Below are 70,374 nucleotides of genomic sequence, written 5' to 3' on the forward strand. Positions count from 1 at the left end.
TAGACCAGGCTAGCCTCAAGCTCAAAGACCCGCATCCCTCTGTTTTCTAAGTGTTGGGATTAAAGCCATGTGCCATCACACTAGAGTTTTATTTAGCTTTCATATTTATTTATTTTAATTGTTTATGTGTATGAGTGTTTGCCCACGAGTATGTGTGTACACCATGTGCGTCCCCAGATGACCGCAGAGGTCAGAGAGGACATCAGACTCTCTGGAACTGGACTCACAGATGTTTGGGGGCCAAACTGGGGTGCTTAGGTCCTCTGGAAGAACAATAAAAGATCTTAACTATGTAGCAATCTCTCCAGCCCATTTTATGAGGGGTGGGACAGGGCCAGGTTATGAATATATGTGGGTTTGCGCACATGAGCACAGTGTCCCATGGAGTCCAGAAAAGGGCACCAGATCCCCTGGAACCTACCTGGCTGCTGAGATGTTTCTCTTCCCCCTTTTGTTTATGAAACGTCTCACTATTTTCCCAGGCTTCTCTTGAGTTCATGGTCTCAAGAGATCCTTATGTCTCAGCTTCCCAAACAGCTGAGACTCTTAGCACATCCCTGGCTTCCCATTCTATGTAACTGTTTGGAGAATTGTTAATCTGTTCACCACAATGGTTGCACCATTTTATATTCCTGCCAGCAGTATGTGGGGAGTCAGCTTTTCATAACCTCACCAACACTGGTAGTTTTCTTCTTTCTTTTTTTTGGGCATGGTCTTATTCTGTAGAACTCACTATGAAGCTGAGGGTAGCCTTGGAGTCTCATAGGTGTGAGCTTTGCCTGGCTCTGCTTCTCTCGGTTCTGCTATTCTTGCAAGTGTGAAATGGTTTGGACTTGCATTCTCTTCATAAGTAATGACACTGAATGTTCTCCCATGAGTTTGTCCAAGAGGGTTTTCTTTTACTCTTAAAATTCTCCTTGTGCTCTTTATTTTGCTCTTTCCTTCCTTCCTTCCTTCCTTCCTTCCTTCCTTCCTTCCTTCCTTCCTTCCTTCCTTCCTTTCTTCCTTTCACCTGGAAATTTTCCTGCCTCAACCTCCTCAGGGCTCCTGCTTCAGACTAGCCCTGCTTGGGCAGTATCTTCCTTCTGTCTGTTCTCTCTCTCTCTCTCTCTCTCTCTCTCTCTCTCTCTTCCTCTCTCTCTTCCTTTTTTTCTTTTTTTTTCTTTTTTTCGGAGCTGGGGACCGAACCCAGGGCCTTGCAAGCTGAGCTAAATCCCCAACCCCTCCTTTTGTTCTTTTATGTATACGAGTACACCATAGCTGTCTTCAGACACACCAGAAGATCCCATTTCACACACATCAGATCCCATTTCAGGTGGTTGTGAGCCACCATGTGGTTGCTGGGAATTGAACTCAGGACCTCTAGTAAGAGCAGTCAGTGCTCTTAGCCACTAAGTCATCTCTTCAGACCTTAAGAGACCCTCTTTTTTTTTTTTTTTTGTTGTTGTTCTTTTTTTCGGAGCTGGGGATCGAACCCAGGGCCTTGCGCTTCCTAGGCAAGCGCTCTACCACTGAGCTAAATCCCCAACCCCAAGAGACCCTCTTAAACCTCTTTTTTGAGCCTCTTTTACCTGGACTCACCCTCAAAGGCCACATTCCCACAAAAGTTGTGAAGAAAGTAGTGGAGTTTATTGAGAAGTGCTTCATACATTGGCGGTGACTTCCACACCAAGTGTCTGTGCACGGATCACCACTGTTCCCGAGAGAAGCTGCTCAAGGGTCTAGCAGCTGTGCCATACTTAAGCAGACTGATTCAGAGACACTCTGTGGGGTTCCTCTATCATGCTACAGGAGCGGGAGAGAATGGAGGCCTCAGTCCAGTCTCACGGCGGAAGACCCTGACACTAGGGAAAGACGGTAGCTTCTGGACTTTGGCAGTCCCTCCAGCCTGCAGGCCATTCGGCTTGCAGTGGAGATGAATTTGAAAATACCATGGAGTACTTGAATCTTTTCTGTTGTGCTGTAACATTTTCTTCTTTTTTCTTTTTCTTTGAGACAGGGTTTTTCTGTACAGCCTTGTAGACTGGGCTGGCCTTGAACTTATAGAGAGATGTCTGCTTCTGCCTCCCAAGTGCTCGGATTAAAGGTGTGTGCCTCCACCTGCAGCCTAGTTGTGCTGTAATATTTTCAATAAACCCAGGGATAACACACAAGTGTGTGCACACACACTGAAGTGGAAACCTCTGGTTCTTTGGAAAAAGTCAGTTTTGTCAAATGATATGTTGCTAGGGCACACAGGTGAAAGCATGTTTTGCTATAGCAAACACATGAAAGAAATTATTTAAAAAGAATATAATATGACCCCATAGACCCCACAATTCACTTAGGTCTGCTTCACCAGTCTTCACTGACAACACACCATGTATTGGTTTGCCTTACATTTTGTTGTTGAGATTCATTTGTGGAGATGTCACAGGGAGAAACTCGCCAAAGAACTCATGAGGTTCCTGCTGCCTTTTTGATGCTTCTGTGGAGTAGGTCTGGTTGGTGAGCCTCAGGATTCCTCCTGGATTTGAACTGCCCTTGCTGGATTGTGTGTGGTGGCTGCTGAGTGGACTGGACTGCAGTTGCTGATTCGTGTGTGGTGTTTGCTAGTGGACTGGACTGAGAACAACAAAGATTGGCATCGCCCCAAAGAATTATTTCTAAACAGGTCCACTTCCCCCCATATCCCAATAACCTTTTTCTCCCCACTATGTCTGGTGGGTGGTGGGCTAGAAGAGAGGTTGAACCCTTATTAAATTAGGTTGAGAACATTATATGCCTACATACACACAGACTGCAACTTGTCTTGAGGTCTGGGGTACGGGAGGGGATCCAGGGGTCCTTTTATATTTCTTCAAAGCTTTTAATGGATTGTCTTGTGTTTTTCCTGCCTGCTGTGACCCCGCCAAATCCCCCCCCCCCACTTCTAGACTTTGCTGGCGCCCCTGAGCCTTTTGTTCTGATATGTAATCTGGGTTGTATTTCAGCCTTTCCCACGACAAACCTGGATGTCCATTCTCTTAGATGTGCCGTATCAGTTGCTGCTTGCTCATTTCTTTCCAGTGTCCAGTGTTTTATTGTCTTTGTCCCCTCTCCTACTCCTGGTCTCTGTGGTTTCTATAGACCTCTGCAGCCACCACTTCAGGAGGATTTTAAGAGAGAGGGGAGTTTGTTTAAAAAGCTGTCAACATTTATCCTTGGGGTAGCAGGACTCTGGTGCATGCTTTTGGAGGTCAGAGGGTGACTTGCAAGAATTGGCTCTCTTCCTTCGCCCGTGGGTCACAGGAACTAAACAAAGGTGATCAGGTTTGGTGGCAAGCACCTCCACCCACTGAGCCTTGTCGACATCCCTGTTCTCAAGTCTCAGCATATTGCTTAGCTTACAGTAAGTGTCTCCCCAAAATATTGGGTAAGTCAAATAACACAAATATCGAAACAGCTTTAGAAACAGACCATATAATTTATTCACTGAGTATTTGTGTGCCCTTGGACAATCCCCTTCCACTCTGGAACCTTTGTCTCCATTTGTGTAAACTAGTAATGATTGTAACACCTCATCGGTGCCTTCCCCAAGGCCTGGAGCAGAAGCTCTGTCTGCGTTCCGGGTGCTGGAGGTTCAGTGTCAAAGTGACAATTCTTAGAAAGTCAGTGTTTTACTTAAGCTTAAAATTAGTCTTCACACTTGAATGACAAATTGGTCTATAATTAATGCCTCCGGGGCAAAATTTGTGTGTCACCTAGCTTGATGCTTAGAAGTAGCAAAACTTTTCTCATCCAGGATAGGGATATTATTAATAGTAATATTATTACTTGCCAAGGTCCTACTGTGTGCTCATATGCCTCCCATGCCAGGATGCTGGATCCCAGATTGACACTGGGGTTGTGTGGATTTTGTGGGTTCCATTAGCCCCGACCTTTCACACTCCTCCTCCCCTCTTCCCGAAAGCTGTACCTCTGGCACAGAGTAGGCTTGTCTAAGGGTGCCCAGTGTGGGAACACACGCACTTAAACCCTGCTGTGTCATGTAGCTGCTGTCAGGTCCAGATTGGAACAGCCACTGTGCCTGCCTCTGGGAAGAGACAGAGCTGATCTTTATTATATTTACATTTAATCACATATTGAGGGACTAGGTTCTTTTTCTGCACCATGTGGGTCCCTGGGATCAAACTCAGGTCCTTAAGTTTGGTAACATGTGCTTTTACCTATTCATCTCCCTATCCGGCATAGCCTCTTCTTAAGATTTGTGCGTGTGTGTGTGTGTGTGTGTGTGTGTGTGTGTGTGTGTGTGTGAGAGAGAGAGAGAGAGAGAGAGAGAGAGAGAAAGAGAATATGAATGTGCATGTGAATTCAGGTGTCTGCCAAGTCCAGAAGAGGGTGTCAGAAGGTCTGTGAGCCACAGGAAAGCTCTTAACTTCCTAACCATCCCTCCAGCCCCAAGCATCGTTTTTATCTGGAAGTCCCCTATAATACCTGCAGAAGATCCCACTTTCTCTAAAGCGGGCTCTGAAGCTGCGGGCAGAGAAAGCAGCTGTGACTCCTTGGTCAATCTCCATCCATCCTCTCCACTCTTTTTCCCTCTTTTGCTTGCCTGGGCCTTTCTTTGCTAGGGCAGCCGGCGACCACCAGAGTCTAGGCCGGATACCCGCAGGTGAGGGTGTGGTGGGGGCGGGACTAAGGCGCTTCACCGGTCCGCCCAACCCTCAACGCCCCTCCTCTCCCCGACGACCCCCCGCCCCCAGCCCTCAGCGCCCCGCCCCTCCCCGCGCCGGCCGCAGTCTCCGCCCCCTCCCGCCCGGCGCGCGGCTCCCGCCTCCTTCCCTCGGCGCCCGCTCCCGCCTCCCCCCTTTCCGCTGCCGAGGCGGCGGGAGCCGAGCCCCAGCGGACCGAGCCGCGGCCGCAGCGGGCGGCGGGCGCAGAGGAGGCGGCGGGGTGGTCTGGCGACCGCGATGCGGCTGCTGCGCTGAGCCTGCCCGCTCCAGGCGCCGGGGGAACCGGCCGCGCGGAGCGGCAGCATGCGGGGCGGCGAGGAGCTGGACGGCTTCGAGGGCGAGGCCTCGAGCACCTCCATGATCTCGGGCGCCAGCAGCCCGTACCAACCCACCACCGAGCCCGTGAGCCAGCGCCGCGGGCTGGCCGGCCTGCGCTGCGACCCGGACTACCTGCGCGGCGCGCTTGGCCGCCTCAAGGTCGCCCAAGTGGTAGGTGCCGGGCGGGGCTCCAGGTAGGAGCGGGCGGGTCGGCGGCCTAGCCCGCGCCTTCTTTACCCGCACCCGGCCGCTGGTGGAAGGCCGGGCGGACCAGAGTCAGGTCCGGGCTGCACGGTCCCCACTCCGCGCACCCGGTACTCTGAGGTCCTTAGGCTGCAGTCCCTGCTCCTCTGGGGACCGCGCCCTCGGCCGGAGTCTGCCTTCTGCTGCTCCGAAGCCTCAGGGGTGCCTGGTCCCTGCACACCTGCTCCGGGGCCTACCTGTGCCCTCCCTGCTTCGTCTACGAGGTTGGTGCGCGGAGCCGGTTGCGAGGGCCGTGCCATCCCCTGGCTACTACTATGCTTAGCAACTTGTGGCAGGTTTTCCTGTTCGCGTAGCCCCCAGACGGTTCTCTGCTAAGACAGGCCGGGGGCTATGGCATGGTTTCCTCCTTGGCGCCTAGCAGGGTGCCCAGCAGATGGTGGACGCTCAATAAATATTTGTTGAATGGAGGCATGTAGCCCAGATGCAGTGGGGGAGTCAGATCTACCCACAAAGCCTCCACTCTTTACTGCGACGTTAGCTTCCTTCATAGCATCCCGTAGCACTGATGGCTTGTTGGGACTGCCCAAATTGGTACCCAGAGTTAAGTCACTCTGGGAGGGCGGCCAGTTTGGGAGGTGGCACATATGGGGAACTTTCTATTGGACTTAGACGTTCTAGAGGACCCCATTTCTTGGGGTCCTCAATTTTTTTAGCCCCCAGAGTGTTTGGTTCAGGGGCTTGTGGGTTCTGTTTCGGTTTTATGGTTTTGTAGCAGGTCCATCTGGGCAGTGGACCTTTGTTGTGGACTGGGCACGGTTCAGTTTAGAAAAACCTTCGTATCCCTCCTACTCTCTGTCACAGGTAACCTTCCACCGAGGCCTCAAAACTTGACAGACTTCTCAGCCAGACAGAGAAGCCATTTGCACGGAACTGCAATATACTTGCACTTTCTTTCAGGGAGCGTTGGGCCTGTTTTGCTTATTAACTGGGTGCATGCGTTAACCTTTCTTGGGAGAAATACCATGAGTGGACACCCTTTAAATAAAGGTCCCCGTGTTTGTAGGTTGTAGAACCATGGCGAGTTTTCTCTCATGTGTGGAAGGCTTGGTCTTCTGATGCATAGTTTTGAAGGACTTTAATGAGAAATAAGTGGAGTAAGTTATTTGTCTTTAAATTTTAAAATCAGCTTAATCCAGTCATCTGGCATGTTCTCAAGGGTGTAATGCTTCTGTTGGGCAAAGAGAATGTAGATGTGTTGAGGGGTATGTAATCCTTTTTTAAAAGTGGCTAGCTAATGCTTGAGTACAGTGTAGCTAATTGGAAGTAAGAAAAGGGCAGGGCTGAGCTTGGAGCCAGGTGGACTACAAGGCCTACTCAGGGACCTTCCTAGTTCACTTAGCAGGCCTTTGGAAGTGAATAGAACTCTTTGGAGATGGAGTGGTTTGTGCAGAACACTATTAGCTCCCTTCTGGGACTTTGCTGTTTCCAGGAGCAGCAGCTGGAGCCAACCGTGTTTGCTCCTTTGGAAAGGTGTGGTCGCGTGGTAGTCCTTACTTTCCAAGTGGAAGGACTTTAGGAGCCTTAAACTCTTTCCTAATTGCTGAGTGTGTCTGCTCTGCATTGTGTACGGCAAGTGACAGGTCACAGGAATGTCAAGGAAAGGTCACTTGAGTGATGTGGCAGTTCAGTGGTCTCTTGCCCTTTGGGTTCTCAGCCTTGCTAAGTGTTAGGGCTTTCAGGGCACTCCACCTTCCCTCAAGAAAACAAACAAGTCCCGAGAAATTAGACTTGAAATTTAAACTGGAAAATAAACAAAAGTCCTTATGAGGGTCCTTCTGAGATGCCATACAGTTCAGACTCCGCCCAGAGAGAAGGGAAAGCACTAATTCTTTCACTTCAGTAAAATCTGGCCTTCAAAAGGCGTAGTATTTATAGACATTGTGATGTGTGGTGTAAGGAAACTGTAGATCCTTGCTTTTCCCACACTCAGTCCAGCAGCGCTACCCTCCTAGGTCTCTAAATTCAGCACACTCAGACCCTTGAAACCTATTTAGATTTTAACAGGTCTTCCCAGGTGGCCCTCATGAACACCGGAGGCGGGAGAGATGGCTTGCTAATTAAAATCCATTGCCATCCTTCCAGAGGACCTGGGTTTAGATCCTAGCACCCAGGTCTGGTGGCTCACAGCCACTTACAACTCTAGTTCTATAGGGGATCTGATGCCATCTCCTGTCTTCTGTGACACATAGGTGGCATATACTCACACAGACCACATATTTACACATAAACATAAAATTTTAAGTCTTAAAAAAAAAATCCAGGTTTGGAGAGATGGCTCAGTGGTTAAGAGCACTGATTGCTTTTCCTGAGGTCCAGAGTTCAGTTCCCAGCAACCACGTGGTGGCTCACAACCATCCGTAATATCTGATGCCTTCTTCTGGTGTGTCTGAAGACAGCTATAATGTACTTATATATAGTGAATAAGTAAATCTTTAAAAAAACAAAACAAAACAAAACAAAAAACCAGAAAACCTGTAGTCGGGTATTAGCACTTGTCTCTGTCTTAGCCAGCAGTGCTCTTCCCTTAAAAGAGTGAGGGGGTAAACTTTACCCCAGATCTCTGATCTTTAAATCTCTAAACTCTGCTCCACCTCTTTCCTCAGTGATAGAATGAGGGAAAATGGCTAATGGAGCGTTTTAGGAATTGTAGGAATTAAGGAGTTAAGGTAACCTAAGGTGCTCTCTTAAGGTGACTCAGAGGACCTGAGCATTTGCATCTCAGGGTTGGGTACTGGAACATCTTTTACTTGGTGGGCAGCCTTGTCAGTTTCAGTTTATAACCTGGAGCCAGTCAACACAGCCGGGGATTGTTTTATTGTACTCTTGAGATGTGTGGGATGTGATGGTAAAACAGACAAAAACCAAACCTGCGTTTCCACTACAGCCCAATGGGAATATAAAGAAAATATACATGGCATAAAACAGCCACATTTCCACAGCTTCAACTCAGATAAACACTGGCTGCCGCCACTGAACAGAGCCTCTTGGTCCCAGATCCCATAGTTACTCTAGAAGGTCTGGGCCATTTGAGGTTTAATTGTGATGGACTTTGGTGTCCCCGTGTTTGGAGGGCTGGGGAGATAACTGTCAGTAAGCAATTGCCTCAAAAGCCTGAGGACCTATGCTTGTAAACCCAGCACTGGGGAGGCAGAGACAGGCTTGGAGCTTGCTGGTTTGTCTTAATTGGCAAGCCCCAGCTTTCAGTGAATATTCATGGGGCGGGCCTAGGATGACTCTCTTAGCTGCTTCTCTCCTCTACCTCTTAGTGTTCTACAGGGATGAAATGTAGTTTATCAGGTTTGGATCTCTGAGTGGCAAGCATCTTTACCCACTGATTCATCTCACCAGCCCCAGGATTCACTCTCTGATAACTGTTGTCAGCAAACTTGGAGACAAAGGGAACTTAGTTCTGGAACAGGGTAACTGAAAACTGTAACTAACGTCCTACTTATGGAAACAAATGCTTTCAGATAGGGGCCAGGCAGGGATCCTGCTCTTCATAGTCAACAGCATACCGAAAGCTCTATCTGGGGCAAACGTGGGTGGGTGGGTGGGTGGGTGGATGGGGAGGTGAGTAGGTGTGGACGGATGGGTGGGGTGGATGGATATAAACTGGAACTTATGCGCAGGTGGCATGAGCAACTCTGTAGATAACCATCTGGCAAAATGCTAGAATTAATAAGTGAATTAGCAGGGTTGTCATATGTAAGATCAACATGTAAAAATCAACCATATTTCTGTATCCTAGCAATGCATTATTGGAGATTCGAATTTTAAAAGAGCCTGGTTTAATGGCTCTTACCTGTATGTAATCCCAGGGCTGCATTGAGGGCTGCGCTGGGAAGGTTACTGTGAGTTCGATGCTAGCCTGTGCTGAAGAGTAAATCTCTCTGGCCAAGAGAGAAAAGAATAACGAAAACAGTTGCTAACTTTGGAAAGGATGAAATATTTAGACAGAAATGTACCACTATATGTAGATCTCTACTCTGAAAACTTCAAATCACTGGAGAAAGAAATCATACGTGAGCTAAATGAGTGGACAGACATATTGTATAATGGACTGGAATGCTGTAGTCTTCACACATACCAAAAACTTTCTTTTTTTTTTTTTTTTTTTTTTTTTTTGGTGTTTCAGAGACAAGGTGTGTCTGTGTAGCCCTGGCTGTCCTGGAACTTGCTCTGTAGACCAGGCTGGCCTCAGAGATCCACCTGCCTCTGCCTCTGGAGTGCTGGGAGTAAAAGAGTGGGACCACCACACTGACCTTCTCAGCAAGGTTTTTGTATAGAGAAAAGTCCAAGTGGCTCAGAGCTGTCGATGGAGAGAGGTGTTTGTGTTGGGTGGGGTGGCAGGAAGTTCCCTTGGGAATGGACTTTGTGTCTCTTATCAGGTGTGAGTCGTGCCTGGCCACTGCAAATCTGCAAAGCCCTGGGCTCCCTATCACTCCTGTTTACAAAGCCTCACACACTTGCTGTCATCTGAGTGCTGCTCCCAAGTCTCCAGTTCATATCCTGGACTCCAGTACTAATGAGATGGCATAGGAGAGCCTCAGCAGGGTGAGGTACTCAGCACTGGGGAGGCCGAGGCTAGACGATAGTTTGAGGATAGCCTGGCCTAAAAAAAAAAAAAGGTTAATGCGTGGGTAGTCTTGTGCGCTTAGTCCTCAGGAAGACCTTGGTACCATTGTCAGAAACAGTGAAGGTACATTTCATTGTGTGTGGGTGAAGAACACCATGAACCGTTGACTGCTTCTTTCCAGTGAGTTTTCTGCTCAGCGACTGGATTAGTTTCTGTGAGAATGACTTGTTACAAAAGAGGCTGCCCCCTGCCCCCTCCAGCATGTCCTCTCTTACACACACCTGCTGACCCCTCGTCTTCCCACCAGGATGTAACATGCAGGGTTGAAGTCAGGATACATTAATTATATTTCAAGTCTAGTGTAATGTAAACCAAAGCACCGTTAGGTACATTTCTTTCCTTTGACTGGAGCTTTTCTAATCCTGATTTTGTGTTGATCAGGAGCCTTGGTCACCTTTTTGTTATTGACTTGGAGGTGCTGCAGGGGTGGGGGTGGGGTGGAGTGGCTCAGGGCCTCACACGTGTTGGAGGAGCATTGGACCAATTCCTTCACTAGCATGTCCACTGGCACCCGTCTGCCTCACTCAGTCCTATACTTTGGCTTATCACTCTGCCGTTACTCCCATTGTGAAGTTTTTAAGGTTTTACTGTGTCCCCAGTGCCTGGCATATCACAAGGCACTGACTAAGCAGATCAGTATACATATTTGTGTGATGAATGAGGAGAAAATGGGATAATTACTCAGCATAGTTTAGAAGGTCAAGGTGTTTTAAATACAAGGAATTTATAAGGGGAAATTAATGTATGTCCGTAAACTGCCAGATTCAGTTTTAAGTGGAAAATGTTAGAGAGAAAGCATGGAACTAAGATGGCATAGTAATGACTTTTTCTCTTTGGACTTTTTTTGTGAGGAGTGTCTACTGCTCCTGAGAAACTGAAGCTTTTGCTTAGAAGTCAGATTTTTGTAAAAGCGGGGGAAACCATTGGAAGCTTTGCCAAGTTGTTTGCTTGGAGACGTGTAAAATGAAAACCAGGGATCCTGTAATTATTAGTGCAGTTGTTTGCTTTCTGATAACTCTGTTTAGATTTAGAGCTGCTCCTGTCTGCCAAGCTGGGGTCCTCTGGTACCCCTCAGAGCAGAGTAGATGCTTGGAGCCAAGAGTTAGGCTGAGGGTCATGGCGGCTCTCAGAAAACCTTCTGATACAAAGCAAAGAGCTCCAGGGGCCTGGGGAAAGCCATAGGCAGTGATGTAGTCCAGGATCTGACTTGGAGGCTGCGGGTGTGGCTCAGGGCCCTAAGTTCCTTCCTCAGCAGCACAGACACATGCAAATACCCACACATGCAGCTGAGTTTGGGAATTGAGTTAACAAGCCCCTAAGGTTGTCAGTTTCACCAATCTATGGTAGTTCTGGGGGATTTCTTTGCTGCCACTGCAGTTTGATGATGGGGTGCAATGGAAGCCTTCATTTTTGTGGTTTCTTCCCATTGATTCCAGCACAGCTATGAAAAACAGTGTAAGGCTTAAAGATTTCAGTGCCAGTGGGAAAGAAAAAGAAAGGAAGAAAGAAAGGGCAGGCAGGCAAGCAGGCAGGCAGGCAGGCAAGTGAAATGGAGGCTAAGGGTTTTTCTTGTGGAAATCCCTTCAGCTGTGTGCATCCAGGGGTTTGTGAATGTGTAGAACTTGAGATTCAGACCTGTGCATGGTGGCAAAGGCAGTTCAGCCACTAAGTGCTTGTCATACAAGCTTGATGGCCTGAGTTCAATCCTAAGGTCCCAATGTGAAGGAGAGACTCAAATTTGAAAGCTACCCTATGATCTCCAGGATGCAGGCCATGGCACATACACGCATCCCTTACATAGCACACACGCATACATGCAGAGTAATATTGAACAAGAAAAAAGAATTATAACACATCTGCCCTTGTGGGCATTCGGGGTCAACCCTGGGGCTTCCTGCATGCCAGGTCAGTGCTTTATGGTTGAGGTTCATCTCCAGTCCAGTGCCTGCATGTTCTTAAAGTTCCACTGAGATATTTGCTTTTACGGAGGACAGACTCTTTAGCCTCCCTGTCCTTTGGATTCTCCTCTAGGCCTAAATCCTGCCATTATAAACTGTCTGTGCTCTTTCCGAATTGAGATTATTTTGTTTTTTTTTAAAAATGGTTACTAGAAAATATAAGCAGAAAACCAGTAAGATGTTACAAATTGTTCAAGGAAAATTAAAAAATCATTACATTCCACTTCTTCTATAAGATAGAAACAGATATCACTCTTTTTTTGTGCCCTAGACAGAAATCGCTTTCAGTCAAACAAATTAGTTCCATACAATTCAACCAGTCATAAAGTAGCTCAGAGACATGAACAGTGTGCAAGTTCCACAGAACCAGGTAATTTTGGAACTCAAATTTGACAAGATCTAGTTTTCCATTAGAAGTACTTAGAACCGTTTTACTCCATTTCAAAACTGTTTAGTATATCCTGAGATGATGACGACTCTGACGGGGACTATGAGGGCTAGCTTTTGTTTTGCTTAAGATGGTTTCTTTGTAACACTTCTGGCTGTCCTAGAACTCTCTGTAGACCAGGCTGGCTTTCAACTCACAAAGATCCTCCTACTTCTATCGCCCAAGTTCTGGGTTTAAAGGAGTGTGTCACCACTGTGAGGGCTAGATTTTTACCCATGCTTACTAGGCCCTCCAGATTCCATCTGTCCCTTATCTCTTTCCTCCAGCCTGAAGCATTGTCCCTATATAGGACAGACATCCTTCTTGCTCTTGAGCTCCCCACTCTAGATTTCCTGTTTATCCCTGATCACTTTAATTCTCAAGTTAGATGTTCTCTGCTGTATGTAAGACTGTCCTCAGAGCCTTAGTCTGGCCTTGCTGGGCCCAAGTGACTCATGAGACTCAAGTGACTCAGGGGTCACCAAAGGCTGGGCAGAAGGTGTCCAGCCTGGTGCTTAGCTGTGGGCAGTGCTTGGTAAATATTAGCCATTATTGTGACCACTTTGGGTCCTGTCTTCTCTGACCCCGTTCTGACCCAGCTTCTTTTCCTTTTAAGTTCCCTCCATATACTCCACCTTGGTTGAAAGATTCTCGTTCCTCTTCAGTAGCGTTTGTCACACACTGCTGTTGCATATCCCCTGTTCCCAGCCTGTTGGGCCTGCAAGTGAATGGGCTGGCTTAGGGAGGAACCCTCTCCTCATTTCTGCCAGCTATCCCGGTCCAGCCCTCCCTTCCTAGTTTTTTTTTGCTTGACTGAACACCTGTGTCCTGTGACACTAGCTTAAATTGTAGATTTCTCTTTCTTGTTGGTCTGGTCCCATTGTTTTCTGTTCATTGTTCATTAGCAAACGTTATCAGCACACCCAAGTTTTGGTCTTCTGGATTGTTAAAGTTTGGGAAAAGTCCCAAGTCCAAGAAGAAAAGACCTACCTGTTTCATGCTGACCAAACAGCAGTGATAACCTATGTTCAGGGTGACATTACAGTTAGAATTGCAGAGTCATAGGAGGAACTTGTATGTGCCCCTTCCTGTGTGTGTGTTTACAAGTGGCTTTTGGAAAAGCCACAGTTTTCCTCCGGACAGATGTGGGACAGTTGGGTGAAATTTGATAGGGCCTTGCATATGCAAGGTGCGTGCTCTACCACCCAGCTGTACCTCCCCTTATCTTTATTACCGGTTCTAGACTGTGGGAAGACTGATAAATTTCAGAGTCTCGGGTGGTATCTTTAGCCCCGTAGCTTAGGAAGCACCATGTATGAGGAGAAGTCAAGTACTATCTGTGACCTTCTGTTTAAAGGGCTGGCATTGAGCCAGCTCAGCTAGACTGCCCAAGTGAACATCTTGGAGCAGTCAGCTAGGAGGCCCCAGGGTTTGCACTGCAGTAACTCCTTGGTATTGGTAGATATAGACTTTTGCCTCTTGTTTTTTTGACTTCTGAGCTAGTTAAGCCAAAGCATGCTAACGAGGCAGAAAATACCCACATTCCTCAGAGTATGGTTGTGGAATTGAAGCTAGGGAAATGAATACATTGTTGCCCATGGCTGTGTGTGGGAAGGAGGTCAGGAGGAAGGCCAGCCGGTCTGGTCCTATACTTGTCCCATGTAGCACCTTCACTGTATTTCTGGGAAAGCCTCAGCTGCTGGTGTGGACTTTGAGGCCCAAGGTCCCACGCCCAAGCTAGGAGCCCACAAAGAGTGAATGATTGCCAGGAAGTCCCAGGGGAGTCTACAGGACCTAGGGTTTGTCAAAACATCTGCGTTCATTCCTAGTTCTTGAAGGTTTGTTTGTTCTTTTGTATTTAAATGACCAAATCAACATAGCTGAAGGGTTTAAAAAAAAATAAGAAAACCTAGCTGTTTAAAATAAATGTCTTAGTAGAGCAGCCTTACCTGACGAATACAGAATTTAGCCAGACTGGTTCAGCCACCTCTCTCTCAGCATCCTGCTACAAGTAGCTACGGCTTAAGTTGGGCAGGCTGTGCACTGCATGGCTCGTTTGCAGGAGGATGAGGGAAGTTTGATGAGTGCAGTTTGCATGCTCTTGATTGCCCAGCCACAGGCCTGGCACTGGGGCATCAGCCTGCAGGGAAGGCTGACTGCTGTCTGGAATGAATGTGGTTCTGTTTGCTTCTTTCTTCTGAGTCAGAGGCTCAGTATATAGATTAGACTGGCTCCCAGTTCTCAATGCTTCTGCCTCAGTGTCCTGAGTATTGGAATTATAGGTGTATAGATATATATGCCTTGCTATGCCTGCCTTCCCATCTTAGAAGGTTCTGTAGGCAGCAGTGACTGCTTTCTGCTTTCTTTTTTCCCTTTAGGGCTGGAGATTGACTGTCAAGCACTCTATCTATAGCTTGTTTCTTTTGTTTGTTTCTTTTGTTTTTCTTTCAGCAGCTTCTGTCTTATCCAATAGGGAAATTTATTTTAGACATAGCTTGGGCATGGTGTTAAGCCAGATAGGAAAGTAAGTTCTCAACTAAACAACACGTAAGCTGTGGGTATCTTCCAGACATACTATGTAAAACAGATTTATTTCAAATTGATAAACATGTGGCATCTTGCAGCATTTTCTTTGCTGTATGCAGATAATAGTGTATTCAACACCACATAGTTCAGACAAACAAGTAACTGACTTGCTGACTTATTTCAACAAGTGTTCCTCTTTGTTGAATGAAAAACTTTTGGTACTCCCCCATCCATCCCTACCCCCTGATGGGATCAATCAGGCTGGCCTCCAACTTACAGAGATCCTCCTGCATCTGCCTTTCTCTGACCCTTCCTTCCGAGTGCTGGGGTTAAAGGTGCTCTCTGTTACTCTTAAAACCTAAGTTATGGGGCGGGGTGTAGCTCGGGCACTGGCTTCAGTCCCTGCTACCCTCACAGGAAAGTCCTGAAATTATCCTTTGAAAAACCAATGATGTGTGATAGGTACTAAAGGTGGTAGAGAGGTGAGAGAATTTCTACCTATGTGCATGGAAGGGGCTTCTTCCTTCCTCCTTTTCTGTCCCGTACCCATCTTCTCTTTTCTCTTTCCTAGGCTGGCCTTCCTGAACTCGAGCAGTCCTGTTTCAGCCTCCCAAGTAGCTAGGGCCCCAGGGTTCACCACTGTGTCCATACCTGTGGGTCACCAGGCAGCTTTAAGGGTTGGGCTAACCGTACTGCCCAGGCACACACGCACTTGTTAGTTTCAGGCTCTGTCTGAGGAAGGAAACACCCAAAGGGTCTCTCGAACCTTGCAGGGCTTGAGGCACTGTTCATTTTCTCGACTGCCTGGTGAAGGGCAGCCTGTGACCCCGAGCCTCAGTGGCCTGTACCTCCCTTCAGCACATCAGACAATGCATTTGAAAGAGATCTCAGCTCTGCGCAGCATTGTTCCGACTCCGCTTCTGCCTGAAGCCAGCGAGATACTTCATTCTCTGCCAACCTGCCAGCTTAGGGAGGGCATCCATCTGTCAGCCTTGTCTGCTAGAGGCTTGTGAGTATGACTGCCTTGGACCGAGAACCTAGGGGCAAGACTGGTGGATCACAGAGGGGCTGTGCCACTGGAGCACTGCCTGTCTTAGAGAGGTGAGGGCTGGCTACCATCAGCCTGAAGGTATCTTGGGAGTGTCAAGGATTGAGGGAAGGTGCAGACCACTGCCAAGGAAGCTACTGTTCTGAGGAAGGTGCCAGGCCCTGTGTAGTTGCTGTTAAGCCAAGAAACCCAGCAGGGGAGAATGCTGTGTTTTAAAGTGAGTGGAATAAACTGCAGGGAGTAGTCTGGGAAACCTTGCTGCCTTGCCTTGGCTTGTTTGCAGAAGGAGCACAGCCTTGCTCCGAGTGCTATATTAAGAGGCCTATGGAGCAAAGCACATTTGCAGCACATTTTGGTCAGTGCAGGGCAGCGTTCAGAATGTGCCCTGCTCTCTTGTGTGTTTCCCATTTTACAGTAGCATGACTCACACAGCTCTGAAGCAGCAGAGGAATCATAAAGGAGTGGCTAAGCAGAGTACGAGCATTCCATGTTTTGAGCTGTACCTGTAATGCACTGTGATAGGTGATACATTTTAAATGTGACCCCATGCTAACCTGCTCCTGGTAGTTTGATCCCAGTGTGCATGAAACCATCTCTGTTTATATCTATCTGGGTCAAGTTAGAGGTGCCTGGCCAGCCTGCGTGTTGGGCGTACCCTGTTGTATGTTAACCCGCCAGGGTCAGGGTCCTGAGTATGGCGCACCGTGTGAAGAGCGGTCTGGAGTCATGTTTCTTGATGTGATGGAGTAAGTGGCCAGCTCCAGAAGCTGGGGTGAGTGAGTGGGTGGGTGAGTCTCCGGAAGCTATGCTTCTGGCCCATTACTGGCTGCTGCTGCTGTCTGCCTACACATCTCTTCAGGTTTCCTGTTTCCCAGCTCCTGCAGGCCACCTGCCTCTCCCCACTGCCTTTGCTGCTTTCCTGATTGCTTGTCCTCTGTGCTCCAGACCCCACAGGTTACCGCCTAAAGCCACTCCAGTTTCTCTGCTGATCTAGCCCCACATATTGTGAAGGGTCTCTGGGGAATCTAGGGCTGCACAGGGCTTACAAGGTTCCTTTATGTCAGAGACCGCAGACTTGAGCACATTCATATTAGGAATTGCACACCGTACTGGACTATAAGCCACAAAGTAGGAAAGTAACCTCTTAAATCATGTGTGCCTTAAAAAAAAAATCAGACTTTTGTAGAAAAGTGTTTTTAAAGTAAAAATTGCTGGAGGCTGGAGAGATGGCTCAGTGGTTAAGAGCACTGAATGCTCTTCCAGAGCTCCTGAGTTCAATTCCTAGCACCCACATGGTAGCACACAACCATCTGTAATGGGATCCAATGCCCTCTTCTGGTGTGTCTGAAGACAGCTGCAGTGTACTCATATATACATAAAATAAAGAAATCTTTTTAAAAGTAAAAACTGCCAGTTTTCATGGCTATCAAGGATGGCCTCCTCAAATAACTGGGTGTATGCTGTGTGAGCCTTATTCCTGTATGCAGGTTGCTCTGAGATACTGTGGATGCTGTTTCTTAACTTATCCTTGGATATGACAGTTTGGAAATTTACATTATCTCTCTTCAGAACTTTCCATGGAGATGGCTCTGTGGTTACTATGCCGGCTGTGAAAGTGTGAAGCTGGAGTTGGGCTCTCTAGCATTCACATGAGGGTGCGGCAGCCTCTAAACTCGGATCTAGAGGGTGGAGCTGAGCAAGACAGGTGGCTCCCTGGAGATCATCGGCCATCTAGTCTAGCTGATTTGATGAGAGACTCTTTCTCAAAAAAGAAAGGTGAAGGATGATTGAGGAGAGACACCTGATATGACTCTGACCTCCATGTATGCTCACCCATGTGTGCTCACCCACGTTTGCACAGTTGCGCACACACACAAAACTTTCCATTGAAATTCAGAGTGTGTACAGGCACGAGCCCCAGCTGTGTGTATGTAGCTTCTGGTAGCCCAATCTAGTGGGCTCTGTCTCCTTTGACTGTAGCATTTTGGAAAGGAAACTTTTGTTTCATGATTGAGTGACAAAAACTGAATATTTTTCTCTGCTAAGAAACACAGTAACTAGAGCTAATTATCATGTCATGATTTTGTATTAAAAATTAGGAGACACCCACCATTTTCTTTTGAAAACATAACTCCAGCAACATTGACCCCGTGGGGGTTGGATACATGCTGACGAGGCTGGTGGTCTCATGGACTTGTGTGTGGTTCTGAGTGTGCACACAGGACTTGTGAGCTGTTCTGAGTGTGCACACAAGCATCGATTTTTTTTTTAGCAACTCCACAGCTGGGCTACAGAGCAGTCAGCCCCCAGCACCCAGCCTTTGCCAATCACTCACTGATTCCTCATGACTACACTTTGTCTTTTCCAGAATGCCCTAGAAGTGGAGTTGTAGAGGGTATATTTTTGAGACTATCATTCATTGGCATAATGTATTTGAAACTCATTCATTTTGTATTTTTTGTCAGTAGTTAATTTCTTCTTATTGAATAGTTTTTGATTATGGTATATAACAACTTCATTCCCCTCTTCCTGTCCCTTCCTCCCCTCAATTCCTTTCCTTCCATTAAGAGATAGTCTCACTGCCTAAGCCTATGTACACAGGACCATAGGTACCCAACTCTGCTTACGTTCCATTATTCATTCAGCTCTTGGAAGCCATTGGGCTGTGTGTAATTTCTGACAGTGATGGATAGAGCTGCTGTAGTTGGACATATACTTTTCTGTTTGTTTCTCCGGGTTAATGCCTGGGAGTGGAGTTGAACTAGACACGCAGCTCATTATAGTGCACTTGCCTAGCACTTGCAAAAAGCCCTGACGCCCATGTGAGTGTACACCCAGACACACAAAACCTAAAAGGACTTAAGGGGATGGCCAAATATTAGTGTGCTTAGGCCTTGGTTCACTTTATACACAAGCACACGCACACACATGTTTTCTAGGATTATGATTGTTGGGCTATAGGGTAAGAGTGTGTTTTAATTATTATAATCTTTAAATTTATTTTATGTGTCTGGTGTATTGGCTGCATGTATGTCTGTGCATTATGTCCATGCCTGGTGCCCAAGGAGGCCAGAAGAAGATTTCGGATCCCTGAAATTTTAGTAATGAACTGCCAGGTTAATGCTGGGAATTGAACCTTGGTCCTCTGGGCCCATGCTCTTAACCACTGAGGTAACTTTCAGCTCCCTGTTTTATTTAAGGACTGCGTGAACTGTTTTCTAGAGTGGCTATATCATTTGTTTGTTTTGTTTTGTTTTAAGACATTGTGTGTGTGTGTGTGTGTGTGTGTGTGTGTGTGTGTGTGTGTGTGTATGTATGTATGTATGTATGTATGTATATCCCCATCTGTCCGTCCTACCTGTCCTGGAACTCAAATAATCTCTTACCCACATACCAAAATAGAAAAAATAAAAATAAAAAAGAGGAGCACACACACCACCAACAACACCAAAAACAATAACAAAACACAGAAATTAGGAATCATTGGTCATTGGTTATTGTTATCTGTGAATATCAACAAACTCAATTTGCCAATAATAAAAAAAAAAAGAGACTATGACATATCCCCAAAACCTAAGATAGAAACAATAACCAGCAATTAAGTGATTCCTTGTGAAAATTTTGCTCCAACCTCAATTTCCACATCCCTCTTCCCTGGGGCATCAAGTCTCTACAGGATTCAGTGCATCCTCCCTACTGAAGCCAGACAATGCAGACCTCTGTTAGATAAGTTCCTGGGGTAAAGGCCAGCCCAGGCATGCTCTCTGGTTTTGGATCTCGCAGGGTTCTGGATTACATGATACTACTGTTCTCCCTATGGGGTTACCATCCCCTTTGTCCCATGAAATCCTTTCCCTAGCCCTTCCATATGGGACTTCTAGAGGTTGCACATGACACTGTTTATTCACGGCTGCATATTTCCATTCATTTTCCTGGCACCCAGGGCTTTTCTCCTGTCTTCCTCCATACCTGATTCTGCCCCCTTTCCCCCTCCCCCTCTCTTCTGCCACCTAGAGTCAACCCCTACTTCTGCCTCACTTTATTATTATTATTATTATTATTATTATTATTATTATTATTCTCTCCTCTAAGTGGGAATGAGGCATCCTCACCTGGACCTTCCTTCTTGTTACAATTTTTATGATCTATGGTTGTATCATGGGTATTTGATATTTTTTAGCTAACATCCACCTATCGGGGGAATTCCATGGCTTGAGAGTGTGCTCAATAGGGTTCATACCTAATTGGTTCATACTCTGTAGACCAGACTGGCCTGGAACTCAGATCCACCTGCCTCCACCTCCCGAGTGCTAGGACTAAAGGCGTGCAACACCACCCCCGGCTATCATTTGTATTCTTACTGGCAGTATATGATAGTTGTAGGTGCTCTGCCTGGCCAGCATTTCATATCTCCCCTATCTATTCTGTTTGTCTGTCTGTTTAGAGGTAGGTCTCACTGTGTAGGCCAGGCTTGCCTTGAAATTGTGATCCTCCTGCCTCAGCTCCTAAGTGCTGGGATCATAGACATGTACCTATGTTCTTTATATGTTCTGGGTATTGACTCTGTTATATATATATATATATATATATATATATATATATATATATATATTTATAAAATTTCTCCCACTCTGGAGCCAAGTGGTGGTGGCGCATCTCTTTGAGTTAAGGCCAGCCTGGTCTACAGAGAAAATTCTAGCACAGCCAAGGCTACATAGAGAAACCTTGTCTTGAAAAGCCAAAACAAGAAAAAAAAATTCTCTAGTCTGTCGTTCGCTCTGTGGATTCCTTTGTGTAGAAGCTTTATGTTTTGATATAGTACTAAATCTCTCTTAACTTGTATTTGCTGAATTCTTGGTGTCATATTTGAGGAATCATTAGGAGATCCAGTATCGGGAAGCTTCTGCAGTCCTTCCTCCTGAGGGTTTCATAGCACGGGGCTGTGCTGAAGCCTTTACCCTCAGCACTTTGCATTCCTGGCAATTTGTTTACCGGTTGAAACCAATTACGAGGAAAGGAATGTTGACTTGCATCTGTGCTTGTTAATGTCTTTCCCTGTGATAAGTTTTTGCTCCGCGTGTTTAGAGGCTCTGTTATTGGTTGTAGCACATTTGGGATTGCTCTCTTAGAAGTTGGGTCTCTTATGTGATGGTGCAGTATCCCCTTTCTTCTCGGCCACTTTCAGGGTGAGGTTCTCTTTGTCTCACTGCAGCTTTCCTAGGAATCCGGCTGTATAGATGCTAACATCTGGTCTGTTTGTTGTTGTTAATTTCGAGGTTTCCTTTTGCTTTCTCAAATTTGCAGAAACCATGTCATAGGGAGCTAAATTTTTACACTTAACTATCAGGCATATTTTAAAGAAGAGGAAGATTATGAATTACTCGGGTGTTTTTATTTGTATTTATTGTGGGTGGTTTTTTGTTTGTTTGTTTTTTGGTTGGTATTGCCTTTTTTTTTTTTTTTTTTTATTTTGTTTTGTTTTTTGAGCCAGGCTTACTAAGTAGCCCTGATTGGCCTGTAACTCCTGTGTAGCCCAGACTGGCCTCAAGCGTATGGGTTTCTGTCTGCTCTGCCTCCTTAAGTGCTCCATTAAAGGTATGTGCCACCAGCTGGCTCCTGTTCCTTTTTTTGAGATTTGTACATAGCTGAACACATGTGTATGAGTGCACACACACAGAATAAATAAGTTAAAAAGAAACCATTTCTGAGGACTAGTTCTTCTGGCAGGGAAAGAAGTGTCCCATTTCTGAGAGCTGTGGGTATCCCTATCTGCTTCCTCTGCTTAGTGCCTCTGCTCAGGTTTGCCATGTGAGAAAAGAGGAACACCTCGTCATTTTCCTTGTCCATGAGTGTGAAGAAACCCCTTGCCCACTGCCCAGACTATCTGCACCTGCTTCCCTGCTCTGGGTCTGAGGCTGCTTTAGATCTAACCTGAGAACACTGGAGGGAAACAGGTCCCTGACTGCTGGGTGGTGGTCTTCCTCCTCCTCCTAACTCGCTTCCCGAGCCCTGCTCTGAAACCCTGTTCCAGGCAGCAGTCAGCAGGCAGCATTAACTGAACTGGAATGTCAAAAGGTGTGATATTTGGATGCTGTCTAATTTGTTTTTATTGTGTGTAACTGATAGTCTGTTGGCTTGCTTCACTATGTGGTGTTGTGATTTTTCTGTTTCGTTTTTATAGTAAGCAAATGTTTTACCTATCACTCTTGGGTAGGTGTGGCTTGTGCTAGGAATCCCGGAAAAGATTCCATCCTAATAAGGCTGGAGCTTAGCGTTAGCATCTGCACATTAATGAATGAGTTTCCACGGAGGATGTGAAAACAAGCTTTCTAGAAAAGAGTGGTGACCTCTCACTCAGTCTCCCCACCAAAACCAATCTGGTCCCTCCCCCACCCCCCCAGTCCCCAGATCATCAGGCCGGTTTACACTTGGCTGCTCTGCCCTCCCATACTCCTGCTGCTGAATCTTTGAACCTTCAGCTCATGCAGGCTAGAGTTCACCGACTCCGGGCAGCTGCCTCAGGGCCAGGGTGATTATAAATTCTCCCGTTGAGCGCTGCTTCAAATCTCCAAGCCATAAATAGCACAGGTGACCGACGGGCAAGTTCTGCAGGTTTTCTCTAATGGGTTTTAGAAATGTTATGTGCGCCCCCCCCCCCCCCCCCCGCCAGCCTGTGCTTTGGGCTGACACGGGACATTAATTATAGCTTGTTAGAGATGTCCTGTTACCTGTGGACATGGTTTTGTGGTTGGCTCATGGATGCTTTTCTGGTTGCTGGGTTAGTCACTGCCCAGCCATCTTACTGCATACTCAGTGGTGGAGCAGGGAGCCAGTTGGACATAAGTCCAGGAATAGGGCACAGGTGGTGGCTCCTGTTGGAGGGTAGCAGGTGACTGGAGAGGAGCCAAGTCCCAAGAGGGCTTGTGTTGAGTGCTTTGAGGATTCAGAGAATCCTAGACCAACAGAAGGGATTTGGGGATGGTCCCCAGAGGAGCCCTCATCTTTGTGGCTCTTTGTTTTAAATTTACTTGTTAAGGAAGTCTTAACAAGCAATACCAATTCAATTTCTTAAAAAAAGAAAAAGAAAAAATACCAGTAAGTCAGAAGAAGATTTCTGATCTGAATGCGCAGTTGGCCATGTGGGAACCTTTTGCCTGTGTGCATGGATGCACTGGGGAAGGAACCCTGGGCCTCGGTGCTTGGATGCACTGGGGAAGGAACCCTGGGCCTCGGTGCATGGATGCACTGGGGAAGGAACCCTGGGCCTCGGTGCTTGGATGCACTGGGGAAGGAACCCTGGGCCTCGGTGCATGGATGCACTGGGGAAGGAAGCCTGGGCCTCGGTGCTTGGATGCACTGGGGAAGGAACCCTGGGCCTCGGTGCATGGATGCACTGGGGAAGGAACCCTGGGCCTCGGTGCATAGATGCACTGGGGAAGGAACCCTGGGCCTCGGTGCTTGGATGCACTGGGGAAGGAACCCTGGGCCTCGGTGCATGGATGCACTGGGGAAGGAACCCTGGGCCTCGGTGCATAGATGCACTGGGGAAGGAACCCTGGGCCTCGGTGCTTGGATGCACTGGGGAAGGAAGCCTGGGCCTCGGTGCATGGATGCACTGGGGAAGGAACCCTGGGCCTCGGTGCATGGATGCACTGGGGAAGGAACCCTGGGCCTCGGTGCTTGGATGCACTGGGGAAGGAACCCTGGGCCTCGGTGCATGGATGCACTGGGGAAGGAACCCTGGGCCTCGGTGCATGGATGCACTGGGGAAGGAACCCTGGGCCTCGGTGCATGGATGCACTGGGGAAGGAACCCTGGGCCTCGGTGCGTGCTTGCTGTGCATTCCACCACCGTCTCCCTCAGTTTCAGCTGACCCCTGTCAATCATTAGCTCTGCTTCCACACAGCTTTGCTTTCCCCAGAGCATCACCTCAAATACTGTCTATCATGTCACATGGAGCCTTTTGAATCCATAAATCATGGATCCCTGACATCCATCCTTGTTATAGTGTTGGTAATCCATTCCTCTTCCCTGCCGAGTGTGTGTCTATTTGATGAATTTACCATTGCTCACTTGCCTATATTTATCGAAGAACGTTTGGGTTGTTATTAGATTTGGGTGGTCATGAATGGAGTCAATATGAATGCCTATGTAACATGTGTGTGGTTGTAATTTTTATTTCTCTGGGGTTAATATTGAGGAGTGAGACTGCTGGGCCGTATGGTATGAATGTGTTTAATTCAGTAAGAAACTGCCAGGTCATTTTCAGAGCTGCACCATTTGCCTCCTTAACAGTGAATTACAGCCACCCAGAATACTGGCCATCACTTGGTAGTTTTAGATTGGAGCCACTCGAGTTGATGGATTTGAAGAAGTGTCAGTGGCTTGAATGTGCCCTTCCCTCATGGCCAGAGGTGGGAGAGCTGTGCTTACTTGTCACCAGTGGTTCTCATGAAGCGTTGGGTTATGGATCTGGAGTGGGGCATATGTCCCTGCATGTGAGTGGACGGACGTCAGAGCCAGCTTGTAAGAGTCTCTCCATCTACCAGCTGGGGACAGGAACCGAATGTAAGTCATCAGGCTTGGTGGCACCCACCCATATTTACTTGAATTATCTTGCCAATTCTCAACATTTTTCTTTAAATTTAGCTTTTGAAACAGAACTGTCTAGCACACAGTATAGAAGAGTGAGACCAGATGTCCTCACCTTGCTCTGACAGTTCCGCACTCCACACTGTCCCAGCCCTTCTCGTCTTTCTCTTGTTATAATATTTTATTTAAAAAATTTTCAGCTTCAAAATATTTATTCACTTTACATCCCAATATCACCTCCCCTTTTCTCCCAGTACCTCCTCACTCAGACCCTCCACACATCCCTCCCTCCCCTCCTCTGAGAAGGAATTCTCTCTGGTACCCCCCACCACACACCAAATCACTGCAGAACTAGGCGCCCACTGAGAACTCCTCTCCCACCAAGACCAGACACGGCGGCCCAGTTAGGGGAGTGGGATCCACAGGCAGGCAACAGAGTCAGGGACAGCCCCAATCCAGTTGTTGGGGGACCTGCACGAAGACTAAGCTGTTACATATGTGTGGGGACCTGGGTCCAGACTGTATATTTTAGCCTTTTAAAGTCTATTTTATGAGTATTTTGTTTGCATGCATGTATGTGCACTGTATGTGTGCCTGATGCCTGAGAAGTCAGAAGAGGCTGGAAGTGGAATTACAGGTAGTTCAAAGCCACATGTAGGTGCTAGGAACTGAACCTGGGTCCTGTGCAAAAGCTGTTAAATATTGAGCTCGCTATTCTGTGATGCTTTAGAACAAATCTCAGCTATCATAACACTCAACTACAAATAAACACTAAGTGAACATCTTACCAGTTGAGGACTTTTCAACAGCTGCAATATCTGTAGCACATTTAAGTACTAATTCCTTGATGTCATCTACTAACTGACGTACACCCACTTTGAACCAGTAGCCTCAAAAATACCCTTTGCTTTGTTTGAATTAGGATCTAAACAAGACCCACTCATTTTATTTGCTTAATATGTTTTTTTTTTTAATTATTTTGACTGGGTGTGGTGGTACATGCCTTCAATGCTAGCATTTGTGAGGCAGAGGCAGACAGACAGAACTCTTGAGTTCAAGGCCAACCTGATCTATATAGCGGGTTCCAGCCAAGGCTACTGAGTGACACCCTACCTCAAAATTTTTTTTAAAATTATGTATACTGTGTGTATCTGAGTGTAAAAACGTATATTGAGTGCAGGTGCCCATGGAGGTCCGAGGCACTGGATCCCTTGGATTTGGAATTATTGGGTTTGAGCCACCTGATGTGGGTACTGGAGATTGAACCTGAGTGCTGTCTGTGTAAGAACAATAAGTGCTCTTAACCACTTAGCCATCCCCCAGGCCCCATTTCTCAGTCTGTAGCAGCTCCCATCTTCTTTGGCACTGTGTGTGAGGAGGGATAGCTTGTGTGACAGTTAGAAGATAGCCTTGGGTTGATTATCACTTCTGTTTTGCCGCTGAGTTTCTGGTGATTCTCCACCTCCCATCTTGTCATAGGAGCACTTTAATTACAGATATCCTCCTGCTTATGGCAAACTCAGGCCTTACACTGGCACAGTGATCACCGTACCCACTGAGCCATCTCTCCAGCCACTCTGCTGTGATTCCTTTGTTGAAGAATTGAGGCCATTCATCAAGTGTCTGTCCTACATGTTGTCATTGGTTGGAGTCCCCCTGTATGATTTTACCCTATTCATTCTTCTCTGACCTGGTAAATGCTAGGACCCAGAAAGCTGTGTCCACGAATTGTGTGTCCCCTGCAGCCTGTGAACAGGCAGTAGTAACTGACTGTCTCATGCCTAGTGAGAACAACACTGTTAGATGACTGATATATCTATTTTAAATCCCCCTAACCATTTACACAGGGCTTTAACAGCCATTGGTGACCATGGCTCACCAGTTGTTTCACATGGGCATGGGAGTTTTGGTTTGTTTTGATTTTTGTCTTGAGTTTCTCAGTGTAACCCTGGCTGTTCTGGAACACACTCTGTAGATCAGGTTGGCCTTGAACTGGCAGATATCCAACTGCCTCTGCCTCCCAGGTGCTAGGATTAAAGGCTTCATAACTGCCTAGCAAGAGCAGGCTTTGGTATTATCTGTTGATATGTTTGGTTGTTATTCCAGGAAGAAGATGGCCATTGACACCTGCTGCCGGGGAAGGCCAAAGATGCTGGCACACATGGTATCACAGTCAGGATGCCACTCAAAACTAAGAATGATTCGGTCCAAAATGTCAGTAGGGCTGACATTCAGAAATCTTGTTCTAGGGTGTAGCCCATGCTGCATCAGGAATTTGGAAGGATTCCCAGTGACTGAATACTAGAACTCTGAGCACCGAGCAAGGGCCATGGGAAGGGAAACCAGGAGGCAGAGGCAGGTTGATTTCTAAGTTGGTGTCCAGCCAGGGCTATATGGTGAGATCCTGTCTTCAAACAAACAAACAAACAAACAAACAAACAAATGAAAACATACCATACTTTAGTGTCCTAAAGACAGGAACATTTTCTTGGTATCATTGCCCAAATCTGGAAGTGGACACTGTTAAGTTAGTGACTGTCCACTTCTTTCCTGTTTCCCTGATTGTCTCAAAGCTCCTTAAAAGGCAGTCCTAACTTGGATGTCGAGTTTAGCATCATGTCTCTGTAATCTCTCCTCCCTTCTGGAATGGTTTGTCAGCTCTTGTGTTTCATACCGTTGACATTTTGGAAGGATGCAGGCCAGTTATTTTGTAGAATGGCCCTCAATTTGGGTTTGTTGACGTTTTCTGCTGTTTGGATTCTGGTCACTTTGTGGTACTGTCAGGAAGACCACAGAAATGATGGCACATTCCTTTTAGTGATCCCAGCCTACTGAAAGTGACGGGTGCCAGGCGCTCCTATTACCAAGCATACTTTCCTGTGTCCTTACTGTTCTCAGGGAGGGTACTGCTAGACCATGTAAGTCTTCCTTAAATGCCCATGCATTACTTTGAATAGCACAAGATCATTCTTACTCAAGTATTTTTATGATGGCTGCCAAAAAATGATTCTAGTCTGCCTTTCTTCCACATGAGTTGAATTTTGACTATAAGGAAGGACCAAGAACTTGATCCCCCACACTAGTCTCTGACATACTGGGTTTGCAGGCATGTGCTGCCGTGTCTTTTCTTGTGTCCTCATGAACTCATAAGCTTTATTCATAAACCCGAATACCTTGATGCTGAGAGTCCACTGAGCTGGTCTCTCAGCTCCCACTATGTTTTTTGAAGCTGAGATCGTCTCAGATTTGGCCACTGTGAGCTCCCATGTGCATGGAACATAGTCCCTTCCTTCTCTGAGCACAATGTGCAGGGAGGACATTTGGACTCTTTTGCCCAAGTCCTGGACTGGTTCAGAATTTGGTTCCTTTAAATAAAAAAGATAGTATTTAGAAATGAAAGTTTGGGTATGCCCCACACACTAACTATGCCTAGCTTTCTCCCCCTCCCTCCTTCCCTCCTTTCCTTCCTCCCTCTCCCCCTTCATCCTCCCTCCCTCTCAGACCCCCTCCCCCCATTCCTTTCTGGTTCAGATCAGTTTCACTAAGAAACCTTTGTTCTCTTCAGTAGAAAAGATATTTAAATGTCGGTCTGGGTGCTTATGCTGACTGTAAAGTGTTCTCATGACTGGGTTTGACTCTAGCCCTGCTATTAATGAGACAGTGAGGTCTAGGGCGGGTTGCGACATCTTTGCCTCATTTTAAAAACTGATCCCCAGCAAGATGGCTCAGTGGGCAAAGGCAGTTGCTGTCAATCCTGATGACCCGACTGCTCTGGTTGCCTGCTGACATCCTGCCCCCTGCACCTCCATCCCCCATACAAATTAAAATGTTTAAAAAAATTAAAACCTTTATAGTCCTCACTGGGACTTGCTGGTCACCAGCTTAGCTGAATAAAACATGAGCTCTAAGATAGTGAGAGACGCTGTCTCTAGGAATAAGGACTCAATTGACAGAGTACACCTGACTTCCTCCTAGACTCTGTACATGTGTGCAAACACACACACCACATACAAACATGCCACACCCCACCCCACTCCACCCCACCCCACCCCACCCCACCCCACACCACACCACACCATAGTCATGATCTTGGGAGTATAACTCAATGGCAGAATACAAGTGCTGCCCAGCATGTGGGAGGCCCTGGGTTTAGACCCCAGTACTGAAAAAAACAAATCAAAACAAAACAAATCTAAGAATATCACACTTGTCTTCAGAAGAGGCAAATGGTTGCACATTCAACTGAGAATTTTATGGACTGCGAATTAGACCTCAGTTAAAAACCAGCAAACTTTCACTAGAACCCGGTGTGAAGAAGATCAGGCGTGTCTCCACCCCTACCCCCAGGTGTGTCGTGATGGTCCAGAGGGACCTTGGGTGGAACACCACAGCCCCTCATGCCAGTGCATGAAAATATCTCGCTGACATTCTACCACTGGGAGTCACTTTCACAAAGCACAAAAGCTTTGTGCTTCCTCTAGAAAAGTATTTTAGCCTTCTCTAATTCTCACCCCCAACAAATGAAACACAAAATTGCATTACAAAAGCAAACTGAAATGGTCTTTGTTTTCCATTTTATTTATACCGATCAAGTTATTCCTTATAAGTATCAAGTTAAACACAATTGGTTTTAATGATAAGCTATTTGACATTTTTAAAATTTTTTTCTTATATGGTAAATGTATATGTCCAGAATAATGTATTGAAATTTATTGCATAAACTGTAAAATCATTTTCTCAGTTCCACAAATAAAGTGCTATTCTAATTAAAAAAAAAAAAGTCAACTGTTCCTGCCTTTTGCAGGATTGATAGAGATTAAAGAGGAGAATGCTTTGACTGTCTGTTTCAGCCCAGTGAATGGCCCTTGCAGAAGCTGGACTTTACTAAGACTGCAGTGTCCATTTATAAATTCAGCACTGAACGGTTAGGCAAGGGGTCAGAGTTTCGGCTATAGAGGCAGGTTCAGTCAGCGGGCTGCTAGCTTCCTAGGCTGGATCCATTCCTCCGTGGATCAGGCAGAGATGCTAGGGTCTCAAGGACAATGGGAGATAGAAAGTTGGGCTCTCCCTCAGCACACAGTTCTTAGGACAGTTGACTTTACCTTAGTCCATCTTCAGTGGGACGCCGCCACAGCCTTTGGTCAATGAGCAAAGCAGTGTGCTGTCTTCACTTGGTTAAGGGGGCAAGCCAGAGCCAGTGGGATGGCGCTGGTTACTTGGAATTAAAGAGGAAAGGAAGAGGGGACGCTTTGCTTTGGAATCCTGTGGGGATGGACACTACCTTCTGGGTTTTCAGTATCACCTGTGAAACAGGGAGGGGGAGGAGGAGGGAGGAAGAAGAAGGAGGAAGGAGGAACAGGGGGTGGGGAGGACTCCCATGCTAACAGCATCTCTGAGCATCCTCAGCACAGTCTGGTTCGAAGACATTCTGCTTCCTGTGTCCTCTGCAACTGTGTTGTTTTGCTCCATTACTAATCTAAACGGTCTGGAGATGGAACTTTTGGGGCAGAGTGGCATTTGCTATAAAACTCTGTGGGTATTTTCTTGGCAAGAAAGATGCTGACCGCCCTGTGGCTCTCTGAAATTGTGTGCAACCATATCATCAGACCACAGAAGATCTTCCAGGGTTTCCTTTAAAAACAAAGAGAATATTTTGCACAACACTGTGTTCTCTAAGGAGTTGGATATCCCAAAATAAGCCTATCGTACGTAGTTTGCTGGGACTGTGATCCCGTGTGGCCAGCCTTTATTGACAAGCAACTCTCGGTTTGAATGTGTACCCAGTGCTTGCTCTTGCTGCAAATATAAATAGTAATGTGTTTTTAAAAGTGCCACTTCTATGGCTTTAGGACACCAACACTAAAATTATGTATCCAGTGGGACTTGCTTTGAAAAGCCTGTCAGAGCACTGGTTGAGCAGCTTCGGTGGTGAGCAGTAGCTTCCTAGTCCCTAGCCACTGCACCTTCCTAATGCTGCTGGCTGCCCTGAGCCCTTGGCAGGTTCCCTCCTTTGTCCTCTTCCCTGCCTTAACAGTATGGGACTTATTTGCTCCTATTGCTCCCCCCCCCTCTCTCTGTGTGTGTGTGTGTGTGTGTGTGTGTGTGTGTGTGCATGTGTGTGTGTGGCCTCAGAGGCCATCTCCACTCTTAAAGAGCATGTGCTTACCTTTTCCTGCTGCCTGCATTCTTTTTTCTTTTTCTTTTCTTTCTGTTGGTTGTTTCTCTTTGAGATAGGGTCTCAATTATTTCTTAAGCTGGCTTGAGACTCACTATGTAGGCTAGGCTGACCTCGAACTTGATTTTTTTTTTTTTGCCTCTGTCTGCTCAGTGCTGGTAGTACAGATGTGTACTACATTAACCAGCATCCTTTGCAACTTTTTTTTTTTTTTTTGAAACAGGCTTTCTTTGTGTAGCCCTGATTGTCATGGAATTTGCTCTGTAGACCAGAAGGGGCCTTGAACTCAGAGATCTAACCGCCTTTGCCTTCCTCCTGCTGGGATTAAAGGCATGAGACACCATACCAGGCCTCCTTAGCACTCTTAAATCCATAAATTTGCCATTGTTTATTTACCTGGAGAAAAATGGAGAACCCCAAAGTTAATCTGAAGAAATGGATTTGAAATAATTTTCACTTGCTGTGAGCTTCTGTGTTTTAGAACCACAAAAACAAAAAAACAAAAAAACAAAGAAAAAAAAAAAACCCAAAACCAAAAACACCCAGCACCTCTGGCTCTTCTGTCGTCTGAGTGGTGGAGAGGGCACTGTTAGAAGAGATCTGCCTTCCTCAGGAGATGCTGCCCATAAGAGGAAAGGAAAGTGCCCATGGATTTTCTTTCTTTCTTTTTTTTCTTTTCTTTTTTTTTTTTTTTTTGGTTTTTTTTTTTCCGGAGCTGGGGACCGAACCCAGAGCCTTGCACTTCCTAGGTAAGCGCTCTACCACTGAGCTAAATCCCCAGCCCCATGGATTTTCTTTCTTAGGAAAAAATGTGTTCCTATAGCAAGGTCCTTTGAAAGTGGTCATCACACATGTACTTTGCCAGATACTTTCTTGGCACTGACCACCCAGCTTTCATGCTGTGTTCTTGAAGAGAACTGTACTGATGTGCCCAGAGTGTACAAAGCTTCAAATAAGTTCTGTTCGGCAACTCATGTAAGAACTAACCTTGGCCTTGAACAGGCCTGGGCCATGTAGGTGTAAAGATGCTAGAAGGTGTGTGTCTCAGAGCTGGGTAGCTCTCATACAGGTAGATGTGCAGTCAGTGTGAGCTGTTGCCATTTTGAGTGCCTAGCAAGGCATAGTGCTTCAGACCCTCTGCAGACATATGGTGTAGCTGGAGTTTTAATATCTGTTACTTAAAAGTGTGTGCACATACAGAGCAACTTCAGCTCTGCTCATGACTCAGAAGGGTAGGAAAGCCTTGCGCCTCTACTCTCTAGTGCCAGGATGGATCCCCTCTTACTGTGCCCTGCAACCAGAGCCTGGCTCTGTACTGTCCACCCTGACTTCTCTGTTCTGTAGAGACTGACCCCAGGTCCTCTAGAAGAAGCCTAGGCTCATAGCAGTTGCTAACTTGACAGGATCTTGAGAGACAAACCTCTGGTTATGTCTGTGAGGGGGGTTCTAGATTAGGTTAATTGAAGTGGACCGCCTCAAACATGGGGACATCTGTGGACTGGGCTGTGCATTCATCTCTCTCTGCTTCCTGAATGGATACCATGTGACTAGCCACCTCAAGTTCCTTCCTTGGTGGAGTCTAAGCCAGGACAAACCCTTCCTTCCCTAAGTTGCTTTCATGAAGTATTTTGTCATAGCAAAGGGAAAACTAACACTGTGAGCGGATAAACACCTGTGTCGTTGACTACAGGCTGTGTCTCACTCTCAAAGAGGTCTCTCTGTGAGACGCCTATGAAGCACAAGTGGGCAGCCTTGAACTCCTGCTCCTCTACCTCCCAAGGGTGGAGATCACAGGTGCTGTATTGAGTGCTATCTGGACTGGTGACATTTTTATTTTGAGCAGGTTAGGATTAATAACCTTGCTCCTGAAGTCCATGTAGACGCTGCTGTGCATTCACGTGTACACTGAGTTCCTGGCAGCCCTGACCAGGCTGAGGGCTGACCAGCACACGTTGATTGTGTTTTCCCTTTATACACCTCTACTTAGTTTTATTAAGTATGCAGGGAAGCAGGAGTGGGGTTGTGTTCAAGATACATAATCCAGGTATCAGAGAGGAAAGAAGACTTGACAGCACACGTCAGAACCAGGAAGACACTGATGTCTGTGAGCTCACCAAGACCAGGGCTGTGGTTAAGGTGGACATGGCCTTGGGCTTAGTCTGAGAACCCCAGAGCTATGTGGCCACAGTGTGAGTTTCGGGTGTTCCTTCCCAGTTGGAGAGCCAGAGTACCCTGCCCAGGGAGCACAGCAGCAGAGTTGTCAGTGTAAACCAGCTCTAGTCATTTCAGCATCTCAGCCTCTGTGTAGAGCACGACTTTCAAAAGATGTTGTAAGCCGTGCGATATTCGTGGGCTTTCGTCTTTCATATCGTGTCTCATCAAATCCTTTGAAAGGCTAACCTGACATTAGGATTCAGACTCATTCTTGTAAATGCCAATGAAGGTGTCAGGGCCAGTGTCTTCCCTGGGGGTCTTTGCCTTGAGAGGGAATATGGCTGGCTTCTCGCTGTGGGCCCACTTGGTCAGCCTGAGGTCCGTTGGTAGTGAATGAGTATTGGTGTGGTCATCAAGCAGGCTCTGGAGAGGCTGAACTCTAAGAATAAAGAAATGAAATGAGCAAAGATGTACAGAACGGCTTTCATTTTCCATTAAAGTTTTTTTGTTTCATTTGAAAATATTCATGAATGGTTTCAAAATTAAATAGGGATTGGTTCTTAGAGGCCATTAACGTTTGTAAGCTGTGGGTTTTGTTTGTTTGTTTTTTGTTTGTTTTAAGTATGAGGCCTAAGAACGGTGCTTTGGTAGAGTGCTTGCCCTCTTTCATCCCCAGTAGCATGGGCAGCACATGCTTATAAGCTCAGTGCTCAGGAGGTAGAGGCAGAAGGATTCAGAAATCAAGGCCACCTTTGGTTTTACAGTGAGTTCAAGGCTAGCTGGGGCTACATGAGACCCTGTCTCCATGAACAATTGTTCATACATAGAACATTTTTTAAAATTAAAAATACACTGTTTGGAAAATAAAAGTTTAAAGCAATAGAATACCAGATATCACATGTCTGTAATTCTGACATTTGAGAAGCCAAGGCTGGAGGATCTTGAGTTCAGAGGCCAGCCTGGGATTCAGAAAGACACTGTCACAAACCAACCGAACATCTTAACAAAAACAGTAGCAATCATTGACCCACCATATTCTGCCACGTAGAGGAAATGGTTGTTAACCGCACCTCCTGAGCTCTGGGGTCATAGGCTTGTGCCACAATGCTCAGCTTTGGGCAGTATGGGAGACTGAACCCAGCACTTTATGCATGCTAGGCAAGCACTCTGTCAACTGAACCACACATGTTTTTTTTAAAATGGGTTAAATGGGGCTGGAGAGATGGCTCAGTGGTTAAGAGCACTGACTGCTCTTCAGAGGTCCTGAGTTCAATTCCTAGCAACCACATGGTGGCTCACAACCATTTGTAATGAGATCTGATGCCCTCTTCTGGTGTGTCTGAAGACAGCTACAGTATACTTGTATATAACAAATAATTCTTTAAAAAAATGGGTAAAATGTTAGTGACCTCTAAGAGCCAATATTTTATTATTTTATTGATCTTTCTTAAACTTGGGTACATGTGGTCTACTTTTTAATATACGTGTATAGTTATATATACTTATAGTTAGGTCTCTGACATGTGAATATATTATAAATATATAAATGTGAATTTTAAGTGTATATCTTGCCTATACATTCATATACCCCATAAATGTTTAAAATACAAAAAGAGAGAACTCTTTGCTTCCCTGTCCCTCAGTCCTATACTGCAGAAGTGTTTTTCACTGTTTAATATAACACTTCAGTATATGTAAGAATATGTGTGTGAATACAAGCACCCTTATATTTTTATGTATATTTGCCCTATGTTGCATGTTAAATGTATTTAGTATTGTGATATGGATATGTGTAGTGCTGTATATGAGTGTGGTCACATGAGTACGAGGATTTGGATGTGGAGGCCAGAGGACATCAGTTCTCTCCTTCCACCATGGAATCTTGGAATCAAATTCAGGTCATTGGGATTGTAAGGCAAGTGTTTCTACCTGCTGAGACATCTCACTGACTTTTTTAAGGTGTAGCTCAGGCTGGCTTCCACTTTGTGCTCCTCTTGCCTCTGTCTGTTCCTTATGTGCCTCTATACTTAGCTTTTGTTTGTAACTTAGGCTGATCTTAGGCTAATTATGTACTGGAGGATGACCTTGAACTCCTAATCCTCCCCTCTCTCCTAGGTGCTGGGGTCACAGGCATGCACCACCTCACCCAGCCTCGTTACTTTTCCAGGTCACCAGCACATGTGATGCCACCCCACTTCTCTGCCTCAGGTACCTTACTGCTTTAGGTTTCCCTGTGTGCACGGAGGAGAGGGATGGCTCCGCTGTGTCGACTTATTGATAAATATGTGGAGGAGTCACCAGAGCACTGATTTCTTCAGGCTGTTATGATTGGAGTGGCCTTGTGGACTGTCTTACTGGGGTTATTGAACTGTCAGTTTAAAATCTGCGGAAATCTTGAGGTGCAATCTAACAGATCTGTATTCGCCCACACATGTGCTTGCTGTTTGTGATACTGCTCTAGGGTCATGCCCCTCACATTCAAAGTTCTCTTCAGTGTACTTTCCCCCTAAAAGGAGTGCAGCTACAGAGCAGGCGTGTGGCTGTAGAAGTTACATTATGCTTCAAAACAAGAAACTCTATCTCTCAGGTGTCAGTCACATCTGGAGTCTCCTCTTGCAACCTAACACTTGGGATGAGTAGAAGAATTTTTGCAACAGTTTGATGGCTCCATAGGCTTCAAACCATATTCCTCCTCTGGTACTCACATACTCCTGGTTGGCATGTAGGACATATAATCATTTGAGGAGAAGACCACTAATCCAAATTTAATAATCCTCCACTCAACTTCCAGTTAGTTGAGCCCCTGGAACATCTCTGCTGTTTCCTTATCGTTCGCCACAAGGGGCAGAATTTTGAGTGGAAGAAGGTGGAGGTCTGAGTGGATTACAGTTGAAATAGCTAGCTTTCATAGGCTTTGCAAAAGCACAGCCACGTGAGCACATTGCTGGGATCCCTTCCAGAACTTTGCAAGAGGCAGCAACAAGCGAGGAGCTCTGAAGCACTACCTTCATCTTCTGGAACAAGCCTGCTCTACAGAGCCATACAGAATGGGTCTGCAGCTCCACCGTGTGCCAGCACGGAAGACAGCTGGTTGTACTGGGAAGATACTACTCCAGGAAGGCCTTCGCAGTTGCATGCAGGCAGCACAGGCCTTTCCACTACTTAAACAGCATTGTTAGCTGGCAGCATGGCTCTGGGTGGAAAGTTGTGTGCTGCCGGCCTGATTACCTGAGTTTAGTTTCCAGGTCCAGCCAGCTCCACGAGCTGTCCTCTGAGTTCCACACATGCTCCCTGGCAAATGCACATTCAAATAAACATGCACACCCCACATCACTCTACACCCACATGATAAATATAAGTTTATAAAACTTTAAAAGTATTAATTTAAATATTAATTATTAAGTACCATTAATTATTGATTAATTATTAATAATAAAGTTTATTAATATAATAACTTGACCAGCCAGGCCTCCCCCTTCTCTCTTTCCCTTCCTCTGCTTTGGTATTGACAGTCCCAGCCATAGGTATTGGAGACCTGATAAACCTTGTCGATATGGACCAGCAGTCAGTGTTGGCATTATCCTGTCAGCTGGTAGGTGAGGAGTGAAGCTGCAGCTTTGCTCATTTATACGTCGTTATTCCTGTCGTGGGTTAACATCTACAAGACTGCTGCCAGTCCAGTGCCTGAGTTCTTTGGTGCCTTGACATTGAGGGCTCCCATACAGTGGCTGAGGTTTTTCTCTCTGGCTGGCGAGTAGGTGGCTTTGCTGTGCTGTGTGTCCCATCCTCTCCCCACTCCCCAAAATAGAGTGCCGAAAATGACAGAGTTCCTAGAAAACATCTAGATAGCTATTGTTAGGGATCATTTCAATCATACTCTGTAGATATATCTTTACGCACAAATTCTATATAATCATTAAAAATAGTGTGTTTCCCTTTATTTAGAAATACCTGTGGATACCTTTTTCTGAGTTAAAAATGTATATTAAAATATGTATGTGCTGGGCTGCAAAGATGGCGAAGTGGTTAAGAGCACTGGCTGTTCTCTGTGAAGATGCAGGTTCAATTCCCAGCACTCAGGTAGTAGCTAACAGCAGTCTGTAACTCCCGTTCCAGGGGATCTGATGCCCCCTTCTGGCCTCCTCAGGCACCAGGCACACATGTGATAGGCAGATAATACACAAAGGCAAAATACCTGCATGCATAAAAAAATTAAATTATGTGTTTTTGTATGTGTGTGCATGAGTTTGTGTGGAGCACATATGTGCAGGAAGCCTTGGAGACTGTCAGATCTCCTGAAACTGGAGTTATGGGCAGTTGTGAACCAACCCTGGGTCATATGCAAGAACAGCTATCACTCTTAACTGCTGAGCTGTCTCTCCAGCCCCTATAACATGTTTTTATTCCCTAATTTTTATATGGCTTATTATTATTCATAGAAATGATTCTTTGTTTCTCTTTGTGTTTGGAACACATTGAGATACCCACAGCATCAGCTATGGTTTCCAATATGAGAACGATAGGAAGCAGTAGAGTAAGGCAGCGAGAACTGGCCCTGCCTCCTGGCCCTATCTCCTGCTCCTCTTTACCTCATATGACTCCGTATCTGTAATGGGTTGGTTACTGCCTATGTTAAAGTCTTTGGGTTAATGGTAACCAATGAAAATGCCCATCTAGTCGTTGATTCTTGGTAACTAGTGAGCCGCAGGTACTGCTGGCTAGTAGTAGCTGTATTATAAATGAGGTTCCCCTCTGTGTATTATCTATTTCTGGATAACCAATTCCACCTCAAACATAGGCCTAAAACAACAGTCCTTTGTCCCCCAGCTTCTTCTGAGGATCAAGCATTCTAGAGTCATGTGGATTAGCTGTGGTTCCCTTCTGTGATCCTCAACAGGATGTTGGCTTCCACGGTGGCTTTTCACCTGGCTTTCGGCAGAAAGCTGGTTTTGGGTCTTCCCATAGCAGTGTCTTCCTTCTGCAACTCATTGTCCCCAGAGGGAAAAAGAACAAGGCAGCCTCCACAGTGATTTTTCTTGTTCGGGTGATGAAACCAAGTTTAACAGCTAAGCCCTGTGGTTTGTGCTACAGAACGAGAGTCAGAATAATGCGAATCCTGTATGATTGTGGCCAGCTTGGAGGTTGGAGTCCACACTCCTGTTGGCTTTTGACTGTACTCACCGTGAATGCTAGTCTCCACCTCAGCATTCCTTCCAGCCTGGGCTTGTTTCCATGTTACCATGTCCTAAGCCCTCTGTCCATTTCTGCCAGTGTCCTTCTTTCAACCTCTCAGGCAAACCCGAGAATTACATTGGCCTCATTGCTTTTCACATCCTGTCGCCAGCTCCCATGGGGTTTTCCCTGAACATGTGTCCAGAAATCATCCTGCTCACCCTCTGGGCTGTCACCTCCTTGGTCTGTGCCACCATTCCCTCCAGGTTACTGCAGAGCTGCTCCCTCCACCTGTTTTCCAGTCTCTGTAGCAGTCTTTCCCTTGCTATCTTCCACCTACAGGAGACACATCATGCTATGCTTAATTAATTAAGCAGTGTTCTCTGGTTCTGAAAGAGCCACAGGCCCACTGCATTCCCAATCAATGGCTATGTGCATCTAGCTTTCCTTCCTGGGTATCTTCCTGGTGGTCACCATGCTGCAGCCCCAGAGGATTTACTCCTGACGGCTTCCCCTTCTGGGCCTCCTCTTGCTTCTCCCACCCCTTTGGCAGCCAAGCCTCCAAGGCCACACAAGTCTAGAGCTTCTACAAGCTGCCTGCTGGTTTCACTCAGTTCCCATGATTCTTTCTCCTCTGTTCTTATCACCAATTTCCCTTTTAAACTTCTGAACAGTTATTAGACCACAAGGAGGGATTCTTGTCTGTTGTATTCATTGCTGTAATGAATGGCCTATCACATTTGCACATCCCTGAACCATTTTAAGAATGTAGGTATTACCTTTCCATGCAAATGTGATTGAAGTTAGGGTACCAGAAACATTTGTAAGCCATCCACACACTGAGTTATTTCTTGCCCAAGATTATTAGACAAAATCATTTTGGAGTCTCCCTTATGTGAATCAAGTTGATACAAGTTAGGCATATAAATTAGACAGAGAATTAAGGTCTGCTCTGGAGAATTAGAAGGAATATGCACTTAGAGATCCTTTTTATTTTCTTTAATCGCCTATTGGACTAAGAACTTGTATTATGTGAGATGCTGGAGTTCTGAGAGGTTATTTGATTGTGGAATGGCACAAGTTTTTCTCTGCCTAAGAGAAGCCCCTTTCGCTTAGCCATTTTCAAACTAGATACATTGTTATAATCACCACAGCCATCTGGGCACAATAGATTTCTTAACTAATTTCTTAACTAATTCTTAAATGGAATTTTGTATTCCTTAACTGACAAACCTACATATCCTGTGTGTTGCCTTGAAATAGAAGAATAAGCAGACTGTGCAGGTTAGGTAAGGGTGACTTTGACAGCAGGAAAGGCAGAGCCAACTTTCTTATGATAGCGGGAGTTGGACAAATTCAGGAAGGGTAGGTTTGAGGCTGTTGTGTATCACCAAATCCCATTTGCTCTGTGCATATTACAGAGCTTGGTGCCATGGTAGAGGGAGGAAAATCAGGTCTGATAGGGAAAACCACAGGGAAGGCTTGAGGAGGAAATGTCTGGAAGGTTGGAAAGCTGTGAATGAGACTTCAGGGGAGAAGGCAGAGCCTCCTCATTTTGAACCATCCCATTTTAACCAAGGGAATGCTGTACTGCTGGCTCTAGAGGGCCTTGGAGCAGCTTGCCTCTGCTTCATTGACCTGTGTCTCAGTAGAGTGGGGCTGGATCTGATAAAGGATTGATGTGGGTAACTATGTGAGCAGAGGCTTGGAGCCCAAGGCAGATCAGTCATTAGGTATTAAGAGCACCCTTGCTTGGAGAGGGCCATAGCACAGCCTGGGACCCCCTTCTTTTAAGCACTCTGGATGTTCATATGGTCATGTCCACTGGAGTCTCTTTAGTTTAATGATCTCTGAATTTTTGGGATAGAATATTAATTTGACTTTTCAGAGGAAATTGATTTCATTGGAAGATTTAAAATGTTGATATTTTTAAAAGTGAAGTACCAGCCCAGCTATTGATGAAACCCAGTGACCCACTTTCCAAAAGTGTGCAGAGCTGCCGAGGGCTGCAGGTTTGACAGAAGGAGCCTCTCTCAGGGCTTTGGGTCTCTTTGTCTGTAGCCTGTTACAGCTAAAGGAAGCCAGGCAGCTTCTGAAGATGCAGCTTACACATTGCAGCAATAATTTCTTCCTTCCTCCAGAGGGCCAGTGACTCCCAAGAGGGGCTGGCCACAGCACGCCTGGCTGGTTTCAGTGTGTTGATAGAGGGGCCGTCAGTGTTTTCATTAGGAACCTGTCCTTGCACTCTGATTCCTCTCCGTTCTGCTTGAACCAGGTCGTGTTTCTGTCAGTCACACTGTTCTCTGCAGAGGCGAGCCCTGACGCTCTGTACTGTTCAGTTGTATTTAACACAGCAGGCATGACTGTCCGTAGATCCTTACCAAATATATACATGCATGTATTTCCAATTCTCTTCCTAGATTTTAGCCCTAATTGCATTTATCTGCATTGAGACCATCATGGAGTGCTCCCCGTGTGAAGGCCTCTACTTCTTTGAGTTTGTAAGCTGCAGCGCATTTGTGGTGACTGGGGTCTTGCTGATTCTCTTCAGCCTCAACCTGCATATGAGGATCCCCCAGATCAACTGGAGTCTAACAGTGAGTATACACCGGCTGTTGGAAGATTATTGACTGCTGCTTGGCTCTCAGGGAAAGTTGGACTCTCATCATGTTTAGTTCTAGTTCATCTTGGTGCTTAAATATCCCCTCATACTCATAACTCAATTGAAGTTTCCTTATTGGGTTGAGTAAACTCACACAAGTGAATCCTAACTTAACGGCTAAACATAAAGAAATTGTGCAGGTTCTTTGGGGTGTCATTTGTATTTACAGCCATCTGGAGGATTGGTTATATTGTTCTTATAGAATATGGGGAAAAACAGAATTTAATAATGCACTTACATATTTTTCAAACTAGACCATTTATAGATATTATAAAGAGCCATTTATAGAATATTGTTTCTGGAAGGTGTAATGGTTCACACCTGTAATTCTAGCACTTTGGGGACAGAGACGGGGGAATCACTACAAGTTCAAGACCTTCTTGGTCTACAGAAGGAATTCTAGACTTACTTGGGTAACTTAACAAGACCTTGTCTCAACAAATGACAAAATATTGATTCTGAAAGAATTAAGAATACGTATGAAAATAACCAGTAACCCAAGGGTACTGTCACGTGCAGAGCTGCTGAGGGCTGCAGGTTTGACAGAAGGAGCCTCTCTCAGTGCTTTGGGTTCTTAGCCCCATTTGACCCTCTTATCAGTTGGCCTGGGATGCTCAGAACTGGTCAGTCCTAGTGACTTAGAAGCTTGGATGTCTGTTAAGAAAGTGCGTTCTCAGTGTGAGTACCGTATTTACATGTCACACAGGAAAAACTGCTGGAAGGTTGCCCATGTTTAGTACCTTTGGATTCTTGGGAAGATTGGTCTAATCCAAATGATATGAGAACCTTTTTAAAAGGTGATTCTAAGCCAGGTGTGCTAGTGCATACCTTTTATCCCAGCACTTGGGAGGCAGAGGCAGGTAGATCTCTGAGTTCAAGGCCATCCTGGTCTATATAGCAAGCTCCAGGCCAGCCAAGGATACACACTGAGACCTTGTAGTGTGTTGTCTTCCATACGGTAAGGACCTGGGTTCAGTGCCCAGCACACAGACAAGTAACCCAAACTCTGAGTGGTAAGCAGTGTTGCCAGTTTTGGTTGGTCTTTAAGTCAAGCCTGGGAAATGCCACAGGTAAAGGTGTGTTGTAAACACTTCCTGCTCACTTCCTCTGTGAGAGTGGCTGCGGAGGCACCAGGAAACTGGACTTCCAGGGCCTTAGTTGGAAAGTTCTTCCATTGTTTTGCAAATGACTCTACCTTTTCTTCTTTCTTTAGGATTTGGTCAACACTGGACTCAGCACTTTCTTTTTCTTTATTGCCTCAATTGTATTGGCTGCTTTAAATCATAAAACCGGAGCGGAAATTGCTGCTGTGGTAAGCAGACTGATTGGTTTAAATCAGGCTGAGTTTGTACCTTCTGAGACTTGCTCTCTTTTGTCCCCTGGCTTGTGTCCCATTCTCCCTCCTTTAGTGTTTGCTATCTTGGCCTTGGGAGACCAAGAGATAAGGGGTGGCGATGAAACTAGAGAGGGCTCACTGTGTGTGCTCTGGGTTTCTGCCTTACTGTTGATTTATGAAGAACAGGAATCACTTTTGTGAAGGGTGATGGAGGATGAGTGGCTTTAAGAACCACTGAAATGATATGAGCAGCAGGGTTGAACAGGTAAAAGGTACCTGTTGCCAAGTCTGGTCTGTCCCACCTCCAGGTCCCACATGGGAGGAGAGAACTGACTTCTACAGTTCTGTTATGTGCCATGGTGTGTACCCCTAAAATACAAAGTCACAAACACATGTAATAGAGAATTTGTTGAAAAACACAAACCTGACCGCCCTCTAACATGATCAGGAGATCCATCAAGCTTGACTAAATAATTAAAACCCTACTTCATCTTGCCTGGTACTGCTAGTTGAGAGGCAGTAGGAGGGTGTGGTGCTACAGAACATGGGCTCTGTGGTTGAATGTAAGATTCTCATGTAAGACTATTCTGTGTATATCATAATTTGTCTACAATATATTTTTACTTGTGGGATCAGCAAATTGCAAGCAATGAAAGAAGTACTTTTGTGGTTTAAAAATACAGAAAGTTCAAGGCCAGGCATGGCAGTACATACATGTAGCCCCAACACTCAGCAGGCGGATTGCCTTAAATTTGACATTATGGCTTACATAGAGAATTCCAGGTCAGCCAGGCCTATATAGTGAGAGCCTCAAAATAATATTATAGTAATAATATTAAATATTTTTCAAAAATGGGCTGGAGGGCTGGCTAGTGGGTTAGTGCTTGCCATGTAGGCATGAGGCGCTGAGCATAGTAGCAAGAGTATCCATAATCCCAATCCTAAAGCAAGGTGGGGAGAGGGAAATCCCCAGAAGCCCATGGTGTCATCTAGTATGGAGAAGGGAACTACATGTCACAAGACAAGAGTGCAGGGCTGGAAGAACTGAGAGGTTCTTAGCCCCTAGTGACCTGAGCTCTCCTGTTTTCCATTCCCAGGGCATCTAGGCAGTTAGCACACCCAAGCAAGAAACTGTCTTAAGCAAGGCCTGACTCCCATTCTGACCTCCACATGCCTGACACCTGCTGCCCCCACAGAAAGGGAGATCGAGAGATTAATAAACAAGCTAGACAGTGGTGACTCACACCTTTAATCCCAGCACTCAGAGGCTAAGGCAGGTCCATCTGTGAGCTTGAGGCCAGCCTGGTCTACAGAGTGAGTTCCAGGACAGTAGGGATACACAGAGAAATCCTGCAGCAGCAGCAGCAGCAGCAGCAGCAGCAGCAGCAGCAGCAGCAGCAACAACAACAAAAGAACTAGATTTAAAAGATTTCAAAAGAACCCTCTTCAGTTTTCATGCTAGAATAGTTTCTGTGGGTCACGTGACTATAGCTTCAGCCAGATAACAGCTGCACATTGAGCAGGACTGGGGAACTGGTATTACTGGAAGGGGCTGCAGACAGCTTGGGTCCCTATAACAAAACTCAGCTTCTGGAAGACTGGAGGCATGACTCAGCAGTTAAGAGCGCTGACTGTTCTTCCAGAGGTCCCAAATTCAGTCCCCAGCAGCCACATGGTGGCTCACAACCATCTCTAATGTAATCTGATGCCCCCTCTGGCATGTAGGTGTACATGCAGATAGAGCCCTCATACATAAAGTAAATAAATAAATCTTAAAGTGTGTGTGTGTGTTGGGGTGGGGCGCTGCTCCCCTTCAAGGCACAGGCACAAAGGTAAGCTGTAACTGTGTATTCTAGATATTTGGCTTCTTGGCAACAGCAGCCTATGCAGTCAGCACGTTCCTGGCTGTGCAGAAATGGAGAGTCAGCATCCGCCAGCAGAGCGCCAATGACTACATCCGAGCTCGCACCGAGTCTAGAGATGTGGACGGCCGTCCTGAGATCCAGCGCCTGGACACATGAGACCGTCTGGAGCCCTCCCGCTGCCCTCTGCCCATTCTTCTAATCAAATTTTCTTTCTCTTAGCACGTCAGATTTTTGTGTGAACCAGCTGAATTTTGTCCTGTTTGGTAAAAATTCACTTTGGGAAAGGTTGCCTAGAGTGGCCCAGTGACTGATCTGTTGGGCATTGGGTGCCCGTGGGAGCAGCCAACTTTATTGAGTGCTCTAGGTCTTAACTGTCTGTCTCAGAACGCATGGTCTCACCTGACTCTGAGCCACCCTTTCGTGTGTATTTGCAATGAGTCAGAGCCTTATTAAATGGCATTGAGAAGGGAATTATATGTCACAAGACGGAAAGAAGCACAGGGGTGGGACAGCCAGTGAGGTACTTGGACAGCCTTCTAGCCAACTGGGGTGCGTGTTGAGTCTGTTAGATCCACCCTCCCTGTGTTCTGTTCCCAGAGCATCTGGGCAGCCAGCATGGCCTGAGGGGGACTCTGAGGGGTCTGATGGATGGATGTGTTCCTGTAACTTCCTTACCAGGCTTGTATGCTACAGGGATAGGAAAAGCTAGTGTCCTGTGGGGACAGCTCCGTGGACTGACTCCCAGAGCAGTGACCATTTGTCTCCTGCCCTGCTGAGAAATCACTTGATTCTTCCTCATGTGAATTGCCTTCCTGTGGTCCATACTTACTTTCCGGGAGAGGGGGCTATTACATGTGCCGGGGTCCTCCTACCTTACATATCATGGGGCTGAATTGCAGTTTTGGCAACTTTTACCTTCTCAGGTGAAAGCGCAGAAGAAACAGTCCTCCATTAGCCCGGGCACTTTGTCTACTTGCTGGCCTCATGGATCCCGTGTTTTGTGTGTGTGTGTGTGTGTGTGTGTGTGTGTGTGTGTGTTACAGCGTGGCACACTCAAACTCACACTTCTGTTGTGTGGACACATCTAATTTTCTGAATATCCGAGACAGCTCTAAAGTGATTCCAAGTCAGTTTTTCTAGGATTTGAAAATACTTGAATCTGTACCAGGACACATCCTTCTACGGATGTTCCACGAGGCACTGCTGTCATCTGGGCACCTGAGTGTCTTCACTATGATCAAAAGTCCTGGATTATATTAGGAATCCTAGTTACCTAGGCTTTTGGATTGGTTCTTGATAAACTGAAGATTATTTTTGTGGTGAATGAGTTAAACAGGCCCCTATGATACTGTAATTTTGTTGTTAAGAGACTAATTAATATGTCAGGTTCTCACTCTGAACTGTTGTTTACAGATCTTGTTGTAGCTCTAAGATTTTGTGGGTAGCCTCACCAAGAAGATGTGGCTGGCGAGAAGATAGCATGAGAGTAGAGAGTCCCCACTATCTCCTAAGGACTAGTCAGAACCCAGAAGTGGGTGGCAAATGTTGAGGAGAGTCTGAGGAGGTGCTCCCTGGGTACCATGGCCCTGCATCATTCAGCGAAGAGCAGTGCTGAATAGTAAAGAGGGGGCTCCTGTCAAACACCACTGCAGGGCTCAGGAGTCCACAGGAAATAGCCTGTATCTGATTCGGGGCAGGGTGGGGGAGAACTAGGGGCTGGCTCCCTAAACCCAATATCCAGTGTGATCAAGTCCTGCTGCAGTTCCAGATTGGCAGTAGTCCAGGCCCCATGTTCAGAGGATGACCCAGCTAGTCTGGTGTACTTCCCTCCCTACTGCTCTCCTTCAGAGGGCAGCCTGAGTCTGGCCTTTGCCCGGCTCCTCATGGAGAACTTCCTGTGGCTGGACATGTTGAGTCAGTCCGTCAGGGCACATTGTGCTTTACCAACCTTGAACCTGTTGTGTGTTGTGAGGTGGGGGAGTGGGTGACATCTTGATTTTTATCTGCTAGTTTTATGTGATCATTTTGCATTTGTTGAGTATGTCTACATAATCAAACTCTGGCTTTTCTGCCTTGGAGAATTCCTTTTAAAATCGCGTTGCAAAGACTCGATATGTATCAGATGGGGCCCACTTGGAAGGACCACCCTGAGCTCTATCATGTTACTGGGCCTCAGGAAAAAGCCACCTTTGAAGTGAGGCAGAAGAAAGAAGCATTCAGACAGGGTTTCTGCTCAGTTTCCCAAGTCCCTTCAATAAACCCATTTGATCCTGTGATGAAAGGAGGCCTCTGAGAAGTGTTTCGGCTGAAGGAAATGATCCCGAGACCCGCTGAGACCATGAATCCTGGTAAATGATAAAATGTGATGGCGTCTTAGGGCCTAAGAGACTTGAGAGCAATTTGCATCTTAGTGACAGAATCATTGTAATATTTATATCCCAGTAACTATTTAATATCCTCTGTGCTATGAAGCTTCCCTATGGCTTTTGTGTATGTACTATTGAACTGGTTCCCGTTGAGCCAGAGTGGCGTGTACACGTTCTAATAGGGTGGTGCACAGCCCCTCTTGCCTTTACAGCCAGTGTGGTGAGGAAAAGCCATGAAGGGAAGATGGTTGTCTAGAGTGAATGCAGACACCTGATTTTTCCTGTTGTGCTTCTGTACAAACAGAAGGTAATAGATTTGGGTTTTTAAAAATAACCTGTAAATTGAAAAAAAAAAGGATATTTTTGTGTTTATTAAGTCTACTGTGGACCAATGTCGCTTAGGTGTGGGGCATTTTAAGTCAACCGTATCAGTCTGTTTCCTGATGGAATGGAATTCACTTTCTCAGTTGGAGAAAATGTGGAGAAATGCAGTTGTTGGGAGCATCTGGTGTGTTCGTGGAGGTGTGGGGTTGAAGACCTCTAGCATGTGGTAGTTTTGATGGCTATTAATTCATCTTCGGAGAAAGTGTATTTTGGCACTGTTTCTCTCACCTGGGTGCCAGCCACCACCCTTCTCCTCTGCCTTCCTTGCCAAAGGCTCAGAGGCTAAGACTGCAGTCAAGAAAACCTAAAGATACGTATTGTCTCCTAGAAAGGGCAAACACAGTGAGGTAGTAAATTCTTTTCAGAGAAGTTCTGCTTAAAGTAGAGAGCCATGTGAGGCAGAGTGCTTTGTCTACAGAGAGCAAGAATGCACTAAGCTGCCACATCTTGCTTAGCGATACGCTAGAACACCAGCGTGGGCAGAGCAGAACCAGCAAGGATGAGCTACACACGATCACATGACCTGGGTCCTTCAGTAGACCCCTAGCAGGAAGACTTATGGGCAGGCCTAGTACGTATGCCTTGCCTTCCACCCTGTGCTAGATGCTTCAGGAGAGAATTTCATGACTCAGTTGAAAACTTGTTTTCAAGTTTCTTTTATCTTTGAAGTTTTCTATTAGTTCAGGCAGTCTTAGAAGAGATGAAGGTCTAACTCTTGTCCCTGCATGTATGTGAATTCTTGCTGTGAATGTGTCTTGGCTAGCCCTCTGTGTGACACAAACTCACCTTTTCTTGTGGATTTGCATGAACTATTTGGAGGAAATCTCTTGCCTATCTAAGAGGTGGCCTGAGGTTCATCCCTGCCCGTGTCAGATTCCCTTTGGGTCAGTCTTAGGAGCATGGAGACTTGTGTCCAACTGAGTAGTGATGTAGGTGGTTCCTACTCTGCCATCTGTGTTCAGAACACACACAAGTCCCATGGTTAGTATGCTCTTGCCTAACCACCTTTTTCTGAAGATGTCATCTACCTAGCAATAGTGACATTAAACAGGTAGCATTGGAGGTGGTGGGAGGCATACACTTTCTACGTAGAGAATTGTGGCTGATTCTCATGAGCTAAAAAAAAAAAAAAATGCTGCTTCTACTGTGTGACGTTTCCAGGTACCTTTTAGTTCCTCATAAAGTTGAAGAGTCTGAGGCTCCTCTTGCTGTCTGGTTTTATCAGCACCAGCCCCATAGCAGGGCCAGCTAGGCAGAGCCTAGTTTGCATGACAGAGGCCTGGGGGTGGGGCAGGCTTCAGTGGCAGTAGTGGGGAGACATAGATGGCACTTGATATGTTCTTAACCCCTGCTGCCCTGGAAACATGTCCTTAACCTCCCCCTCTTCAGAAGAGTGAGGTCTTTTGTGCTCCTGAACGGACTTGAGGGAAAGGGCTGAGTGTTGGAGACCATCATTCTTTAGTGCTGGCACCTGTCTAGTCTGGGTCTGCCTCAGGTGTATTCCAGACTCCTTAAAATCTATTGTTTTTCTCTTCTCGGCAGACATCTTTAAAGTAATCAGTTCTGTCTGGTTGAGAAAGTAATTTGGAATTTCTAACCTATCAATGTTTTTGTAGACATTGTCTCTGAAAGAAAATAGCATTCAGTGTTAGATCTAGAATTTTCTCCTAAAAGGAAATGTTCTACTGAGTCTCATGCTAGTCAGTATAGCATTAGATATAAGTTCTCAGGCTTTGGGTCCCCCCCCCCCTTTCTAGTTTTCTCTATTCCAAAAAAGCCGTAAGAGTAAAGGGGGTGCAGGGGTGCGAGCCCACTGAGCTGAAAGCAGTAGGCACTTCGCAGAGTCAGATTACATCATAGGTTCTTGAGCAGTGTGTGTATGGCGTTAGTCACCTTGTCACCTCTTGAGCAGTGTGTGTATGTCATTAGTTACCTTGTCACCCTCTTCAGTCTGATATTTTAATTCAGGTGAGCCTTTGATTAGCGGTTAGTGTCACTTGGATTGTGGCAAGCTAGCAGAACTTGTTTGTTTATGACTATGGTAAGAACATGTCTGGAGCTACGTCAGGAGTGAGAGGCTTTATTCTTTCATAATTGTGTCTGTTACCCCAGCAGGAAGTATCTTGCCCTTCTTTTTTAATCAGAATAGCTACCCAAGGAATCTGCCAGGAGAAAGGACAGGGAAAGAAGGCTTGTGGTCACTCCAGCCCAAGGCAAGACCAGGCCTGCCAAACTCTCCCTTCTTCATTCACCCACCCAGCTTTGCTTCAGTTCTTTCAGAGCTGATTCAGAGTACATTTCATGGTACTGCATGGTACAGCGATTCAGGGCTTAAACAATTGGCTAGGTCGGGCTGCAGAGGGCAAGAGTCATAGCCTGGGCCCACCTGTCCCAACTCTCATAACTTTTTTATGAAAACAATAGAAAACTAATTCAAATAATGAAATTGATCCATTTGCCTAAAATCATTGCTTCTTGATAACTAGGTTTTGGCATGGTTCCATGTGCTAGGGAGAGAAGCAGTATATGTTGAACTTTGTAGGAGTTTAGGAACCATGAAAGAAACACTAAGCTATTTATTTGTCCTTTTTTTTTTCCCTAAGTAGGCAATTCTGTCTCTGTATATTTTGACAAACAACCACTTCACCGTTGGTGCCTTCCATGTGTCACATAAGCACTCTTGTCAATCATGGAATTGGGGCGGGATGCACATTTAGTTAAACAGATAACACTATTTTTGTAGCATGACTGTGTCCTTTCAATATCGCTTTCTACATCGGTCCTGACATTTGGGCCATTCCCTCTTAAACTTCTATGTATTTTTCAAAACAACCCCTTCCAGCAAGTCCTGTCCCTAGCACTGTGTTTTTCTTTCCCACACTGCACTTCTGCTGGTGTAGTCTGAGAGTCAGAGGAGAGTTCTGAAAAAAGTCACGTTCTTGTAATTCTGTTTGACACTGTTTGACTGTTTTAGACTGGAAGAACTGTTGCTCACCAACAGTGAGAAGAAGGTGGTCTCATTTTTCACAAGTTTCAACCATGCACCACCTTCCTGCTTGCTGGGTCTGGTGAGAGCTTGCATTTTGTTTCTTGCATTGACTCCTGGCCCTCCCATTCTAGCCAGTCCCAGGCTGCTGTCTGGCTGTCTCCTAGGATGGGCTAAGTGCCGCTGTGTCCAGCAGCACCTCAGCCTTGCTCGGATTCACCACACTTGGGTTTAGGTGGTGGGTTTCTGGGTAGCCTCAATGCCATAGGAGGTCCCGTGCTGTGGCGGGCTGGCTGGAGCCTGAGCACAGGGTGACCTAGCCGTCCATTTTGTTTTCCTCACTGCACACCTTGGAGTTGTCTGGCCAGGAAAACCTCACTGAGCCATTGCTGAGTAAGGTATCCTCTGAGACATGAACTTGTAGCTCTTTGGTTTTTGTCCTTGGAAGAGTCAAAATATGTAATTCTGTGACAACAGAAGTCATTATGTGGCTGAATGACAGTTTTCTGCCAGGATCGGCCACGGCCACTCCATTTAACTAGTGGCACTCTTGGGAGACAATAGTTAGCACATTTTGTTTCTTGAGTTGGGTTTTCTTTGAGGCAGGGTCTTGCTAGGTAGTCCTGTCTGACCTCTAACAATAGCAATCCCCCTGTTTCTTCCTCCTAAATGCTGGGATAGTACACAGAAGTGTACTACCATACCCAGCTAAAGTTTAGCATGGGAATTCCAAGGTGAAGGCTGTTAACAAAACAAACTTTAATTTGTGTTGTTTGCAGTACTAAGCTTCCCATCCTGGCCCATTTGACGTTGCTACCATGGGTGGGCCTCCCCTGACTCCGGGGTTTACCCTGTGCATTTCAAATGATGTGGGAGCCATGGCATTTGCTCCTGTTGATTTGCCTGACAGCAGGCAAAGCCTCACACTGCCCTCAACCTCCCCACTTTTCCTTTGAAGGACCAATTTTTCATGGTACTTGTCTTGATTGTTTTCATATTGTTCAAATCTGTATTTTTGTATGTAGAGGGAAATAATTTTCTCAATACTAATCACTAATGATACTGTATTGTCATGAAGGAGTTCTTGTTTAATAAATGGACATATAAAATGCTTTAGTGTTTTCTTTCTCTCCCAAAGGCTTTGGGTACCACTTTTGTAACAAGCTTGCCCTGTGGCGGTGAGGTGGAACAGTCGGTTGGCTGTAAGCAGGCTGTAAAGGGACTGGACCAGCTTGCCAGGCTGTGGGGCATTACACAGCCTCTCTGCCTCTGCACATCTGACTGCCTGCATGTTTTCAGTACGTGTTCAGTGACAGTGACCAGAATGTTTTGCTACTTTGCTTGGGCCAGAATGCTGACTAGGGTCCTTGTAGCAGCTGCTCTGAGGTCCCTTACTCAACTAGTTCCTAAACCATTAAGCCTCAACATTTTGTCTGCCGAAGGACACCAACTTAACTAGAGTGTGTGCTTACCCTTTAGTGCCTGGACTACAGGATTGAGTAAGGGCACCAGCAGTGGCCACATGTTACTCTGATGCCCAGCAGAGTAAGTACTGTCTTGCCATTGATGCCAGAGCTGCCAGGACTCACTGTGCCTGCTTGTATGGAAACAGGCAGTTACTGCACAATGTGTCTGTAGGCAGTGGGTGGATTTCTTAGTCAGACACACTCCAAGCATGTAGTCAGTTTGTTTTAATCCATTGTGGCAATTTTTTTTAGGGAGAGGATTCACATGCAAGATAAGAAGGTTACAAATGCCCAAAACATGGGCCCAGAACTCTGGCTCATTCCTGGGGCCTCTTGGGTTACAGAAAAGGCCATTTGTTACATTGTTTTTGTATAAAAAAAAATATAAAAAAAGAAAACCCCATCAAAGACACATACACAGTATCAGCCCCCAAGGGATAGAAGGCCCATGTCACTGGTGGTCCTGCCCAGGTGTCTGGAGGAAGCACTTTACCTTTTAGGATCCCCAGGAGGAGAGTGCTTGGCTGGGCCTGCCCAGCCACTTGTGACTTGGTCACTGCCACTGTATTGGTTGGCTCCCTGTCTGTGGGCCGTGGTAAACAAGTCTTTGGGTTCCTTTCTGCAAAGGTCTCAGACCCCCAGTGGAAGACTTGGCTAGTTAAGTTTCTCCCTGTTTCACAGTGAGGAGGGAAACTTCTTGAACAAAGATTCCTGAAAGTCCTATCAACCGAAGTGCAGGCGTGAACAGAAACACTCTGTGCAGGCTGGGGCTGGTGGCCCAGCCTGCTGTGGTTTTGTCTGTCCCTGTTAATAAAAGGAAGTCTCACCGCACCCCATGCTGCTACATGAACTGCAGTGATTGGCTCTGTTTGGCGTGTGCTTCTGTGGGGCAAAGAGGTTAAAGGGGCCCAAAGACAGAAAGGAGAAGGGAGGATGTTCAACGAGCCCTACCATGCTAGCTCAGCAGCACCAAGCCAACAGCCAATTGTGAGTTGAGGCCTCACTCTGCTCTCCCGTGGGCATTCCCTGCCATGCTCCTGTAGCCACGTGGGGACGGTATGGGTGAGAGGGCTGAGTGGCTCCAGTTGGCAAGCGCAGACAGTCCTTCAGTCAGAATCTGAGTCAGAGTTGGAATTCTCTTCTGGAAGGAAAACAGAGGGTGCTCACACCAGCCCCTGGGCCGTGGCGTAGGAATGGGGGGCACCGCCATCCAGCAGGAGACCTGGGCCCTGCTTCTCCTATCTTAGAGGCAGGCTGGGCACTGGGGCACAGGTAGGGAGAGTAGGCCCTTCTACTTAGCCCAACGCCCACATGCTTCCTACCCAGGTGGTCCAAGCCACCCAGACATTGCCTCTCACCTGCGATGTCAGAACTGTACACCTGCACTCCTTTCTCCACCCCCATTCAGCAGGACAAAGCAAAGACAATAATAATTATCCCTGAACTGAATACACTGAAAGATGCTCCCCCCCCCCTTGTAAAGCTATTTTATGGGTTTAGCTGTTTATAAAGATTATTCTGTAGAACCTTCTGGAACTGTCTGCCTCATAAGACAAGGCACTGTACTCTAATGCCTGTCCCTCGTACTAGCGGGTGTTTTCTGATACTTGTCATGTCCCTTCCCAAGCCCTGCTTCTTCCCCCTCATCCATTAGCCAGGGAGGTACGAGTAGGACAGGCTTGCTATATTCATATTCGGCATGTAGGCCAAGAATACTTTAATTGCAAAACAACTATTTTACATTAAAACCACATAATATTCAAAATGTGTATTCATGGACATCTATGCTCTGGTCCCTGAGCTGGCTGATCAGCATTTGCTACAGATCCCAAAGGCTTGAAGACAGACAGCATCCAGGAGCATTTAACTCACAGACCAGAAAAGAGTTTGGAATGGTATTCATTTTTTAGCACTGAGACAGTCACTGGAACTCCCAATGGAAAATTGGTGGCCCCTAAATCTAACCAACTTGGTCTACTTCAGACATTTAGTATTTAATGGAGATCTTATGGCCAAGACCTGCCCTGAGCAATTCTTGTCTAGCCACAGCACCGCTGCCCTGCTCCAGAGAAGCACTCGGCTCAGGTGCACTTTCTTTGGAAAAAGGTCCGATCAAGCCAGGTAAGGGTTGCCATGAGCTTGAGACCAGCCTGGGCTATAGAGTGAGTTCTAGGCCATTTTGAGCTATACAGACTGAGGTCCTATTTCAAAAACAAACTCAGCCTAAACAAAATCGGGGCCAGACTGTGCCTGTGTTTGCCTGGGTGCTGTGGGCCTCCCAAGGAGGAAAAGAGCTGGGTCTAGTAGGTTGGTCCCAGAAGGAACAATGTCCTGACTGGCTGGCTGCGCAGAGGGGTATTAGGGAGCCTCCAGAGGTGCAGGTTACACCTGCTTTCCTCCTAAGCTGAGGCCCTAGCAGACTAACCTTGACAATGAAGGGGTATGACAGGTAGTCAGTCTGTAAAACACTTCCCATGTTTCCTCCAGCCTCAGACAAAGCAGGTGTCCCCAAGGAAGGGCAGAACTCTACAGCTGTCCTGAAAGTGGTCGGTCAGCTAGGTTCTTTATCAGAAACCACACAGACTGGCCACTCACCTTCTGTCCTATGGGCTGTGGTCTCGTTCCCAGAGTCTCCTTGCTTGAGGAATTTGGCCACTTCATTAAAGATCAGGTAGAAGTCAATGGCAAACACAATTGTGGCAAAAAAGCCAAAAACCTGTGGGATACATTCATGGCATATGGCAGGGGATACAGACAAGGTGGCTAGGAACATTGCAAGGACCTCTGGGAGACTGGGTATAAGCAAGCAGCACTGAGGAGTAACCCAACTAGGACTGATGGGCAGGCACAGCCCTTGAGTTACCACCAATAAGGACTATGGGCCTGGTAGACACCAGCCTCCCAACTGAGGACAGAGTAAGTCTCTAATTAGCAGACTGGAATGGCAGAGACCCACACAGGGACCCAGGGCCTAAGCAGGGGTGGGATGTGCCCAGGTTCCACTATGGAAGTAGGTGCCAAAGGGGAGGACCTGGAGCATTTCGGAGGGATGCTGTTGGGTATCATCAGAGAGGGTTAGGGCAGCCACTCACTCCTGCTGCCTTGTAAGCCCCTTCTGAGTATTTGGCGACAGCAGTGATGGAGATGACGAAGTAGATGAGAGCAGCCGTGACACAGCGCAGGAAGTCCTGAGGAGAGAGGAACATGTCCACTCTGTTCTGATCTCTTGAAATGGGGCACAGCATGGGGAGCCAACACAACCAGCCCCAGCACCCACGGAGTCCCTGTCCGGGCTCCACTTGCACGTCCTGGCCGTGAATCTATTCCTCATGTGCCTCTTGTCTTGAAGACCTCCAGCAACTTACACTGCCCTGTCCCTGGTCCAGCTGTATCTTCTCTGCAAATAGCAAATGGGTATAGACTAGCCTACAGTTTGCTCGGCAGAAATGGGAAGTGGAGAACATCTAGTTCCCCAAGGGTCTTGGCTTTACCACAGTGAGATTCATTTATGATCACAGTCTCTGCTTACTCCCTGAGGTGAGGCTGCAGTGCTGTTAGCTATGACTAGGTGATTACACGGACACTGGAGATTAAAGTCTAGAGAGTAGGGTCTGAGCCCAAGTCATTGGTGGCTTTTTTCAGTGATGCATTTTATCCACTAAAAGGCACTCTCTCGGGACTGCAAGTTCTTCAGGTGGTCACATAAGGTGGTCACATGCCAGACGACCAGACTCTAGGAAGTCCCAAGTCCTCAGTTACCCTGCCTTGCTGGAAATGGCTTGAATGCCTGTGGCTGAGACACATTCCTCCTCTAAGGTCAGAGCAACAGCTCCACCTGGTGGTCAGGAATCATCCTTAGGTGCCCAGTGTCACAGACCAGCTCAGGAGGCTCCTACCATGAGGACCGTGGTCACAGTGCTAATGGGTGGGCAGCGGTGGAGTTGTGTGAGTGTCCTGAATTATCTGAAGCTTTCAAACTGCTCACTATTGCTGCAGACAGTAGGGCTGAAATGTGGAACCCTAGATTCTTTGGGTGACAGCCAACCCCTTCCTTCTGGTTCCCCTGATCCTTACCATCATGGGCCAGCACAAGCCCTGCCACTTGTCATTCAGCTGCATGGCATCAGCAAAGAGGAAGTAGATGGCCAACAGAAACTCCAGAAGAGGCACTGTGAGGAAGGCAGATGCCGAGGATACCACATAGCAGACGAAGGTAATGAATGAAAGGCCCTGCGGAAGAGCAAGGATATTCAAACCCTCTTACCACCCCCAGCCCAGGACATAACCCCGAGTCCTATACCTTGCTGAATCCCTGCTAGGACCCCATCTCGAAGCCCCAGACTCCCTAGCAGGGTGCTTGTGGGGCTGCTGAACTCTTAAGCTCTACGACAGAACATAGCCAGCTTAGCTGTGTCCACAAGGGGGCGAGCCGGAGCTAAAATCTACTGCTTTCAAACCGTCACACCCAACACCTAATTAGGTAAACCTAACTTCATTAAGGATGTTGTGCATGCTGAAGTGGTTGCGGTGGAGACGTACTGACATCTACAGTTGAGTTTGAATGACTGAAAGCACAGGGAGGTGGATGGAAACGGGCGATAGAGAAGGCTGAGCAATGTTAGCCACTGCACAGTTCAGGTGCGGCGATGCAGGGGGGTTGATAGAGATGTCTTGCCACTCCTGCATCTGCGAGTCTTCATGAAAAGAACAACAATAGCTATGCATGAGGCTGGGGTTGCAGCTCAGCTGGTAGAGAACTTGCCTAGGCTACACAAAGCTCTGGGTTCGATCCAGAGCACTGTATAAACTAGGCATGGCGGTACATGCATGGAATCTTAGCACTTGGGAGGGGAAGCAGAGAGACCAGAGGTTCAAAGTCCTCCTCAGCCTGGGATACATGAAACCCAATCTCAACAAAGTCATAACTCTCTTGGAGAGAGTAAAGACATAGGGTTCCTGCTGCACCATTCCCAGTCTATGTGAAAGGTGGGGCTAGCTATACCCCACCAGAAGCCTGGGCCACAATGCTCTAGGTATGGAGGATGCTAAGGCTCACTACTGCAGACTTGTGCATGGCATGGAAACAAGATGAAGAAGATAGGTCAGTGGCTCTTCAAGCCCAATCCTTGCTAAGGTTTCTGGACTTCTCTGCTTCTGACAACCACTTGGGTGCTACTCACAGCCTCTCTATCTATCACTGTGGATGGGTTTGAGTCCATCTATAGCTCAGCAGTTTAAGGAGAAACCCAGGAGTCCTGCATGAGGTACCATGGCTGCTTCAGACAAATGAATTGATCTCAGCAACCCCACTCCCACCCCTTTCGTTGAACATATCATGGGGGAAGCTGAGCTTCCCTTGGGAAAACAGGAAACTTAAGGCTTAGAGAAAGGCTTTCTGAGGTTGCCATCAGCCCCTACTGTATTTCCTTGTCAAAGGCTGCTCTTATACCTCTCCTCTTTCTGTTACCATTCTCCTTAAGAAAGTCTGATTCTGGTGACACTCCCCTGCCCCAACACACACACACACACACACACACACACACACACACACACACACACACACACACACACACACACCACCCCTTGATTCCTGTTTTCTCATGCCCTGATTCTTGGTGGCTGCTTCCCCTAGCTTTCTATCCAGGTTAGACTCCCTACTTGCACGGGACCAAGGGGAGGAATGACTAGGGGTGGCTCCCCTATACCCTATAAGCTTGCCCCTTACCCTTCATATTTTCCTAGGTCTGGATTTCTGGCACCCAGCTAGGGCAAGGACATCTTGTGAGTTCTGGCTGGCTGGCACTCACCCCCTTTCCATGAAGGGCTACTGGGTAGGGTAGGATTGAAGCCAGTGGCCAGTGGATTCAAAGTCCCCGCCCTATGCCCCCAGAAGCTCCCAGAGATCTGAAACGGCCAGTTAGAGAATGGGCGTTAGGTACACTTGGTACCTCGCTTAGGAACAAAGTATTAGGTTCTATTGGTGTCCTAGGGTGGACGCCTCCTTCAAAAGTCATGGGGTACAAGGGCAGAACCCCCGCCCCCATCTATCCTCAAGGCCACTAGATGGTCACCTGTCAAATTTCCTAGCAAAACCACTGTCTCTTCTATCTCCGACTCTAAGTGAGAACGGGTCGGATATTAAGTTGCTAGGAAATCTGAGCAACAAGTGGCTGTCACCATGGGCTGTTTCCTCTTTCCACCGTCCCTCCTCCCACCCCTCTCCCAATCTCCATAGGCTCCATGCCAGTTCCCGCCCCACACGTGATGATGCTGGAGTGTTGGGAGGACAAAGGAGACTTTCCTATCCGGGTGGGGACAAGCAAGGAGGAGGAAGGAGTACGGTGCGGGAGGGAGGAAGAAGAGCATGAAGTCACCCGCTGGCTTGCCACCCTGAGACAGTGGTCTGCCTGCACCTTCACTACGTGGCCCCGGCCTCACCCACTCCCCGGGGGCTCATCCCACTCCGCAGGATCTTCATCAAACAGGCCGCTACGTCTCCACAGAGGAGGTGGGAGGTTGTGCAGAGCGGGCGAGGCCAGAAGGAGCCGAGCGAGCGCAGCAGTCCCGGGGGCCCAGAGAGGGTGGAGGCGCTCGAGGTCACACAGCCGCCGGACTGCCGCTCTAGCGGGGTCCAGGTCCCCAAACCCTGGTCTCTAATCCCTTTCGATGGCCTCGTGGGTTGGAGAAGCCAGGAAAACCACGGCTCGGGCCTGATTCTGATTCGAGCTCGCTACAGAAAAGCCGTAGCAAGTTTGGGGGCGGTGGCCCAAATTCACGCGATTTCCCTGCGCTGGAGATGCAAGGCCCGGGGCTGGGGGGCGCGGGGACCTGGCTTCACGCACCCGGGGAGCACGCGCACTCACCGACTCGGCCAGCAGGAGGCGGCCTTTAAGAGAGCAGAGGAAGGCGCGTGCGGGCAACAGGGCTCGGAGCCCCGGCACTGTCCTGCCACTTCGGGGGCCATGCGTGGACTCCGGGTCGGGCTCTGGCTCTGCGTCCCGGGGCCACATAGCGGCGCTATCTGGTCGAGCCTCGGCCTCACAGTCTCACCCACCGCTCTGGAGGGAAGCGGAAACCCGCTGTGCGGAAGAAGAAAAAGTTGAGTTAGACTAGGCCCGGGACTCATCCTCCACTGCCCCGCCCCCACGTCCCCCATCCCCACCCACAACTGCCCCTCGAACCCTGCCCCGCCCATTCTCCCTCCGTCCATTCTCTACGTAGCCCCATATTTCTGGGACACTGCCCTACCCATCCGTCCCCTCGATCCTCCCATCTGCGCCTCCCCCACTGCCCCTGCCCATATCCTGCCCCATCCTTCCAACCACTCCTCATTGCCTCTCAGACCTAGTCCAGTCTGTCTTCTCTATTTCCCCTTACGTCCTTTGCCTCTTCACTGGCGCTAGGATCCTCCCCGACCCCTTGGCCTTCCATTCTCAGTTCCCCCTCCGTCCTGTCCCGCCCACTGACCCCGGCGCACCCTCGGACCCTTCCCCCTACTCCCTTCCCCACCCGTGGTTCTTTGCACCACACTGCCCCTCCGATCATCCTTGGCCCTCTATCCTCCGGTCATTTCTCATTCTCCACACCTCCCATACTGGTTCTCCCCCCAGCCCATCCCGGTCATTCTCTGTGCCCAGTCTCTCACAGCCTCCTTTACCTGCTCCCCCTATCTTCTGCCCTATTCTCCCACCCCTTCCCATGCTCCCCACCCACCTCCCCACCTCCCCCACTCACTATTTCCGCTCCGTCCCACCCCCTCTGACTCTGTACCTAGGTCCTCCCAGTCCCCCTCAAACCCCAGCTGCGGGGTTTGCTCTGTGTGGCTTGCTGGCTTGGAGTCTTCTTGTGTCGTCTGTCTCCTTACCCCGCCCTGACTGACACAGACCCACTTATCTGCCCTGAGCGCTTCGAGGCCGACCACCTGTCCCTGCTCCGCATTCTGCTCTTTAAGCACGAAATAACTTTCTACCCTAGGCACTTTCTGAACCTAGACAACTCCAGGATCCCCCCTCCACCACTCCCGCCCAGTCCTCTCCACTTGCAGAGTGCTTTCTCCCTCTTGGCTCCTCTTGGAGTTTTCCTACTACTTCCCAGGCCACGCTTCCTCTACTCCTTGGCTTGCCCATCTTCCTCTTCTATTTTTCAGGTCACACTCCCTGTCAGGCCTCAGCTAGCACGTCCTTCTTCCTGGCCTCTTTTGTTAGCTGCCTCAGGCTTGGGTTTATTCCTTACTGGACTAACCAGAGATCTGGAATTGTCCTTGTTCTCCCCCACCACTATCCCATCCCGGATGCTCTCTAACTACCACTAAGTTTGCACTCCTGCCCCCCATAACTACTATGAGGCTCTTCAAGAAGTCGCTGCTTTCTTCCTTGTCAGCTAGATAAACTTAAGTCACTAGTCATGCTCCCTCCCACTGTGCCCTCAGGAAAATTGATGCTTCCTCTTGCCATGGGGACTTTTTACAACTGTCCTTTCTAACCATTCACGTGATGTGTGTGTGTGTGTGTGTGTGTGTGCGCGCGCGCGCGCGCGCGTGTGCGTGCATTCTCTTGTGTCTGGGTGCTGATAGAGACCAGGGGTGATTATAGCTGTCTTTGGCTACTTTGTGGTTTCTTCTTTCTTCCACCCTTCTCCATACCTTTCCCTCCACTCTTTTAACCCTTTAACTAGATAAGAGAGAAAACTGGATAGAGAGTGAAAGAAAAAGGAAAGAGATCCCTGAATAAAGTCAGGGGCTGGAAAGAGGTGACATTGTTATTAGACCTTCCTGCTGATTAAGGGCATTGAGTTCCTTGGGGCAAGTTTGAGCTTTGCTGTCAAGAGATCTAATTTCTTCTTTGTGCACAACCTGCAACCAACAATAACCAACAGCCGACCCCGCTTCTTGGGACCCTAGCATGTATACACCCTCTGAGATGTCCCCAGAATGCCAAATGTCACACAATTGCATACATTATCTGCAGCTGGCAAAGCCACACCCTGCCAGAGCACGAGGCAAATCTTAGCTGCTGTGGACGATCTGAAGCACCTCCCAGATCCCACGCTTGGGATTACAGCAAAAACATATTCTTAGAATTCTATTTCTGTGTTTTCTAAAGGGACCGAAACTCCAGAATTCTCACAGGTGACTCTCCTATTATTTCTTGAGACAATATCTCATTGAACTTGAAGCACATGGGATTTCCACAAAACTCACGTGGTCAACGAGCCCCACATACTCTGTCTCTGCTTTCCCAGAACTAGAATTGCCACTATATGGGATCCAACTCAGCTGCAGCTGTGGTCCTCAGGCAGCAAGCATGCTGTTGCATGCAGTCTTTCCAGCCTCCACTTCTGCCATCTTACCTAGTAAAGGCTTCCTCCACGGATGGTAAGGCAGCGTGTTTTCTCCAGGGAGACATTCCTTATATTCCTTTGTTACATCCAGAAGTGGTGCAAGAAACTCAGGGTGTGAAGAAAACCCAGAAGCTTAGGGTAGGGGTCAGGCTGCACCAGGTTAGCCCTGAATAAGATGAGGTCTGGCATGGCTGGAGAGGTGGCTCAGCTGTTAAGACCACTTGCTGCTCTTTCAAAGGTTCCCAGCATTAACTGGGCAGGCAGTTCGCCACCATCTGACAGTTTCCAGGCGAGGGAGAAGGTGATGACATCCCCTTCTGGTGTCTCTGAGTACTGCATGACATGGTACACTCAACCAAGCAGACAAAACACATATTAAAATAAAAGTAAAAAATGGCTCAGTAGGCTAAAACTAGGTTCCCAATCACCCTCAAAATTAAATAAATAAAAATAAAACAGTTCTGAGACTTACTGGATGGTTTAGAGGACAGCCAACTGGCATTAAAATGAAAGGAGAGCATTGATTAGCCTTGTCTGGGGCAGGACTTAGGAGAATGAGACTCTTGCCACAGCTTTCACTCACAGTACACTAGGAAAACACGTGGGAGTTCTAAGAGAGGGCCCCACTTCTAATCTATGTTGTAAAAAGTGGCTATAGGGCTGAAGAGATGGCTCAGAGGTTAAAAGCACTAACTGCTCTTCCAGAGGTCCTGAGTTCAATTCCCAGCAACCACATGGTGGCTCACAACCATCTGCAATGGGGTCTGATGACCTCTTCTAATGTGTCTGATGACAGCTACAATGTGCTCATATACATAAAATAACTAAGTCTTTCTTTTAAAATGTGGCTGTAAATTGAAACTAAATAATAAGGAAATGGACCAGAGATTCGAACACATAACTTACCAAAGGGGAATGTCAAATAAATTAGAACATTGAAAAAGGGGTGGGATAGGGACTAGAGGTAGGGGTTGGTTCAGTAAAGGCCAGACCTTTCTTCTCATGTTTTTAAGTCTGTCTCCAAGGAGGGTAGAGACTAGATCATTAGGGCTTGTTGGCTTCCAGCCTAGGGAAGAAACTGATATCCCTACAATCAGGGAGAGACTATGCCTCAAAGAATAGGTGGGAAGTTATAGAGAAGGGAACTTGAAGCCCCTTTCTGGCTTCTACATGCAGAGGCACACACACCTTACACACATACATGTACCATATTCACACATATGTGTGGTAATTTGAATAGGCTTGGCCCATGGGAAGTGGCATGATTAGGAAGTGTGGCCTTGTTGGATGTAAGTATGGGCTTATTGGAGGAAGTCTGTCACTGTAGGGTTAGTCCTGGAGGTCTCCTTCAATGTTTATGCTCTGCCCAGTGCAGAAGAGAGTCTCTTCCTGGCTGCGAAGATATAGAACTCTCAGTTCCTTCTCCAGCACCCTGCCGGTCTGCATGCTGCCATGCTTCCTGTCATAATGATAATAGACTGAACCTCTGAACTGTAAGCCAGCCCCAATTAAATGCTTTCCTTTATAAGAATTGCCTTGGGATTCTCCAACATATAACAAGGACACATACTCCATTATGTTCATAGCAGCCTTATTTATAATAGCCAGAAGCTGGAAAGAACCCTGATGTCCTTCAACAGAGGAATGGATACAGAAAATGTGGTACATTTACACAATGGAGTACTACTCAGATATTAAAAATGACTACATGAAATTCTTAGGCAAATGGATGGAACTAGAAAATATCATCCTGAATGAGGTAACCCAATTACAAAAGAACGCACATGGTATGCACTCACTGATAAGTGGATATTAGCCCCAAAGCTTGGAATACCCAAGACACAATTCACAAACGACATGAAGCTCAAGAAGAAGGCAGACCAAAATGATGATGCTTCAGACCTTCTTAGAAGGGGGAACAAAAATGCTCATAGGAGGACATATGGAGACAAAGTGTGGAGCAGAGACTCAAGGAAAGGCCATCCAGAGATTGCCCCACCTGGGGACTCTATCCCATATACAGACACCAAACCCAGACAATATTGTAGATGCCAAAAAGTGCATGCTGACAGGAACCTGATATAGCTGTCTCCTGAAAGGTTCTGCCAGAGCATGACAAATACAGAGGTGAATGTTCACAGTCTACCATTAGAACCCCAATGAAGGAATTAGAGAAAGGACTGAAGGAGCTGAAGGGGTTTGCAACCCCATAAGAAGAACAACAATATCAACCCACCAGACCCACCAGAGCTCCCAGGGACTAAACCACCATCCCAAGAGAACACAGGGATGGACCTATGGTTCCAGTCACATATGTAGCAGAGGATGGCCTTGTCGGGCATCAATGGGAGGAGAGGTCCTGTGAAGACTCAATGCCCCAGTGTAGGGGAATGTCAGGGCAGGGAGGAGGGAGGGAGTGGGTAGGTGGGTGAGGGAACACCCTCATAGAAGCAGGGAGAGGGGGTGGGATAGCGGGTTTCTGGAGGGGAAACTGGGAAAGAGGATAACATTTAAAATGTAAATTTAAAAAAAATCCAGTAAAAGAAAAAAAGAGTTGCCTTGGTCATGGTGTCCCTTCATAGCTAACTAGGACAGTATGTATCTGGGTGAATAGAAAATAAGCTGAGACTGCTGAAGTCCCTAGCTTGTGACACTATTTTGAAGGCCGTGAAGCTTGGCTAGAAGAGGGTCATCGCTAGGGGTCGATTTTGGAAGGTTGTAAATATCCCCTGGTTTTAACTGCTGCCACGTGATCCCACTGCCATGGCTTCCGGCCTATGATGGACGGAAATCTTCCTGAGACCAGGAGCCAATCAAACCTCCCCTCTTTTAAGATGGTTTTGTCAAGTATTTTGGCTGCAGTAATGCAAAAGCAGGACTGATCATGGAGGCACACAACGGGACACTAATACATTTTAGCCTCGTAAAATAGCTAAAAGGTGTGTGTGTGTGTGTGTGTGTGTGTGTGTGTGTGTGTGTGCACATGCATGGATATGCTGGGGACCAAGTGTTCAAACATATGCGCCTATGGGGGACCGTTCTCTTTCAAACTACCACAGAGGGTTAGAATTCATAATGGCAGAGGGGAGGTAGCAGGTGACAGGCAACAGGAGCTATAGCTGAAAGCATCCTGGAGATGGAATGAGTCTTTTGAAACCTCAAAACCCACCTCTGTGGCACACCTCTTCATTGGTCCCAAACAGATTCATTAACAGGGGACTCTCAGTATTTAAACATATGAGCCTATGGGGCCATTCTCATTTGATCTACCTGGGAGATTGGGTACAGCTAGGCTGACTATCCACTGCATCTTGCTACTTCCCTGATCTTGTTGACGTCTGACTCACTATTAAATATATATATATATATATATATATATATATATTTATATTTATACACACACACACACACACACACACACACACACACACACACACTAAGTTCTCTTCATTGCTAATGGCCACTAAAATGTTTCTGCAATTGCTCTGAGTTAACTTCTTGCTAAGGTCTGCGGCTCATTCTGATATAGGTGGAGGCTTCCTTAGAAGCCTACTGAGCGGGTTGGGGATTTAGCTCAGTGGTAGAGCGCTTGCCTAGCAAGTGCAAGGCCCTGGGTTCGGTCCCCAGCTCAAAAAAAAAAAAAAAAAAAAGAAGCCTACTGAGCTATGTTAGAGTGTGTTAGAGTTAGCTGCATGTAAATATGCATGTGTGAAAAGACAATACATAGGACCTTACTCGTGCTCCTCCAGAACTCTGCGGCAGAGAAGCAGTTGGTCTGATGTCATTGACCCAGAGCCTGCCCCCTTTTATCTAGCACCCAGTTTTGGTTATCTAACACCCAGTTTTAAGCTCCTTTAGTCATCCTCCTACTTGACCCAGATTCTGCCCTTACTTTTCCTTTGAACCTCAGCTTCTGTTTTCACATGTGAACAACTTACAGTTTTCCTGAGGAGGCCTTTCCTCTGAGAACTTCTGTATCAGTATGGTACATTCATCTTTTGTGTCTGGCTTCTTTTGCTCAATCTTCGAGAGTCACTCCTGTTATTCTCCTCACTGGCAATCTTTCTAGGCTGTTGTCTGCTCGGAATATTTTAGTATACCATTACTGTTGGCTTGGCACCCAGGAGAAGTGTTCTTGGTTGCCCAGAAGAAGAAACAGTATGGAGAGATGGCTCAGTAGTTACGAGCACTGGCTGTTCTTCTAAAGGTCTGAGTTCAATTTCCAGCAACCACATAGTGGCTCACAACCATCTGTAATCGGATCTGGTGCCTTCCTCTTGTGTGTTTGAAGACAGCTCCATATATATATATACATATATATATATACATATATATATATATAAGTAAATAAAGTAAATCTTAAAAAAAAAAAGAAAAGAAAAAACAGTATGGGCAACTGTGTCTAGCTGCTTTCTCTCTCTGGCCTGCAGTAACAGCAGGCTAAGGAGTAGGGATGTGTGTCTCTAGGATCTGGGTCTTAATACCAGATGTTGTCTCAGTCTCTGGGGAGATGTGAACAAATGTATTTAGCCTTGATAGGTCTCCAACCGCAGACCAAAACAATGATTCACCTGACACCCAACTTGGAGAACCAGTGAGTTTACTGTGCTTTATTCATGGAGTGATAGGTGAGGGGATGTATATCAGTAGCATGGACGACTCAAAGCCACTGGATTACTGAAAATGATATCTCATGGAGGTTGCTACTACCTCCAGAGATGGGAGAGCCACCTATGGGAGGCTTGGCTAACTTGGGAGAGTTCCCTTGGCCGGAGATCATTCACTGCCACTATGACCTTGGGGTAGGGACTTTGTGGATTTTGACAAGTCTCAGCTTTCCTGAACTGGATCTTGTTTACCACCCAGATCTCTTCTCCTTGAAGGAGGGGGATGTTTGTCTGGAGGATGTTCTGGCTAGTTTTATGCCAACTTGACCAAAATGTCTGAGAGGAAGGAACTTCAATTGAGAAGACGCTTCTAGAAGATTCAGCTGCAGGCAAGCAAACCTTAATCAGTGCTCAGTGGAGGAGGGTCCAGCTCACTGTGGTTAGACACATGCTTGGCATGGTAGTCTCAGGTTCTATAAGAAAACAGACTGAGTGGATAATAAGGAACAAGCCAGTAAACAGCACTCTTCCACGCCCTCTGCCTCAGCTTCTGCCTCTAGGTTCCTATTTAGCTTGAGTGTCCGCCCTGACCTACTTCATGATGAACTATGATGGGAAGGTGGAAGCAAAATGGACTCTTTTCTTCCCAAGTTGCTTTGGTCATGGTGCTTCATGATGGCAATGCTCACCCTGAGAGGAGATTGCTATATTACCCATGTCGGCCTATCTCCACCAGCCTGAAACAGAGGCAGCAGCCTCTTTCTAGCTTACACGCTGCACCACAGCCTTGTGCGCAGCACTTGTCCATCAGACAGACCCTGCAGTTTGGTCAGCTTCAGGGATGCTCATACCATCTAAGATGAAATCTAAAGGTATCTTGGGTTCAAGGCCCAGCCTGTTTTCTAGGTTTTCCTGACTGGGTTTGTTATACCAAACAAACAAACAAACAAACAAACAAACAAACAAACAAACAAACACCACAGATATCTGGGGCTAAAAGAAATGTGAGGGAGCCATAGAGATGGTTTAGCAGTGAAGGTGGCTGTGCCAGGTCTGAGGACCTAAGCTTGATACCTGGAATCCCCATGGTAAAGGGAGAGAACCAACTCTCACAAGGTGTCCTCTGACCTCCATATTCTTGTTAAGGCACCACACACACACACACACACACACACACACACACACACACACTCAAATATTAACTCAAAAGAGTGTTGAGAGTTAAAATGGAGAAGCAGGGACAGTAAAGGTAAGAAATGAAAGGCACGGAAGCTGGGTAACAGATAGACAAGCTGACCAGATAAGGGCTCTGAGAACAAAGTCAGTATAGAAAGGCCAGTTGATTCCTCCCAACTTTCCCCGACTTGGGGAATATATACAGTATACTGTTGCCCTTTTCCATACTGTTCCTGATGCGGCTAACTGTAATTGGTCAAACTGTAATTAAGAATGTCTTCTAGCAAGAGGCTGCCACTTATTCCAGAAACAACCCCTTAGATCACCCCATAGACTCGAGGTAGCTGAGAGTAAGTGCAGCTATGTCTCAGTAAGTGGGATAAGAGTTAATTCTCTCTGGACACTAAAGGGAGGACTCGTGGTAAAAGAGACGGGTCATACAAGCACAGGAACACATAGAATGCAGTCTGATGTCTAGCAGACTGAGCTAAGGGCAGAGGCCAGCAAGATCTTCGTGGCATGCAACTAGCAATGCCAGCTAGGGCCAGTGGATAGGCAAACGTTAGAACATAGACTTCTTGTGGGGCCACTCCCCTAGCTGGCAAGCAATGTATATGTGACATATGGGCACATGCATGGTTGATCCACGGGGACTTGTATAGTGCCCTCTTGTGAAATGCTTAGAGACCTGTCCAATCTCAATATCAGCTGCTTCTGTCTTTGCTTTCTGCCACAAGTCCTATAAAAAGCTGCGAGACACGGGATAATAGAGACTGAAGTGGCCACCACCTGTAGCCAGGCAGGACTTTCAGAGGAGGAAGAGGGACATCTACCCACGAAACCTTCAACCCTTTATCTTGTTTACAAGATGTGCAGAGATAAATATGGAGCAGTGTAGGCTGGTGTCATTATGCAGGTGAAGGCAGGTACAGGATAGAAGGAGACCTGTCATTAAACAAGAAGGAAGGATGGCCGAGAGAAGAGTTTTAGGGATGCAGAGGAGACAGGAGCAAGGAGGAAGGAGCGGAGAGAACATGGCGGAGGATGTTAAGATTCCTCTCTGCACACATTACAGGTTGTTATGACTGTTCTTAAGGCACGGGTGTGTACAGGACTTTGTGTTATCTAGATGGGCAAATTATATCTTATCAATTGGATCAGAAAAAAAAAAAGCTGCTAGACAAATCGCCCAGTGCTGTTCTTTATCTTGAGGCTCCCTCTAGAGTTTTTGTCTTCTTCTGGAGCTCTCCTTTCTGCCATAAATCTTTTTCTTAAAGAATTATTTTATGTAGATGAGTACACTGTACCTGTCTTCAGACATATCACAAGAGGGCATCAGATTCCATTACAGATGGTTGTGAACCACCATGTGGTTGCTGGGATTTGAACTCGGGACCTCTAGAAGAGCAGCCAGTGCTCTTAATCACTGAGCCATCTCTCCAACCCTCTGCCATAAATCTTAAAAAATATTTTTTTAGATCTTATTAAAATTTGTATGGGTACTTCACCTACATGTACGAATGTGTACTGTGTGTGTGTGTGCGCACACACGCACACACGAGAGAGAGAGAGAGAGAGAGAGAGAGAGAGAGAGAGAGAGAGAGAGAGAGAGACCCATGAAGATCAATAGGAGGCACTGGACCCTTTGGAATTGGAGTGACAGATGCTTGTGAGGTGGATGCAGATCATGTAGGTGCTGGGACCTGAACCCAGGTCATCTGGGAAAGCAGCCAGTGCTCTTAACCACTGAACCATCTCTCTAGACCCTCTATGCAAATCTTTAAGCTTTTTCTTTTATGTTTTGTTAAAGACTTATTATGGGTATCTATGTTTTTCTGAGTGGGTTATCTGCGTGTGAGTGTAGCTGCTTGCAGAAGTCTGAAGAGGCCGTTGGATTGTGCAGCTAGAGTTAGAGGTGATCATTAGCCACCCTATCAAGTGTCCCCTGTAAGGGTGGGATACTTTAACCACAGTTCCTGAGAGTTCTTTCTATAATAATGCCTTTCCAAAAGTAGCCTTTGTCCGTGGATGTCATTTTTTTGGGTACTTGAGACCAGGAACTGGAACTAACTCCGTGTTATGCACACTTGAGATGAGAAAGTCTGGCCCTACTCTCAGAAGAACCTTATTTGTCCGTTTCTCCTATTCAGTCTCAGGACTCCAGGTTCCCCCTTACAGATCTCCTTCCTTAGATGCCCTGTTGGAGTCTTCACTTTTTCCTCAGGAAGATGATTCACCTTCAGGATGGCTAGACTATCTAGGGTGGTGATTCTTAACCTGTGGGTTTCAGTCCCTCTGGAGGTTGAATATCAGACATCCTACATATCAGATACTTACCTTATTATTCATAGCAGTAGCTAAATTATAGCTTTGAGGTAGTCAGGAAATCATTTTATGGGTGGGGGTCACCACAACATGAGGAACTGTATTAAAGGGTTGCAGCACTAGGAAGGTTGAGAACGACTGGTTTAGGGCAAGTAGGACTTGCTGGAAGGACCTGGGAAGCCTAAACTGACAGATGACTAGGCCATGCCTGGTGGACACTGTTGGGTTTTTGCTCAAGGTTTATCTTCTCCCATGATTTGGAGAGATCTCTAGGGGGCTTTCTAGATTAGGTTAACTGAAGTAGGAAGACCAATCCTAATTGATCCAACCAACACCAAAACAGGACAAAACCAGTTGAATATTAACATCCACCACTCTCAACTTTCTGTGAATGTGATGCTGGTAGAAGAGTGCTTCTGTCCTGGCTATAGGCTTCTCTTGCCACAGTGTATTGTTTTCCCTCACATGTAAGCCAGAACTGTAGCCCTTTCTCCATTAAGTTGCTTCTGGTCAGGTACATTGTTACAGGGACCAGACAAGTTAATATTACATCCTGATTGCTGGGAGAGTCAGAAGGGTCAGCTCAGAGAAACTTTGCTCAGCTCCTCTTGTGCCTACCTTGTTTGCCCCAACGCTAGTCTGGCTCAGCCTTGAAACAGTGACAGTGTCCATTTGCTAACCTGACCAGTAGATTTTAACTAGGGTCCATTTTAAACTCCAGAGTAAGAATAGTGAGGGGGTATGGGTAGTTCTCATAGCAGCCAGTGAGCTGCTTTAAAAGGGATACACACTTCAACTTTGTGGTCCTTCATTTATTTCTGGACCTTTTAGCTCATAAATTTGACAATTATCAGTTGATAATGTCATTATTTTTGGTTGGCCCCAAACTGTGCCCTCTAGTCCACGCACATGGGAGAATTCTGGGCTCTGGGTCCAGGTGCAGATTTGACCCTAATTTTCAGGCTTTTCTGTGGAATGAAGAGCATTGGACTAATATTGTCTCACTTTTCATATAAAATCCATTCAAAGGGAAACGTCTTTTCCAGGATGTGTTTATTGATGGAGAACTCTGCTGGAAAGCTGACAAGGGGAGAGAGGAGAAAGGCCTGGCCACAGCTCTGCCACAGTCCCTGATCACAAGCGTGGCTCCACAGTCACCACTCGGGATTCCCTTCCCCCCTCCTGGCTTTCTCCGCCAGCTACCTTTGCCTTGCCTCAGCCTCATCCTCTTTAGCAGCCAGCATTGTAAGGAGTTTCGGGTCTTGCATCTGGCCATCCCTGTCTGGGGCAAGTAGAATGTACTTTCGAAGCTTCCTGCTTTTGAATTGTCTCCTCTGAAGACATAGGTCAATGATGGCAAAAAAGGCAGCAACTCCCATAAGGATCTAGGAAAACAAATGGCTGTTCACTTTTTTGGGGTTGTACCTAGAAGGAAGGCACAGAGGACCTCCCTTGCCTTTTCTCAGAGGTGATGGATAGTGTACCCCTCAAACTTCCTGATCCGTACCCCTCTCCCCAGTTTCATGCCCGGTGACCCATCCCTTTTCTTTTCTTTTGGCACACATGTAGGTCACAGGTAACTTGGCTAAGTTCCTCCACACAACCTTAAAAATAATGTGTCTTCATTGTTAGAAACATTTATCGACTTCTTAAATTAGTTTTGACCCCAAGTTTTTTTTGTTTGCTTGAGACAGGGTCTCATACACCCCCGACTGGCCTTGAACTCACTATTGAACTAAGAAAGACTTTGAACTTCTTCCTCCTGAGTGCCAGCACTGTAAACAAACATGAGGCACTAAGATAGGTTTTTGCAGTGCGGTAAATCAATCAAGGCTAGCATTCTCCAGGATGAGCTCCCTCCCAGCCCCTGACCCTAGGATTTGTTTGACAGTGATTTG

At 46.8% G+C, this 70,374-nt stretch overlaps 3 protein-coding genes across 6 annotated transcripts in view; 1 reads left to right on the top strand and 2 right to left on the bottom strand.

The window, feature by feature from the left end:
• The first annotated feature begins 4,881 nt into the window (after positions 1–4,881).
• Cmtm4 (CKLF-like MARVEL transmembrane domain containing 4) lies at positions 4,882–44,786 on the top strand. Its single transcript, NM_001172151.3, has 4 exons — positions 4,882–5,183; positions 40,385–40,561; positions 41,840–41,938; positions 43,819–44,786. The coding sequence occupies exons 1-4, from the start codon at positions 4,998–5,000 to the stop codon at positions 43,981–43,983; spliced, it is 627 nt and encodes a 208-aa protein (NP_001165622.1). The 5' UTR covers positions 4,882–4,997; the 3' UTR covers positions 43,984–44,786.
• A 6,453-nt stretch (positions 44,787–51,239) lies between these two features.
• On the bottom strand, positions 51,240–59,392 carry Cmtm3 (CKLF-like MARVEL transmembrane domain containing 3). 4 transcript variants are annotated; one of them, XM_039097537.2, is made up of 6 exons: positions 59,271–59,392; positions 57,893–58,108; positions 55,104–55,259; positions 54,122–54,217; positions 53,625–53,745; positions 51,240–52,170 (listed from the first exon to the last, which is right to left on the bottom strand). In XM_039097537.2, exons 2-6 carry the CDS (start codon positions 58,037–58,039, stop codon positions 52,136–52,138), a joined length of 555 nt encoding a protein of 184 aa, XP_038953465.1. In that variant the 5' UTR covers positions 58,040–58,108; positions 59,271–59,392; the 3' UTR covers positions 51,240–52,135. The 4 variants fall into 4 exon arrangements, with proteins under 4 accessions (XP_038953465.1, XP_006255111.1, XP_008770463.1 ...); XM_006255049.5 differs by lacking the exon at positions 59,271–59,392 and adding an exon at positions 58,800–59,152; XM_008772241.2 differs by lacking the exon at positions 59,271–59,392 and adding an exon at positions 58,374–58,502.
• A 10,120-nt stretch (positions 59,393–69,512) lies between these two features.
• Positions 69,513–70,374, bottom strand: part of Cmtm2b (CKLF-like MARVEL transmembrane domain containing 2B) — a 20,411-nt gene continuing 19,549 nt past the window's right edge. The window contains exon 4 of the mRNA NM_001419686.1: positions 69,513–69,861. Coding sequence (NP_001406615.1) covers positions 69,676–69,861 — 186 coding nt within the window. The 3' untranslated portion in view covers positions 69,513–69,675. The remainder of the gene's footprint in view (positions 69,862–70,374) is intronic.

Source organism: Rattus norvegicus, chromosome 19, assembly GCF_036323735.1.
Source record: "Rattus norvegicus strain BN/NHsdMcwi chromosome 19, GRCr8, whole genome shotgun sequence".
NCBI classification, from domain to species: Eukaryota; Metazoa; Chordata; class Mammalia; order Rodentia; family Muridae; genus Rattus; species Rattus norvegicus.

Excerpts from the sequence above, each read along its gene's own strand:
- Cmtm4 (NM_001172151.3), top strand. The coding sequence starts at position 4,998 with ATGCGGGGCGGCGAGGAGCTGGACGGCTTCGAGGGCGAGGCCTCGAGC. Across the intron at positions 5,184-40,384 it reads GCCTCAAGGTCGCCCAAGTG|ATTTTAGCCCTAATTGCATT; the intron begins GTAGGTGCCGGG and ends TTCTCTTCCTAG. Across the intron at positions 41,939-43,818 it reads GAGCGGAAATTGCTGCTGTG|ATATTTGGCTTCTTGGCAAC; the intron begins GTAAGCAGACTG and ends TGTGTATTCTAG.
- Cmtm3 (XM_039097537.2), bottom strand. The coding sequence starts at position 58,039 with ATGTGGCCCCGGGACGCAGAGCCAGAGCCCGACCCGGAGTCCACGCAT. Across the intron at positions 55,260-57,892 it reads GCCTCCTGCTGGCCGAGTCG|GGCCTTTCATTCATTACCTT; the intron begins GTGAGTGCGCGT and ends GCTCTTCCGCAG. Across the intron at positions 52,171-53,624 it reads CACAGCCCATAGGACAGAAG|AAGAGAATTCCAACTCTGAC; the intron begins GTGAGTGGCCAG and ends TTTTCCTTCCAG.